General features: G+C 41.5%; 3 protein-coding genes across 15 annotated transcripts; 2 read left to right on the top strand and 1 right to left on the bottom strand.

Moving 5' to 3' along the window:
- Positions 1–4,849: 4,849 nt before the first annotated feature.
- LOC105027886 lies at positions 4,850–27,842 on the top strand. 4 transcript variants are annotated; one of them, XR_004576895.1, is made up of 5 exons: positions 4,850–4,918; positions 25,064–25,405; positions 26,675–26,777; positions 27,190–27,241; positions 27,426–27,842. XR_004576895.1 is itself a non-coding variant. In XM_020054513.3 (5 exons), exons 1-5 carry the CDS (start codon positions 24,861–24,863, stop codon positions 27,519–27,521), a joined length of 669 nt encoding a protein of 222 aa, XP_019910072.1. In that variant the 5' UTR covers positions 24,850–24,860; the 3' UTR covers positions 27,522–27,842. The 4 variants fall into 4 exon arrangements, 3 of the variants coding, with proteins under 3 accessions (XP_019910072.1, XP_010898535.1, XP_034153533.1); XM_020054513.3 differs by lacking the exon at positions 4,850–4,918 and adding an exon at positions 24,850–24,939 and having other exon boundaries at positions 27,193–27,241; XM_010900233.5 differs by lacking the exon at positions 4,850–4,918 and adding an exon at positions 24,850–24,939.
- LOC117595639 lies at positions 15,110–19,542 on the top strand. 3 transcript variants are annotated; one of them, XM_034297639.1, is made up of 2 exons: positions 15,110–18,935; positions 19,050–19,542. In XM_034297639.1, exons 1-2 carry the CDS (start codon positions 18,361–18,363, stop codon positions 19,540–19,542), a joined length of 1,068 nt encoding a protein of 355 aa, XP_034153530.1. In that variant the 5' UTR covers positions 15,110–18,360. The 3 variants fall into 3 exon arrangements, with proteins under 3 accessions (XP_034153530.1, XP_034153532.1, XP_034153531.1); XM_034297641.1 differs by having other exon boundaries at positions 15,110–19,049; positions 19,213–19,428; XM_034297640.1 differs by having other exon boundaries at positions 15,110–19,250; positions 19,327–19,428.
- Positions 27,843–36,685: 8,843 nt separating the features above from the next.
- LOC105027887 (nectin-3-like) lies at positions 36,686–60,300 on the bottom strand. Of its 8 annotated transcripts, none has more exons than XM_034286994.1 (8): positions 60,098–60,299; positions 56,259–56,594; positions 54,087–54,389; positions 49,661–49,757; positions 42,831–42,985; positions 38,030–38,151; positions 37,886–37,925; positions 36,686–37,763 (listed from the first exon to the last, which is right to left on the bottom strand). In XM_034286994.1, the coding sequence occupies exons 1-6, from the start codon at positions 60,168–60,170 to the stop codon at positions 38,036–38,038; spliced, it is 1,080 nt and encodes a 359-aa protein (XP_034142885.1). In that variant the 5' UTR covers positions 60,171–60,299; the 3' UTR covers positions 36,686–37,763; positions 37,886–37,925; positions 38,030–38,035. The 8 variants fall into 8 exon arrangements, with proteins under 8 accessions (XP_034142885.1, XP_034142883.1, XP_019910277.2 ...); XM_034286992.1 differs by having other exon boundaries at positions 38,040–38,151; XM_020054718.2 differs by having other exon boundaries at positions 36,686–37,925; positions 38,040–38,151; positions 60,098–60,300.
- Positions 60,301–60,948: the final 648 nt, after the last annotated feature.

Genomic DNA, 60,948 nt, shown 5'->3' with positions numbered 1-60,948 from the left:
GATGATTTCTGGATGCTGTTTTGATATGATGCATTAAACTAAAGCCTCTTTCACAATCTGCACTGGAAGCTTGAAATGTAGCACAAATATCCACAAGCTGTGAGACCTCCTTTAGCTCCTCACATCTAAGTGCTGCCGCCACCATATCTAAGAATGTGCTGATTGACCCTTGTTTAAGTTTTTGCTTCATTATGTACTTGAATTCAGCATATTGACTGTTAATGGCCTCCATAGACTGTGGGTAGTGGTGAATGGCCTCATACTTCTTTGCCAGTGTAGCAATGTCTCTTGATCCATAGTCAAAACTGATATCTGAGGTCAATGCTTCAATGTCAAATGCAGACCACTCCTTTAATTCATCCTGTGGAAAACGAGCATCCAAGTGATCACAGAGCTTAATCTTTGCTCTTGCAAAGCAGTGCCATTCCATCACAGTCAGGTTGCGTCTCTGAAAAGAAAGGCAGAGTTGTGCTAGCTCGTCCCAAAACATCTCCCAGAGCAGTGAGAGTAACCTTTAACATTGAATTACTCAGCTTTTTGTAGCAGTACTTTGCCACTGCATCTCTGTTATCACTGAATTCTCTCTTGCAGTATTCTTCAAGCAGTGTAGTTCCTCAGAACAGCATTCACAGCTTGGTGCCGAGACAGCCATCGCACTTCGTACAGAGGCCTTTGCTAGGTCCTCCATTATGCCCCTCTTCACAGTGGACCGCCAGAAAGTGGAATATATAGTTCTAAGAAGAGTTTCCACATCTCACATCAAAGGCTAATCTTTCCAGGCATCATCAATGACCTAGTTCTCTCTATGGGCCACACAATGTTGTTCAGCTAGGTGTGGTATTTGCCGCTTTAATTGCGGTTGGTGGGTGTCCCTTTGGTTGATGCCTGGCAATGTGGGTGGAATGATTTCCTGCCTGTTGGGCCCTGTCCGGGGCCTCCCCCTGGTAGGGCCACAGTGTCGCCAGACCCCCCCGTCTCAGTTCCAAGGTGTTACGCTGCTATATTATTGTGCTGGGGGATATGAGGAATGCACTTCTAACTTTTCTCAGTCTCCTCCAGTTTTACATTTTAGGAGGAGATGAGGTCCTGGTCCACACCTGCGGAGTACATGGTTTGGGTGGCCCGTTGCTGTCCCTGTCCTTGTCCATCTGGTCACACTTTTGTCCTAGTCTAGAATCAAATAGATTTTGGATTTAGCCCAGAGAAATGTATTTATTATTCCAATTGGACTCTTAATATCTCACCTGGCACAGCCAGAAGAGGACCGGTCACCCCTCTGAGCCTGGGTCCTCTCTAGGTTTCTTCCTAAAATTCGGCCTAATTAGGGAGTTTTTCCTAGCCACTGAAATCCAACACTACTGTTGTTTGCTCCTTGGGGTTTAAGGCCGGGTGTCTCTGTAAAGCACTTTGTGACAACTGCTGTTGTAAAAAGGGCTTTATAAATAAATGTGATTGATTGATTAATAAAGCTGCAACTCCGTTGTGCTTTCCAAGCATTACAGAGGCGCCATCAGAGTTCAGCATCACCAGTCTCTGCATGTCCAGTCCATGCTTGGAGTAAAACTGAGTTATTGCCTGCACAATATCCTGAGCAGTGCATGCTGTCAGCAGGATGATGCAGCCGAACAGTTTTATAGTTGACGTCATTTTCCTCCCTTTATTTAATATATATATGACTAGCATTTTGTGCACTGTTAGGTCTGTGGTCTAATCTACTATCAGGGTATGCGGTGCATTTTAGCATGGCACATGGTCTCATTCGGCACTCTCTAATTGATTGAGTTCACATATTCAAAGGCATAGGTTTTGCTTCGCCAGATTTTTGGTATACTCACATACTTTGCCATGTGATCGTGGATTTTTTTAACCGACAGCATTGATGCAATCATTTTGATGGCGAGTAGAATATTGTCGATGAGAACTTAGCTCGGGGTCAGATGTATTTTTATGTGATAGCTCGTTCCTCTTCTCTCGGTCTTTTGCGCTCTCCCGCAATTTAATGTACCAATAGCCCTTTCCCATCTTGATTCTTGGTACAATTCCAACAGCATCCAAATGACTTTTCTGCTGAATGTGACGCTTGAGGTTGTCCAACTTCCATTCAGTCAACATAATTCCTTCTGAAAATTCGCTTAATTGCTACTTCGGCTTCGCAGCATTTTTTGCAGGGCAGACCTTTTCTCACTCGAAAAATAATAAATCTCACTTAGTTTTACCGATTGTTGTTCGTTTGCACACACTCCGACAGCCATTCCATCTTAAAATAACCGCATTTCTTTTTTACTTAGGCTTGGTGAACGCTGCAAAGATTTTTTTCGAGCATTGCGCGATAAAAGGAACATTGGCCGGGAGGAATGTGTGTCAGTGTAGCGCAGCATGATTCTCCGTGTCAGTGTAGCGCAGCATGATTCTCCCATAGCCTATGACCAACAGTCACGCAACTGAAGACGAGAGATTTGACAGCCTTTCGGGAAAACATCCAGAGAGACAGCATTTGTCAGGTCAATTTTGATTTAATATCCAATGAAAAAAATAAAAGCAAAGGTGTATTGTAGTTCTCGTAAGTCCTGCAGGCTGGAAACAACGTACAGTGCTCTTGTCCTCCCTTTTGTTTAACAATTCTGGATTCGAAATAATGCATTACCTCCAACACAACCCAGAATAAACTCCTAAATAAAGGTGGCCGCCAGCCTGGACACAAACATTACCAATTGGACATGCTGTATGGAAAATAGGATATTACTGTTAGTTACTATGGTAACAAACCAGTAGAGCCAATTATGAGCCCTATCACTGTTGATCTGGAAGTGTGATAGAAACAGAATGAAAATACAACTGTGTTTTTATTTATTGATGCAGCATATTTAGTCCTCCATGACCCAGAGCAATGTAAGTGCATACCACTTTCACACTTAGATGTACTGGCTCTGTCTTGGAATGAAACCCACAACCCTCGCTTTACAAGCACCATGCTTTCACCAATTGGCCAACAGCCTTACCAGATCCTACTGCTGTACCCTATGGTGTCAAACCGTTTATTTATTCATGGCCTATTCTCTACAGTCCACACCAGTGTGTAGGAAAGGTTTACACTGTCACTGTGGTTTCTGACCTGGCACCTAGCCTCTTTTCTCTTGAGCTCTTGTCTGATCTGGTGAACACAAACCTCAAACTTATCGTCTGTTATTTAGTTTAGAAAGACTACTTAGGATGTGGACATAGAGTATGTTCTATGGGTGCTCACCTGACAGTGGGGGTATTTCAGAAAGCAGGGTTAACATACTTTGAGTTGAAACCACTCAATACAATAAAACAATTTCTTACAGTCACCAGCCTTACATTTCGCTGCATTGAATGACAGGTCACTCATTATGTTAGCTAGCGGTTAGCTAGTGTTTGCAAGCGAGCTACAGTAACATCAATCAGCCTTTGCAGCTGTTTGAATTTGAGTCAATGAGAGAAGCTTACAGTGCAGTATATGTAGTGTGGCCAGGTGACAGTGTTTGTGTCTACCTTCTGAAAGACACTCAATGCACGTAGCTAACGTCAGGTTAATCCAGTCAGTTTGTTTTATGTTGGTAGGGTTCACACACAATAGCTGAATTTGCAGAGCTACAGTAGCAAGCAAACCGACGGTGCAAACAAAAACAGTATTACAGCACTACCTTTGGTGTCCCCCTCAAAAATGTATCTTGAGAAAATGTTATATAATTGTCCCCTCCAAACTTGATATCAGATTTTCGCCCCTGCTGATAGCTGCAATGTGGGTCTTTGACTTAGGAACACTACTAAAGTATACAGAAAACGTTTCAGTGCAAGAGTCACATCTCTGAGAGCCCAACAGAGATGGCTGCCTCAGATATATGCTCAGCATCACAGATGTTATACAGAAAACTGCAACATAAAGAATTTGTTTTCCGAACTGAGAGCACGTCCAACATTTATCATAGGAACGATATGAGGGCTGAGAATGTTTTTCAGATAAATGATCGATTGTGCAGAAAAACTGTAATTCTCAAACAGATAATCATTAGGGAATGATAAAACATCCAAGCGGGGTCTGATCACTCTCTCCCAACAGAGATTTCTGCTGAGAATTTATGCTTCTACTGGCTCTTCGACACATTCAGATGGCAGGTTTCAGTGAAAGAGTAGGACCAAACCTGTTGGATTAAACCTGTTAGCTTCACGAAGTATGTTGCTGGAGTAACTGACTCAGAGAAATGCCGAACTGGCTCTTTGAAACCGTAAACCCAGAGTTTCTATCAACTCTGAGTCAACTAACTCTAGGTTTTTACTAAACCTGAAATACCCCAGTGTGTTTAGTGAGAAGAGAAGGTTATATTGTTGTGTGACCAGAGGCTGTGGATGGGCAAAATCACCTCTGTAGCCTGTCATTGAGCAGTCTGCATGTACACCAATGTATGTCCTGAGCTGTACTAAATGTTTTTTGGGGGTAAAAACACAGAAAGATAGATGCAGAACGTGTCAGTCAGTCAGGAAGCAAACTCTTCACCTTGCCCAGCCAAGCTTGGCACAAAAACACATCTACATGTATGTATATACGTATATGGATTTAAAATGTACACATTACTTAGCAGTGTGGGTAATGGCGATCTCTGAGGCACATGGCCGAGGTGTTTCAGACACACTGGCTTGTCTGCTTCTCTCTTACAAGACCACTTCCTCGCAAGACCACTTCCTTCATCTCCATCATCTTCAGACTAACCACATGAGTACATTACCCACATGTTCATGTCCTGCCCCCTTTCTGAGTGATTCCTCATTAGCTTGCCACGATCCCGATCCCTGTTCCACTCCACTCTGTCTGTCTGTCTCTTTCTTTCAGTCGTCATGGCAACTCTCCTGTCCTGGGATTTGTTGTCTGTGGTCATCATCCTGGATCTAGTCTGCGCAGGTAGAGTACAGTCAATGGATATATAGTGTGTGTGTGTGGGGGACTTAGTTTGTATTTGATGATTGATGTACATACAGTCTATACGGTTTACTACATTATTTTTAAGTACACCATTTTACTGATGTCTTTTCTCTTTTTTCTTTATTTAGAATCTTGCGAAAACATCACAGCAATTATTCCTAAAAATGAAACTGCTGCTCTGGGGGAAACTGTGACTTTGCAGTGTGATGGACCGGCAAATGCTGTCATCTGGAAAAGGGAAACACTGTCGTTCACTACTTTTTCTCATAGATTCTGGAAGAATGTAACTACTTTCAACAACCTTACATCAGAAAGGATGTCTATTGACCCTGTTAATCCGCTTGTGTTGAAGATTCATAATGTTCAGCTAACTGACACAGGGAACTACAGCTGTATTATAACAGGGGATTGGGTTTACAGACAACTAAGTGGAGTTTGACCATCACTGATCCTAATGATGAACATAAAGGTAAATGTATAGAGGGAGAAGTATTGGTATTAGTGTTAATAAAAGTAAAACGTAGCAAATAGTTGCAATTGTAGTAACACACACATTTTGTATCAAATACAGTTGGTATAACTTTCAAAACTGACCTGTACACCCATAAATATGTCTCTGTAATTTGTAAGTATTTGTAAAGTAATTTTTATCATGCATTGTGAAATAGTTGACAGACAAATTGCAATATTTAGCATAGCTATAACAACATAGTTGGTAAATGGCAACCAAGTCAGATTTGACTAATGATCAGTTTACTATGATTGGTTTTGTCTGTCTGACTGGACACAGGGACTGCTGGACACAGCCTACAGGACTATCTATTCTATATTATACCTCCTGCTATAATTGGAAGTGCTCTTTGCATACTCGTCTGCTGTGTAGTCTGGTGGTATAGGTTGGTATCTCAATGTCTTGTAGCTCAGTGAGGTACTGCTGCTTTCTAAAACATTCAAAAACAAATATTTCAAGATAACAAATATTGCTAAATTCTAGAAAATGCTGAAAGTGTAACGTCTAATAGGTAACATTTTAAACAAGTGTTGCATTTTTTTTTAATATTCAGATATTTGATGCAAATTAATATAAACGCAGTTTGAAACCAAGGTCCAAAGAAATGTTACTTCCCACCATGTTAAGTGTGGTGCATGAGGGTGCTACATTGGGTACCAGTGGACACAGGAGGCATATGAATGATATTGGTAGATAGTGTTTTACAAATGGTGACATTATTCTAACATACAGTTTATAAAGGGAGAAATGTTAACTGTTTATATTCAGAGTCAGAATAATTCACAACGTGACCATATCAAATAAATATTTCAGCAGGAAACGACAACAGGACCGGAGTGAAGTTCTCCAGGATACAGAAGTAGAGGTCAGTTACAACATTTGAATATACTGGTGGTAAAACCAGGGGCATGATTGTTTAAGATTGTGTAATCTTCTATTCTGCATTACTGTCTAATACATTTACACCTCATCTGTTTTTCTCCATATTCAGTTTCGGGAGGTTTTTCTGGAGGAGGCGGGAGGCAGGATGAAAACTGTAGTTACCTTTCGGTTCAAATAATCAATAAATTGGATGAAATTCTCAATGAATAGAATGAAATGTCCTTTCCTATAATTTTCTTTCAGCTCTCACCTCTCATCTCTGTGTCTACATTCTCACTATATCTATTTCTCTACAGGGATTTTTTTTTTCAATCTAGCAACCACTCTGGACAAAAATCCCCAAACTTGCCAAGTCAGTACCTTGAAAGACTTAACTCAATATCTCAGTGAGCAGTTGATGGTGGCCCATCTGCGTTTTGCTGCTCTCGGGCCGCAGGAGGGTATAATGTCCGACAGCCAGCGGGCCACCAGCTTTTGCCGCTTTTCTCCTGATCTAAATTTGCATAAGCTTATTTGCATCTCTGGTGGCTTTCCACCAGCGTCCCGACTGCTTTACGCTGGCGGCCAGCCGCCGAAGAGAGGGCGTGCGCTGTAATCTGCTGTATCTGCTTGTGTTGCTATTTTCTTCCAGCAGAGATGCTATTGTACCCCTTTTATTCTTGTACTGATTCTTTGTATTAACTTTATTTTAATATTGTTAAATCTTAGTGTACATAATTTTGGTCAACTTTGGCAGTTTATAAATAAAATAGACTTTGACTTTTGCACTATTGCTTGTGTAAAGGACCTTTGTGTAGATATGTACAGTAAACACATAGAAACAGCCGTCACTCGCCATTGCTTACCATAATATTTTCATGAACTAATGGCAGTTTTTCACTGCATTGTACCGGCTCAACTACTCGCCTATAGCCTCAACTTTAATGCTTTATGGGGGACAGTTCTTTACTGGGTTTAAACACTGCTGTGTCCTCATATGGCGCTGTAATGAATGTGAATTGCACGTAAGGCAAGACAATCGCCATTTTGAAAGCTAGGATCATTTTAGTGACTTGGTTCTTTCGTTCAGGAACAGGAACAACTCTTGTTCAAAGTGTATAAGGTATACGCTATATGCTCTGAATTGGACAATACAACATGAGGATTATGACATTGTTTTACTACAATTTGATGAACTCCCGAAACAAACGACGATCAAGATATTTTTGGACATTGGACTGAAAATGATTGAACGGCGAGTCACCTACATAGCTATGGTGAGTTCTGTTCTGCGCTATTATAAATAACTAGGTGTTGTTAGGTTACTGTGTAAGAACGTAATGACTGTTTTGTATTAAACAAGGACTGTTTGCAATATTCTCTTAACATTCAAATTCTTTAGTCAAGGTCACTGGTAGCTGAATGCAAGTTCTAAACTATTGGCAGGAAAACAAGTTATAGAAACTGAGCTTGAACAAAACAGCGTTGGCCTGAGATGAAATACCTACAGTAACCCTTGTGTTTCTTTGTGTGTCCACAAGTTTAATTGCTTACAATTTATTGTTTTTTCGTTTATCCTCAAGTTCGGATGTTTTGTGAACAGGTATGGTAACATCGTTAGTTACCTTGTCTATCAACTGATACGTAACGTTAGCTAAATCGTGTTTCTTTGTGTAACGTTATCCACATCATGTGGATATCATTACCCAGTAACATTTAGCTAGACTAGCTAAACCTGCACTTGTTACAATTCCGTTAGTGAGTTGTCTTTGTGTATCCACATTGTTCTTAACTAGCCTGTGTGTGTCATATGCTGCCGTTTTTTTAAACCTCTTTTCCAAACTTTGCTTTCAGGTGATGACGTTTTCTGTAGTTTTGTCCCCGTAGGAGGATAACAGTCTGGCAGTAGTTCCACGCCTGTGGCTCAAAAGGGGGACTTTGCTACTGGCCACCACACAGCATCACAAGCAGGAAGTCCTTCAGCCACGACAAGTTTGCCAGAACTTGTTTACCACCTGAAGTCACCTGGGAGGCTGTCCCTTATAAGCATGCAGGTGAATTTGAAAATGTAATAACAATTTGAAACATGGAATGAAAATGTTTTGCAGGGTAAATGCTTACAAAACCTTAACTTTTCCTAGACATGTGAGAGATCGGGCGTGTGTATCACCAGAGAAGCAAAAATCGTTCCAGCGTGGGCCCCTACCACTCCAAGGACGCACATCAACACCAGAACACCCTGTGGATTGCAGCCCTGGAGGTATGTGAATTACATGTTGATCTCGTAATGTTTCACCATATTTACCTTTTCACCAACAATTTATGTTTATTTTTAGGATTGAGCAAGCACAGTACACCAAGGCACTAGAGAAGTACTCCATGCCAACGTGTAGAGGATTGCTACATAGGTAAGTGTGGGTTCATTCACTTAACCCAGATGCTCAACTTGTTACTAAACCATGTTGCTTCCAATTTTATTTGTCAATTTCAATTTATTTTTAAGGGCAAGAAAGCAGTGGTAGGGGGAAGTTTTAGCTCTGCACATGAAGGTAAGAATGAACATTTTGGCGGACACTGCGATTTGAGTTCTGATTGTAAAATAGCCAGATATTGAATTAACTGTCTATATATATATATAGAAGCTGCACCGATGTATCGGTCTGTCGTGGTGAAGAAAGAGCTGAGCCGCAAGGCGAAGCTCTCGATTTACCAGTCAATCTACGTTCCTACTCTCACCTATGGTCATGAGCTTTGGGTCATGACCGAAAGGACAAGATCCCGGATACAGGCGGCCCTTAGAGATAGGGTGAGAAGCTCGGTCACCCGGGAGGAGCTCAGAGTAGAGCCGCTGCTCCTCCACATCGAGAGGGGTCAGCTGAGGTGGCTTGGGCATCTTTTTCGGATGCCTCCGGAACGCCTTCCTGGGAAGGTGTTCCGGTCCCGTCCCACCGGGAGGAGACCCCTGGGAAGACCTAGGACTCGCTGGAGGGACTATGTCTCCCGGCTGGCCTGGGAACGCCTCGGTGTCCCCCCGGAAGAGCTAGAGGAAGTGTCTGGGGAGAGGGAAGTCTGGGCATCCCTGCTTAGACTGCTGCCCCCGCGACCCGGCCCCGGATAAGCGGAAGAAGATGGTATGGTATGGTATATATATATATATATATATATATATATATATATATATATATACAATTTCCATTAATTGCTCTTTGCATTCATTAGAAAACAACATAAAAATTATCTATCTGTACAATTGAATATCTTTAGAGTGAATTATACACAATGCAATATATTGACATTGGTGCAAAATTGTAAAAAGAAAAATGTTCCACAGATCAGGATAAAACCTGCCTAAAGCAGGCAGGAAAGAGCATGCAAAGGTCAACATTTCTGTTACAGCTATAGCACACTGCTCTACAAACTGAGCTACACAGTGGATATATTAGCCAGAGAAATATATGGAATAGATTATCATTCAATGGAAAAGGGGACACGGTTTCTGGCAATCAGCCGCCAAAATCTGTGTCCCTGACAATCAACCGTTATAATCATCTGTACATTATTGCGTAAATCACTGCTGATTGACAAGGACATGCATTTTGATAATTAGCTAACAGAAACCCTATCCCCTTTTTTATTGAATGATATCAATCAAATTTATTTTATAAAGCCCTTTTTACATCAGCAGTTGTCGCAAAGTGCTTTTACAAAACACCTAGCCTGAAACCCCAAAGAGCAAGCAACAAAACCTTGGGGATGAGATGGGGTTGGAATACCAAAGGGGTCCATATAAGTTTGGTTACATTGAATTGAACTCTAGTCTAACTGTAGTTGGTGAGGGAGAGCCTGTATTTCAAAATATTTATTTTTGGAAAAATCACGATTGACAGGGAGAATACGTGCTTTGCCTTGTTTTGCCATCCATGCCACCTTGTTCTTGGAAAGGAAATCTGCTCCAGAATGAAATCAACTCATAGAATGTGCTTTTGAGTGAGAGACATACTAACTGTAGAAGTGGAATCAAATGTTGAACTATCCCCCTTGATTGAGGTCAAAAATGTATACAGTGGTTGAGAGAAAACATGTTCCCCTTTTCATTAAATGTCAATCTACTCAATATATTTGTTTGACAATCACTATTGTTTGTGTAGCTCAGTTTACAGAGTGGCGTGTTACTATAGCCAGCAGTTGTGAGTTTGAATCCTGCAGGTGTCAGTGTAGGTTTAGTTATTTTTGGAGGAGGTGGCTGACAGAAAAGGTGCCATTTTATTGAATCTAAGTCAGCTCTAGAATGAAATAAGCATTGTGAATGTGTTGGTGTGTGCAAGAAACAATAACATTGTAAGTTTAGAGATTTTTAAAATTGATTTACAGGGGGCACAGATTTTGCTGGATGCTAACAGAAATGGTCCACATGTTTATAGAATGATAATCTGCTCCAGTATTAAAAAAAAAAAATTGAATGTGTCTGTAAGAGAGAAAGACAGAATAACAGTACTGTATACATTATGACATTTTAAAAATGTAGTTCTAACTTTTCAACACGGAGGTTGTGGGTACGATGCTGATGACGGACTGTTTGCTATTTGTAATATTTGGACATTTCCATCTTGACATTTCAGGAGACTCAGGCGATCCCCTAAGGGTGTGATTAATGTTTTGCTGTATTGAGACAAGTAATCACAAACGCTGGAGGGAATGAAATGTTGTTAACAACTGGTCAAAATGACATTTTGGTTTGTACTCTGGGCACATTTAGGAGTCAATGCTTTGCAGCTATATAGTCTCTGAGGTTCAAGGTGACAATGTCTCTGACACACTTGCTATCTCTCACACAAAACCACTTCCTCTGATCTCCATCGTCTTCAGAATGTCCATAGGTTACGCCCCCTCACTGTGTGGTTCCTGGTCAACCGTCACCCTGATCCCCAATTCAGAAGTTCCAAGTAATGTTCGGTTAATTGCGTGGTTAGAAAAACTAGACATCCTGATTCCTCATCATCATGATATTTAAATTTTGTATGTGACATTGTTTCATAACATGGGTAGAAGTGTAAATGTTCTGGGATAAGCATAATTTTCTCTTTTGAAGTAAGGTGCATCAATTAAGTGATGTCATTCTGTCGTTTATTTTACGGTCATATTCAGAGTTTTCTATGCGAATTGTATAAGCTGTTTTGCTAAAGGTTTAGATTGCATGTGTGAAATGGGGATTCTGTCAGGGTTATGACAGTGTGCTTCTATAAAATACTGAATGAAAGGTCTGAATATGACGGAAGAGGATTAGGGCCACTGGTGAAAAGATTTAGTTCTGACTTTATTCTCATAATTCTGACTTTAAACAAAAAAATCTTACTTTAATCTCATAATTCTGACTTTAAACTCAGAATTCAGACTTTAATCTCAGAATTCTGACTTTAATCTCAGAATTCTGACTTTATTCTCAGAATTCTGGGTATCTGTAAGAGTCCAATGAGAGGGAGTAACTTTGCATGATGTAGCCGGAGAACCACAAGTATGGTCATTTTTAAATGGTGCCAAAAGAGGCTTACTGACCCAGTAAATATGAATGGCACTGGAGTATCTATCAAACTTGCTTTGAAGGCTGACTTTCTCTCAGGAAGATCTGGTTGAGGAGGGCTAAATAGCGAGCCAGCACCTCAGTCAATCCTCAATTCTTCTGTCTCACGCTGGACAGTGGGCTCTGCCTCAAGGTAACTCCAGTGGATGTCCCTGGGAGGGTTCCCTCCTTGGTGGTAGTGTCTCAATCATTACTGCCCTTTTCACCTGAGAATCTCTTTGATTCTTCAGAATGTACATGTAGGTCTGAACCTGACAGCATTCTGTTTATTACAGCTTGCCTACTGTTGGGAGTCTTCGTGAACAGTTTCCCAACCAAGTCGCCTGTAGTGCTTTTGCATTCGATTATCATCCGCTCGCATTTCTTCTTGTCGGTAGCCTTTCCTTTTTTCTTGAAATTATTTGTCTGCATTTGGGCTAGAAAGTCCAATGTACCACTGAGGAATCCATGCACCCTGTTTCCTTTGGTGTATAATGTTTTTCTGGTCCAACATGTCTTGCTATCTTCATCCTCATGAAAGAACTTGAGGATTTCAAATTCGTCTGCTTCATTTTTGAGGAACATACCAAACCTCTGAGGCCCGGGTGAACATTCTTTCCTAAATAACCCTGATTCATCACAATACTCTCTGCTCTCATTGTCACTCACATTCACTTCTGTTCCTACCTCCAACTTAGCCCAGCTCCTGGTGTGTGGAGCATCATACATTGACGGTGTTGAGATGGCTGTATCACTGATATACTCATCCCTCAGCCTAAACCCTCTGCCTTCGTTGGTTTTGTTTCTACTTAAATTTTTCCTACGCTGTGTTTCATCATCCTCCTTGTCAAAAAAGAGGAGATTTGTGATTTCAAGGACATTGCCTTTCCTTTTCTTGGCAAGACAGACTCTCACCTCCCGGCAGCTCAGTCGAGGAATGACTTTAAACTGAATACGGAAGTGTTCCAGTTCTCTGAGGATGGCCTTGGCATCCTGGATGCTGCTCTCCATGTTAGCCTGCTTGATTACCGCGGGGAGTCGGATGCGCAGTAGTTTAATCAGCTGTAGGTAGTCCTGCTGGGTTAGATGTGAGACTTCAGGCCCAACCACAGCTCCTCTCTGTCCTACCTTAGGCCCACCCCTTTCTTCCAATCCAGTATCTTCTCTCTGTTCTACCTTAGGCCCACCCCTTTCTTCCAATCCAGTATCTTCTCCACCCGTTCTACTCAAATCTCTGTCCCCTCTGCAATGTCTTCCATCCAGCTTCCGGTTCCCTCTTCTTGTTGTCTTTACCTTCAGTTTTACTGGTTCCACTACTCCCTGGCCTTGACCTGCTCTATTTGCAGTCGCCCCTATTTCTCTTCTTTCTGTATTTGTTCTTCCTGGTCCTTCTCTGTGGTTGGCTGTCAATCATAATTTTTCTGAAACCAAGGCTGCCGACTCCACCGTCAGTCTCTTTGAGTTTATGTCTGCCACACTTTGACCAGACAATCCTGACAAAACAGAGAAAGGAATTATTTGTAATTCTAACATGAACAATAATCTATACATACAAAGTAAACATACGGTGGGGAGAACAAGTATTTGATACACTGCAGATTTTGCAGGTTTCCTACTTACAAAGCATGTAGAGGTCTGTCATTTTTTTTCATAGGTACACTTCAACAGTGATAGACTGAATCTAAAACAAAAATCATGAAAATCACATTGTATGATTTTTAAATAATTAACTTGCATTTCATTGCATGACATAAGTATTTGATTTGACCTACCAACCACTAAGAATTCTGGCTCTCACAGACCTGTTTTTCCTCCTGTTCTCCACTCATTACCTGTATTAACTGCACCTGTTTGAGCTGTATCAAAGACACCTGTCCACACACTCAATCAAACAGACTCCAACCTCTTCACAATGGCCAAGACCAGAGAGCTATGTAAGAACATCAGGGATAAAATTGTAGACCTGCACAAGGCTGGGATGGGCTACAGGACAATAGGCAAGCAGCTTGGTTGCGAAGGCAACAACTGTTGGTGCAATTATTAGAAAATGGAAGAAGTTCAAGATGACGGTCAATCTTCCTCGGTCTGGGGCTCCATGCAAGATCTCACCTCGTGGGGCATCAATGGTCATGAGGAAAGTGAGGGATCAGCCCAGAACTACACAGTAAGACCTGGTCAATGACCTGAAGAGAGCTGGACTTTGCCAATGACCATCTGGATGACCCAGAGGAGGAATGGAAGAAGGTCATGTGGTCTGATGAGACAAAAATTTATATTTTTGGTCTAAACTCCACTCGCCGTGTTTGGAGGAAAAATAAGGTTTAGTACAACCCCAAGAACACCATCCCAACGTGAACTATGGAGGTGGAAACATCATTCTTTGGGGATGCTTTTCTGCAAAGGGGACAGGACGACTGCACCGTATTGAGGGGAGGATGGATGGGGCCATGTATCGCGAGATCTTGGCCAACAACCTCCTTCCCTCAGTAAGAGCACTGAAGATGGGTTTTCTGTACCAAATATTAAGTTCTGCTTTTCTGATGTATCAAATACTTATGTCATGCAATAAAATGCAAATTAGTTACTTAAAAATCATACAATGAGATTTTATGGATTTTTGTTTTAGATTCCGTCACTCAAAGTTGAAGAGTACCTATAATAAAAATTACAGACTTCTACATGTTTTGTAAATGGGAAAACCTGCTAAACTGGCAGTTTATCATATACTTGTTCTCCTCACTGTATATTCTTAAACAGTATTTTTCCACAGCTTTTAAATGCACATCTTTATTGCTAACAGTATCAATGGTTCTACAGTGATTCAAGACAGTTGTCCTTACCGTCATTTCCAAGGAGTCTTCAATCAAGTTTGCGAATCCCTTTATTTTGGTCCATTGTTGAGTTATGGTAGAAATTCAGAAATTTAGAAGTTGTAGAGTATAACCAACACTGTTGCGAAGGTCACCAACAGTAAAGGTATTTATTGACGGCTGATTTTGGCCTTAGTTTCACTTCTCGCCTTAGTTTCACTTCCATGTGTGTATGTCATACTGATCTGGATTAACATGTTTAGTATCCCGACACCACCCCCTTTCTCTGTCATATCTATCAGTATAATTGTTTTATGTTGTGTTTACAGGTTTCAGTCTCTAGCTTTTGTTTATTAAATTAGAAAAAAAAGTAGTATAGTTTAAAGTCCGAGTTCTGAGAATAAAGTCAGAATTCAGAGAATAAAGTCAGAATTCTGAGTTTAAAGGCAGACTTCTGAGTTTAAAATGGAAAACATTTTAATTTGTATAGTAAATTAAATAACATGGAATTGATATGTTCACAGCTAGAATACAATGTTAAGGTATAGTGGCCTTTACCAAGTTGACTTTCTACAATGACAAAATATTTTAAAATCCACTCCACATGATGGAGAGTCCAGGCATTAAGACTGTCCTATAAGCTGATCTCACATAATTGATGACACCCTGTTCCATAACAACACATCACACTTTTCATGCTGTGGTATTTCCTCTCATCACCGTGTCATAGAAGAAACACCCATTTTGTTGCCGTTTATGAGACCACACAAACACATCCTGTGTAAGTTTGAAAACCCACCCGTCCTTCCACTCATGTGCTTTGCAGTCTCTCACCTTATCCTAACTTACACACATTTGTCAGAAACTCTTACCCTGTATGGAGGACTAAATGTGCCTTATCATTAAATAGATAAATCAATATACATATGTATTTTCATTGTCTGTGTGCTTTGCAATTCCAAAGCAATAAGGGGGTGGAACCTTTTTCATTTCCATAGTGTAAGTGCATTATATTGCAACTGCAAAAGAGGGGTGAGACTTTTAGGATTAGCATTTGCATGGTGTCTGTACTTTGCACTGCAACTGCCATAGGGGGCTGGCACTTAGTAAGGTTGAGCTGTTCTGATTGGACGGAAGTATTGTACACTTTATTGCTACATACATATCTTTTTTTTGGGTTACTTCTAAATTGCGTCACAGCCGCCATGTCATTGGTTTTGAACATGTATGTATTCATCATTTAACAACATATGTGCTGTTGTTGAGTGTGTTTTAGGGAGGGAAAGGACGCCGAGAGGAATGTGTGTCAGTGTAGCGCAGCACGATTCTTCCACGATTTGGCCAACAGACACCCAAGTGAAGACGAGAGATTTGACAGCCTTTCGGGAAACGTCCAGAGAGACAGCATTTGTCACTTTTGATTTAGTATCCAAATGAAAAACATAAAAGCAAAGGTGTATAGTAGGGTCTCTTGTAAGTCCTGCAGGCTGGAAACAACATACACAGCTCAAGGAGTGCTCTCCTCCTCCCTTTTGTGTAACAATTCTGGATTCTAAATAATTAATTACCTCCAAAACACCCAAGCATAAACTCCTAAATAAAAGTAGCAGCCAGCCTGGACCCAAGCATTATCGGACATGCTGTATGAAAAAGAGGTAATTCTTCATTCATATTAACTAACGGTTAGTTACTGTGGTAACAAACTAGTCAATCTGACTAGGAGCCCTATCTCTATGGATCTTGAAGTGTGATAGAATGAAAATGCAACTGTGTTTTTATTTATTTAATGTTACTGCATACTTAGTCATCCATGACCCAGAGCAATGTAACTGCATACCACTTTCACACTTAGCTGTACTGGCCCTGTCTGGGAATGAAACCCACAACCCTCGCTTTACAAGCACCATGCTTTCACCAATTGGCCAACAGCCTTACCAGATCCTACTGCTGTACGCTATGGTGTCAAACCGTTTATTTATTCATGGCCTATTCTCTACAGTCCACACCAGTGTGTAGGAAAGGTTTACACTGTCACTGTGGTTTCTGACCTGGCACCTAGCCTCTTTTCTCTTGATCTCCTGTCTGATCTGGTGAACACAAACCTCAAACTTATCATCTGTTATTTAGAGTAGAAAGACTACTTAGGATGTGGATATAGAGTATGTTCTATGGGTGCTCACCTGACAGTGTGTTTACTGAGAAGAGAAGGTTTTGTTGTGGTGTGACCAGAGGCTGTGGATGGGCAAAATCACCTAAGTAACCTGTCATTCAGCTGTCTGTATGTACACCAATGTGTGGCCTGAGATGAGAAAACAACTGTCAAACAGAGGTTGAAAAACAGAGGTTCAAAACCTCAAGCTGGAAAGAAAGCAAAGTGACGCCTCTGCAATACTAGCACCATTTTGATTGTCACCACACATTCTTAACTTATGTCACGATGAGTCTTGCGCAGGAACCCAAAAGTAGAGCAGGATGAGGTAAGTAGAAGGTGAGTACTTATTTGGATTTTGAATGAGGGAAACGATTAGGTTCCGTTGGTCGGCAGGGAGTGAGGCAGGAAGACGGGAGGCTTGTGTGCTGATCCAATACGTGCTGCAGTGAGGTAGACGGCCAGGCAGGTGTGAGTGACAAAACAAAAATAGCAAAAGGACTTTCCAAAGCAGCAGCTGGATACGGGAGCTAAACGTACTGGTTACGCTAACGATCCGGCAGGGAATGGATGTATGGTCGTGGCTTATAACGGTGCAGGGAAAGGTAGTCAGGACGAGGTGTGCAGATCGCAGCAGGTGTAAGTGGTTGGAGACTCAGCCGGGATGTGTTCAGGAACACAGGAAAAACGAACTTCAGACTAGAGACAAAAACAAAACACTGGCACAACAGGCTCAGGATGCTGGAGCCATGACAACTTAAGCTACAGTGGGGACCTTGGCCACCAATCCCTTGCCGGTTCTAAATACCAAGTAGTTGGCCAACCAAATAAATGCCTATCTGCTTGAGACCTCTCTTATCAATGGTCCTTACCAGGCTTGGAATTAAAATACAGACTTCTCTACTTCAAAGGGCTTCCTGGAAAACACTGTGACCTATCATCTGGGTGTCAGGAGGACCAGATGGCTCACACTCTATGAGAATAGCTGTATTAAAAGGTTTTTTGGTAAAAATACAAAAATATAGATTTTCTATCATTCCCCTTCTCAAGACAGCCATGGTCTAAGATCACACAAACAAACCAAACATATCAGTCAGTCAGGAAGTAAAGCCTTGCCCAGCCAAGTTTGGCATGAAAACACTCAGCCTGTCTTTTCTAATATACCAGTCTGACCGACATTCAGCCCTTCAGACCCACATATCAGGGAGGATCACTCCAATCGTAGAGATCGACACTTCAGATGCCATGCAAACAGCATCAATGTGATGTATACTGTTTCCTGTCCTCCCATTGGACGGGTGTGATGGCTCAATAGGCCACTAGTGTCAGTAAAATGCTTGCATTCCTGGTGTAGAACTGCTACCATGAAAAGAATCGTTGGTCAAAAAGTGCAGAAATCTCAGTTTTTTCCTCTAAGAGATATCTGAAGTAATTGCCCCATTGGTTATGTTTCCATAATCTGCTGTGATTTCATTTCATCCTTTATGTTCACAATATTGATATTGTAACACCTGCCACGGCTCTCCCGGCACCATGGCACTCCTCTCCTCCCACCTACCCAGCCACCATCGGTCCAACTGTCACAACCTCCAACTTCCCTCTGGACTTAAATGCATCCCAGGTTTATTCGTCACGCCTGTTCCCCATGTATCATCCCAGGTTTATTTGTTCCCCATGTATCATCCCAGGTTTATTCATCACACCTGTTCCCCATGTATCATGCCAGGTTTATTTGTCACGCCTGTTCCCCATGTATCATCCCAGGTTTATTTGTTCCCCATGTATCATCCCAGGTTTATTCATCACACCTGTTCCCCATGTATCATGCCAGGTTTATTTGTCACGCCTGTTCCCCATGTATCATCCCAGGTTTATTTGTTCCCCATGTATCATCCCAGGTTTATTTGTTCCCCATGTATCATCCCAGGTTTATTCATCACACCTGTTCCCCATGTATCATGCCAGGTTTATTTGTCACGCCTGTTCCCCATGTATCATCCCAGGTTTATTTGTTCCCCATGTATCATCCCAGGTTTATTCATCACACCTGTTCCCCATGTATCATGCCAGGTTTATTCATCACACCTGTTCCCCATGTATCATGCCAGGTTTATTCATCACACCTGTTCCCCATGTATCATCCCAGGTTTATTCATCACACCTGTTCCCCATGCATCATGCCAGGTTTATTCATCACACCTGTTCCCCATGTATCATGCCAGGTTTATTCGTCATGCCTGTTCCCCATGTATCATCCCAGGTTTATATGTTCCCCATGTATCATCCCAGGTTTATTTGTTCCCCATGTATCATCCCAGGTTTATTTGTTCCCCATGTATCATCCCAGGTTTATTCATCACACCTGTTCCCCATGTATCATGCCAGGTTTATTTGTCACGCCTGTTCCCCATGTATCATCCCAGGTTTATTCATCACACCTGTTCCCCATGTATCATGCCAGGTTTATTCATCACACCTGTCCCCCATGTATCATGCCAGGTTTATTTGTTCCCCACATATCATCCCAGGTTTATTTGTCACACCTGTTCCCCATTTATCATCAGGCAGCATGTTCAAATATCCACTGTACTGTTGCTAATATTGAGCAGTATTGTTCTCACGCCTGTTTATGTACCTGTCATAGGTGTGTGTTTTATGTTCTTTGTATTTGCTCGGGCTACCTTGTGTGTTTGTATCATCTTCCCTTTGTGTTAATAAAACCATTTGCCTACACTTGCATTCAGCTTCAGAGGCCCTGATTAGTACAGATACATGTTTTTCTTTATGTTATAAAGTAATGTCGCTGGCCCTGATTAATTGAACCAGGCCTATCACTGAAATAACTCAATTTCTGTTACATTACTATTGGCTTAAATGCTATTTTCTTTACTACTATATAAATGGTTTCCTGCCAATGAATAACCAGCGTGTGTTGTCCTGCTGGGGAGTTCTATACTGAAAACACATCCATGTTAAATATTTCTTAATTAATAACAAAATTGATCAAACACTCAAAATGTCAGAACACTTCTACGCACTATCAAATATTTTTACTTGGTCCACACTATTTAATGCTGAACTAAATTATCTAACGCTTTAGTTGGCTATACAGTATTTGCATGAGTGTGTGTGTATATACAGTATATTTACTTCAGGCTGAGGGCGGGTGATGTGGGTATGGCATAAGTGAGCATTTACAATACCTAGATATTTTTAGGTTTTGAAGAGTAGATGGATATAAAACGAACCAAATCTTCATGTGATGAGTGGTTCCTGGTTACCTAGCTGTGACACTGGTGGCATGCACAACCTTTTAGACAATGTCACTCCAAAAGACACCAAGGGGAGATTAACCTTATGAACCCTTATAAATACAGACCCACTTCATAAAAAGCACAAGAGTCGGTGTGTGGGTCTGCTGATGCAGGACAGTGTTATTATCTACAGATACAATCAGCATTTCAATTCAATAAATGATGAAGCAGGAACTGAAAGAAGCATTCACCACAGCAGGGTCATGCAACTGCAATAACAAACACTAACCAAACCCCAAAATAGTGTTCTCCTGCCCGGGCCCTCAGAAAGCCTTTGATGCAACACACCATCTGATATCTTCATGTTCAGGACTTTATCAGAAAGGTAGTATAGTAGGTTATGTCAGGGAGGCATCAGAGTCTATGTCGAAAGCATATTTTCTGATGCCAGGTTAATCACACGTGGAGTAGGTCAGGGGCCCTCCACTTCCTGTAATATATCACTGATAGGAAATCAGCCTGTTCCTGTCAGCTTTTTTTGTATGCAGAATATTCAGCACTTTTATTCTTACATCCAGATAAGGCAGTGGTAGAGCCAGCTCAGTTGAGTTGGCTGTCAGATAACAAACTCTCTCCTCATTTGGGGATAACTGAGAAATCATGGTTGGTAACAGAGCAAATGTATATTTTGCTGGGGACATCATGAATATTGCCATGGTTAACCAGAAAGCCACAACTTCTGTATTTGGATACATTCAAAAGTACAGATGCACTATGCTTCTCCAAGCATCCACTAGTATCTTAAATGTATTTTCTGCAGTAAAGGTCTCACATTGTAACTCAACAAGAAGCCGTGCCGCAGATTTGGTATCATCACGTTTTAAGAGTTCTGGTCTGAACATTTTATGTCCAGGAGTGGCTGAGAGGAATAAGGTCCCGGCTGCTGTAAAAACTGTTTCTGCCATGCATTGGTTTAAGCAGTCATGTAAGGTGTGGATATGTAACTATTTTTATGTTGTGTGTATGGCACAGAGTGATTTCATTATGTGTTGCCCTGAGGACCACAATGGAAACAAGTGTTGGATGTTATTTGTATTTGTATTAAGCCATTGGGAGAAGTAACAGTAAAAATCTATGGAGGGATTTTACTTTTTTAAGCACTATTCATAACATGTAAGACTAAATAAAAATAAAAGCGCATCATCTAAAACATTGGTCCCATGTAAAATGAGCTGAAAGAAAATATCCCAGAAATGTTCATAAATGTTCCATACAGAGTACTTTATGCACCACTTATTTTCGTTATTCCTGTTAGTGAGCCTCCTTATCCAAGATAAAGCACCAAACAGGTGTGTCAAATCAAGAAGCTGATTAATCAGCATGATCATTACATAGGTGCATGTTTCATGGGAACAATAAAAGGCCACTCAACTGTAAAATGTGCCACAGATTTCTCAACCTAAAGGGGAGTGTGCAATTGGTTTGCCGACAGAGCTGTTGCCAGAGAATTTAATGCAAATGTATCTGCCAAAAGCTGCCAATGTTTATGGCAGCACGTCAAACCAGCCAAATAACCACAGGCCACAAGTAACCACGTAAAGACCTCCACATTTGTTCACCTTCACTATTGTGTGATGAGACCAGCCACCCAGACAGCTGATGAAACGATAAGTTTGCAAAGTGAATTTCTGCTCAAACCCTCAGAAAACATCTCAGGGAATCTTCTCTGCATGCCCATCACCCTGAACTGTGATCTATAACTGACTTCATACCTCTCTGTGATTCATAACTGATTTCATACCTCATTGTGATTCGTAACTGACTTCATACCTCACTGTGATTCATAACTGATTCTATTGGACAAGTGTTCACCTCTGATAGCGGTTGGCATGATGGAGAAATGTGCTGTTTCAATGGTACCAGGCAAGTGGCAGACAGATTGTATAACATTGTGTGGTTTAGCTGTCTGCTGATGCTCATTTTGGGTACCAAGTGGGTTATGGTGTCGACAGGCAATAAGCTACGGACAACAAATACACTTACTAGAGATTATTGTGTTTGGCAACAAAAATAAAATAACTAGTATTAGTAAAAATCTGGATTCTCAGGCCCAAGAAACCAGTGTCCAAGTGTGTAAACTTGGTGTTCTGACAGTCACACCAAAGAAGTTACCAAAACATTAAAAAAATATAGGGCTTGGTGTCCCAAAAAGACCAAGAGAAGCTCATCCATGCTTAACTGGACTCCCCATTAAAGTCTGTAAAACAGCTGCAGCTCATTCAGAATGCTGCTGCTAGAATGTTAACCAGGACCAAGAGAACAGAGCACATCACTCCGGTTCTTAAATCTTTGCACTGGCTTCAAGTCAGTTACAGAATAGATTTGAAAGTGGTGCGTTTAGATCATAAATCACTGAATGGTTTAGGCCCCGAATACATTTTTGAAATGTTAGAACAATATAAACCGAGCAGGGCTCTTATATCCATGAACTCAGACCAGCTAATAGAGCCCAGAGTCCAAACTAAACATGGTCAAGCTGTGTTTAGCACTTACGCTGCACCAAACTGGAATAAACTACCAGAATATCTTAGACGTGCCCAGAGGCGTCGCTAGGATCACAAAACATTCAGGGCTTCGCCCCATATGGGACAGAAAGTACAGGGTTTTGAATGTAGATGCGGAACATATCAATGTACACGCTGGCGGCCTACACATCTACATTGTCATAATGCGTGATCAGAATTATTGATTAATCGATCAGGGGCTATATTTTATTATTATTATTTTTGATCAATTTGAGATCCCGGACGCTCAGGCCTAACGACCCCATTGGACGCGCCCCAATCGTATAAATGTTTGAATCCAGGTTAAAAACCCTTCTCTTTTCACACCCCTATGACTAAGCACTTAAACTTAACCACACTGTTGAGCCTCACAGCTTTTATAGCTTCCTGTGTTTGTATCCTCTTTTTATTCTGTTTCTATTGTCTTATTCTATGTTTTATTTTGAGTATTTGTTTTTATGCTATTGTATTTTTAGATATTTTTCTTTTTCTTTGTAAAGCACATTGAATTGCTTCTATGTATGAATTGTGCTATAAATAAACTTCCTTGCTTGCTACTAGGCCAAAAAGTGTGACCGAGAGTCCTGTGGTCAAGAAGTAGGCATTGGTCAGGGTAAGGGGACAGCAGTAGAGGTTCTGTTCTTAACCATATGTTAACCTTAACCTCAGCTGTCAACTGTCAAGTACATTCATAATGTGACATTTCTCATTCTGAATAGTTAATGTTGGATAACAACATAATGGCGTAAACGTTAAGGAGCAACGTAATACTGAGTTATTATGAACCAAAAGCACTGGGGATTTGATGATAGCAAACGTAATTACTGTACAGCGATATCTGTTCTTATTGAAAAATAAAACGTTACATGCAACATTATTCCTGGGAGGTACGGTTGAATCTGTAATCCTTTTGTGCATGAAAAATGGCTTTCTTACTGTCCTGTTTACCTGCAAATCCTCAGGGTTTTGGTCAACTGTTAATAACTCATAATAATGTAAAGTGACAAAATGCCACACTTTCCATACATTGGTACCGTGTGATATTTCCCCTGAACTCCATTTCATAATGAAACACATAAACATCCTGTAAATGTTTAACATCCTATCGCCAACCTCTGACTCATGAGCGTGGCCGTCTCCCACCATGAGTAGAATTATGTTGGTCTCATGAAGACAAGTAATAGTTAAAAGTTGTATTTGTCATGTCACTAGGATCCGGTATGGACCTTTTAACTAAGTGCTTTGTGGTTGGCTACATCAGCGCAACAACAAAAAACTAAAGTATTACATTAAGTATATATACAGCTCTGGAAAAACTTAAGAGACCACTGCACCTTTTTCTTTCCTTTCCAAAAAAGTAGGAAAGGACGGTTTTGAGTGAGGAACAGAAGGGTTAAAATTAAGAGACCACTGTAAATTGAGACCGCTGTATATATAAAAGGCAATATTTTTAATAAAAATTGTTATGTGAACAAAGAACCAGTCTATGTAATGTGAACCAGCAACAGAACTGGTCCATGGAGCAATGGAAGAAGGTGTCCTGTCTGATGAATCACGTTTCCTTTTACATCACGTGGATGACCGGGTGCGTGTGCGTCTCTTACCTGGAGAACAGATGGCACCAGGATGCACTATGGGAAGAAGGCAAGCCGGAAGAAGACAGTGTGATGCTTTGGGCAATGTTCTGCTGGGAGTCCTTGAGTCCTGCCATTCATGTGGATGTTACTTTGACACGTACCACCTACCTAAGCATTGTTCCAGACCATGTGCACCCTTTCATGGCAACAGAATTCCCTGATGGCATTGGGGACCTACACAATATTAGGTGGTCATAATGTTATGTCTGATCGGTGTATATAATCTACATATATTTATAAACCGGTTGTTTTCACACATTTTTGTTCCAAACAGACATTGGTGTGTGGAAGTCAACTGGACAGCAGGATATATTGAATTTAAAATGTGCACTCAGTAATGTGTGGGTAATGGTTGTCTCTGAAGTCCTAGGCTGTGATATTTCAGGTACACTCACTTGCCTGTTTCACTCTCACAAGACCACTTCCTCTGATCTCCATCATCTTCAGATTACCCACACGAGTACAACATAACACACATGTTCATGTCCCGCCTCCTTTCTGAGTGGTTCCTCGTTAGCTAGCCGTGACACCAACCCCTGTTCCACTCCACTCTGTCTGTCTGTCTCTTTCTGTCAGCCATGTCCAAGGTTGTCATGGCAACTCTCCTGTCCTGGGATTTGTTTTCTGTGGTCATCTTCCTGGATCTAATCTGCGCAGGTAGAGTACAGTCATTGGATACATACTGTGTGTATGTGGGTCTAAGTTTGTATTTAATGATAGCTGTACATACGGTTTACTACCTTCTTTTTACTGATGTCTTTTCTCTTTTTTCTTTATTTAGAATCTAACAACAACATTACAGCAATTATTCCTAAAAATGAAACTGCTGCTCTGGGGGAAACTGTGACTTTGCAGTGTGATGGACCGGCAAATGCTGTCATCTGGAAAAGGGAAACACTGTCGTTCACTACTTTTTCTCATAGATTCTGGAAGAATGAAACTACTTTCAACAACCTAACATCAGAAAGGATGTCTATTGACCCTGTTAATCCGCTTTTGTTGAAGATTCATAATGTTCAGCTAACTGACACAGGGAACTACAGCTGTATTATAACAGGGGATCGGGGTTTACAGACAACTACGTGGAGTTTGACCATCACTGATCCTAATGATGAACATAAAGGTAAATGCACAGAGGATTTTTATAATTAACCTTGGTAGCCTATGGGGCTTTCGGCCGGATTTCACTAGTGTGACATTTTGGGTCCTAGATTCATTTCTGTAACAGATACAACCTATTATGATATATCCTTTTAATAGCAACCCCTCTGGCTACAATAAAAACACATAAAAACAGACTTCTGGGTCACTATTTATAAAACTCATCTTTTTGAAAGGCAAAAAAATTGTTTTCGGAAAACATTTCTGCCATTCAGCATCAAGATTTTTTTTTTAAAGCATTATGAGATTTTGTGTCAATGGTATTTCCTCATACTTTCATGCCTTTAATATCAAATTACACTGTAATTGGGTTGAAAATAATGAAATATTTATATAATAGAAGGTAAAAAATATAGGCACCCTCAAAAAATTTGGTTGTTCAACCTAGAAATGAAACACTATAACATAAAAGATAAAAACCCAATATAACGGTTCCTTTAGTTTAATGACACAAAACGGCCAGCAGGTGGCAGCACTAGATCGCTAGTTACGTTTGGACTTATATATTTTATAAACTCAGAAAAATTACCAACTTCTTCCCAAAAACTCAAGAACATCCCCCTACTATTTTGAAAAAATATTAATTTTTATATCTTATATATAATACAAACGATGTATTATGGTTCAAAACATCATATATAGTGATGTACACGCTTGTAATATTTATACTGATGTACAAATGAGCCTTTCTAAGATGAATAGTCAATGTCGTTGCCTGGTGAAAAGTTCTCATAGCAACCCAAACTATACAACTATACAACCCATATTATACACGGAAAACCCCAATTATACACGGAACGCTTCAGGAAAGTGGCTACAAATAATATACCATTGGAATCGGACGATTATGGAGAATCTATTTTTCGAAATATTTATGCAAATTAGCACTGTCCGCGGGATCGCGGACGTCGACTATGGATGGGAATATTACAGGGGGTATTGGCATTAGTATTAATAAAATAAATACATAGCAAATAGTTGCAATTGTAGTAACACGCAAGTTTATTATCAAATGTTGGTATATAACTTTCAAAACTGACCTGTACACCCATGGGTCTCTTTGTATTGTGAATTGTGAAATAGTTAAACTATGACAAACACATTTTTACATTTAACATAGCTGTAACAACATAGTCAGTCTCTTGGTAGAGTGAAGGTGAGTGGCAACCAAGTCACATTTCCCCAATGATCAGATTACTATGATTGTTTTTTTCTGTTTGACTGGACACAGGGACTGCTGGACACAGCCTACAGGATTTACTCTATATAATACCTCCTGCTATAATTGGAAGTGCTCTTTGCATACTCGTCTGCTGTGTAATCTGGTGGTATAGGTTGGTATCTCAATGTCTTGTAGCTCAGTGAACTAATGCTTCATTCTAAAACATTCTTAAAAAAATGTATTGTATGAAGACAATTTGATCCCTAAATTCTTGAACATGCTGAAAGTGTAATGTCCAATTGGTAATGTTTTTAAAAGGTATTGCATTATATTCAAATATTCAAATAAATACAGTTTGAACCCAATGTCCAACCAAAATGTTACTTCCCATCATGTTAAGAGTGGTGCATGAGGGTGCTACATTGGACAACAGTGGACAAGTAGCATATGAATGATATTGGCAGATTGTGTTTTACAAATGGTGACATTAATCTAACATACAGTTTATAAAGGGAGACATTTTAACTGTTTATATTCAGAGTCAAAATAATTCAGATGGTGACATTATCATATACATTTTTCAGCAGGAAACGACAACAGCACCGGAGTGAAGGTCTCCAGGATACAGAGGTTGAGGTCAGTTACAACATTTGAATATACTGGTGGAAAAACCAGGGGGATGTCATGTATTCATGTATCTTATACATTCACACCATTATCAATTTATCTATTTTTTGTTCCACTCCTCTCCTCACTCGCTGTCATCTCACTTCTTATCTTTGTGTCTGTATCTATTTCTCTATATCTATTTCTCCTACAGGACAGAAATGCTCAATCTAACATCGCCTCTGGCAAAAGAGCCCAACGCATGCGGAGACAGTACTTTGAAAGGCTTAACTCAATATATGGGGAGTAATAAGCACACAACAAAAGTGGTCAACATCCCAGCTGGACAATCTTGTTGGAATGACGTCATTCTGTCAAATTTTCACCTGCCTTGGACATTTCTACATTACCTTTTTTACGAGTTGGTGCCACTGATCAACACAAATAAAGCTCATACTGTCAAAGTGAAAAATAAAATATACAAATTGTTATGAATATTTACAAATGCAAAATATAATTTTTTTGATTGTCTAAGTATGTACTCCCTATAGTCAAAACTTTCTACCATCCATGCACATCTGGAAACAAGAATGTTGTTTCTTTGCAGATTCATTGTTGCAAAACTGCTGAATTTTGGGTCCTTTAATATTCACACTATGTGTGTATGAGTATATAAAGTGAAAGTGTATTTTTCACTGGTAACGTTTTCCTTTAAGTTGACACTTACTATGTAACTGCTTTGTAAATACATATAAACTACTGCTTTAACATCATAATTCTGTTGTTAATTAAAACAGAATAGTGATTTATCTGTATAGGTTACAACAATTGTGGAAAAACAAGAGGTAATTACAACAGATTCTGTACGATCTAATTCCAAATGTGCAATTACACATGATTTTTGTTTTAATAATTACACATCTTGTTACACATGTAAATAAAATATATTGGATGTACACATTTGCAGTTGGCTGCGTTGCACCAAATATTTTTCAAAATGCATTTTTAACAAACACGCTACAGGCTAATTTCCCATGCTTATTGCCTGGCTATAATTCACTATATTCAGGTCATGAGCTACAAGTATTTAGTTTTGGGTACATCGTTTTAGGCGGAAATTGACTTTTTTGCACCTTTACTAATTAAGATACAAATTGGCTTCTATGTTGCAAGAGGGAAACCTAGGATGCTTTCTAAATTCATTATACAGCAAGCATACAAAATAAAACATTTTATTTTTACAAGTGAATACAAATAATATTCAGAATAATACAAGAATAAAAGGGGTACAATAGCATGTCTGCTGGAAGAAAATTGCAACACAAGCAGATACAGCAGACTAAAGCGCACGCCCTCTCTTCGGTGTCTAGCCGCCAGCGTAAAGCAGTCGGGACGCTGGTGGAATCAGGAGAAGCGCCAAAAGCTGGTGGGCCGCTGGCTGTAGGACATTATAGCCTCCTGCGGCCCGAGGGCAGCAAAACGCTGGCGGGCCGCCATCGGTTGCTCACTGGGAACTTGTTGTCATTTACAATGTTAAGTATGACCTCTAGTGGCGGTATGTGGAACTGAAGATGAAAGTTATTTTGTTCCGAGGCTTGGTGAGATTTGTCAGTCCGTATGCCTATTTAGCAGGCTGATAACAACACAAATAAATGGTTAAGTACAATTAAAAGGAAAGCTATTTTAGATGATGAGGAAGACATTTTGGCTGAAAGAATCCTTTATTATTTATTATTTTTTTCTCATTTCGCCAAGCCTCCATGTAATACTGATCATACTACAACTGAATTTTGTTTGTAGTTAGGACTGTCATAAATTGAGCCATGATAAGTTTTTCAACACTGTTCTGCATTGGCTTGTAATTATTACAGCCAGGTGCAGAAAACCACATGAACATGATCAACATTGGTGTTTCAAAAATAACACAAGTGTCTTATTCATCTTCTACAAATTGGTATTGTATTTTCAGATTGGCATTTTGTAAGTGAGGCAGTATCTATGTTTGCTATAAATTCTGGAACTTGTGGTATTTAATGAACAGATACATTTAGAGGAAATATATTCTACCCCAAATTTCAAACTTGCTTGTTCTAGATTGTGTTGTGGAGATTTCGTGTTTTCATGACACGAATGTATAATTTCTAACATTAGTAATATGTACATCAAATATTTTTGCTGTGGTGAAATGCCCCTATAATGGTTATCCTGACTTTAACTACCACTTCCCTTCGCTAGAGACAGAGGAGCATGAGTTCCCAATCACAAGACACTTCCAATGTGCTTATAACCCTAGATTTAGTAATCAGACAAGCCAAGACTTCAAACAAATAAATACAGCTCTAAAATAGTTTGTCCAGAAATAAAAGCAAAACACACAGAAGACGTCCCTAAACTACAAATATAAAGCAAAATGTATAATGTGGTAAGAGATATGGAGGGAGAAAAAGGAAATTCAACTGGAAATGTGACTGAAAAAGGAGGAAATGTATGATGAAAGCAATGGTCTGGTGAGGCTGGAGGGATTAGTAGATCAGGGGTGAATAAAGCAGGATACTGAGCACCCAGAGGGGGCAAGAAGGCGTAGTACATGATCCAGCAGCTGCTCAAAATGCTGTGGGCTGTGGGTGGAGCCAAAGAATCACAGGAATTACAAGCCATGACCCTGGTCAGGAAAAAGCTCAATAGGGGAACACAGCTACAGTGTAAAAATACACAGAAATACACATATTCCATGGAGATATTCCCACAAGAACCATAGAAAAGGGACATTTCCATTTCAACCACATATTGTTCCACACCAGTCACATGCTTCTAAACTAGTTTAGACAAGAAGGCCCTGTCCACACCCAACCCCGGATGGTCTCCTGAGATCAGTATGGCACGAACAGGATTTGAACTCCTGACTGTAATGAAGAAGCTGTAATGTTGCAACGCAGTGACACCACAGTGCAGCTCGGGAGCCCTTAAGTCACATTGTTGAGCAAGCTGAGTAATTTAGGAGAAGTGTACAGTGGAACAATATGAATGAAGAGTTCAGGGAGAAATAGGCTAAAGCAATGACATGAGGTGGCACCTGGCTAATTGACGTCGACGTGAACGCCCAGACCCAGGGTTTCCCAGCAGAACATTCCCCAGACAATCACACTCCCTCCACATCTTGTGGTCTTCCCACAGTGCATCCTGGTGCCATCACTTCCCCAGGTAAACAGTACACACATACACGGGCGTCCATGTGACATAAAAGAAAACGGGGGTGTCATCGGACCAGGCGACCTTCCACTGCTTCGAGGTCCAGCTCAGATGCTTGCATGTCCATTGTAGGTGCTTTGGACGGTGGACAGGGGTCATCATGGGCACTCTGACCAGTCTGTGGCTACACAGGCCCATATACAGCAGGGTGTGATGCACTGCGTGTTGTGACTCTTTCCTCCTGTAACCATCATTAACATTTTCTGTGACTTGTGACACAATAGACTCTCTGTCGCTTCAGACCAGACAGGATAGCCTTTGTTGCCATCGCGCATCTATGAGGCTTTTATAAGTCTGTGGGGAAATGAAATGCTTCAGGTCACATTCTTCAGCGACAGCTTTTCCTCATGGAAATCCATGCTATACGTGTGTGTGTGTGTGTAGGTTTTCCTATTGTGGAGGAGATCATTTTAGCAAATAGTTAACAGGCCTCTGTTTATGTAACTGGGTCACAATCTGTGAAAGAGATGTTGGGTTCAGCTGGGTAATGGCTTTTTATCTGGGGTTTTAAGAAGCAATTACACAGCTGTATCTTGAAAGAATAATTGACAATGGACATTTAGTGTCCTGGGAAAGATGGTGGCCCCCTGGAAACGAGGGTCGGCTCCCCAGGATCCTATTCAACCAAGGGTATGACTTCTAGTGTGCAAGTAACCTGGACCACTGATTGGGATGTTTGCATCCCATATATATGCTGAATTAAGGGTATTCACACTTTTTAATTTGTGGTAATTTCCACATCATTACGTTGGTGGGGACTAAAAATCCCAGCCAGCACAGTCAAACAAAACATTCGACAATTTGCTATACACCACAAGTAGGGGTCCCAACAAAAGCATTAATATGTAGCCTACTATGTTTGCGTGTGCACATGAGAGAGAGAAGAAAAGTTTGGTGTTGTTTAATACCACTCAAATATGACATGTCATTATATTTTCTTGTGTTTCTGATCACTGGTGTCATCACTTCTTCAACAGTCCTAGGTCCTCTTTGTGAAAATCAACTTGAAACAAACCACTTGGCAGTTACTACAGGTGCTGGTCATATAATTAGAATATCATAAAGAAGTAGATTTTTTTCAGTAATTCCATTCAAAAAGTGAAACTTGTATAATGTAAACATTCATTCCACACAGACTGATATATTTCAAGTGTTCATTTCTTTTAATTATGATGATTATAACTGACAACTAATAAAAACCCAAAAGTTAGTATCTCAGAAAATTTGAATATTGTGAAAAGGTTCAATATTGAAGACACCTGGTGCCACACTCTAATCAGCTAATTAATTCAAAACACCTGCAAAGGCCTTTAAATGGCCTCAGTCGAGTTCTGTAGGCTACACAATCATGGGGAAAACTGCTGACTTGACAGCTGTCCAAAAGACGACCATTGACACCTTGCACAAGGAGGGTCATTGTTAAAGAGGCTGGCTGTTCACAGAGCTCTGTGTCCAAGCACATTAATAGAGAGGCGAAGGGAAGGAAAAGATGTGGTAGAAAAAAGTGTACAAGCAATAGGGATAACCACACCCTGGAGAGGATTGTGAAACAAAACCCATTCAAAAATGTGGGGGAGATTCACAAAGAGTGGATTGCAGCTGGAGTCAGTGCTTCAAGAACCACCACGCACAGACGTATGCAAGACATGGGTTTCAGCTGTCGCATTCCTTGTGTCAAGTCACTCTTGAACAAGACACAGCATCAGAAGCGTCTCGCCTGGGCACAGAATCCACGTTGCTTGAAGTCCAGTGTAAAGTTTCCACAGTCAGTGACGGTTTGGGGTGCCATGTCATCTGCTGGTGTTGGTCCACTGTGTTTTCTGAGGTCCAAGGTCAACGCACCCATCTACCACAATGTTTTAGAGCACTTCATGCTTCCTGCTGCTGACCTACTTTATGGAGATGCAGATTTCATTTTCCAACAGGACTTGGCACCTGCACACAGTGCCAAAGTTACCAGTACCTGGTTTAAGGACCATGGTATCCCTGTTCTTAATTGGCCAGCAAACTCGCCTGACCTTAACCCTATAGAAAATCTATGGGGTATTGTGAAGAGGAAGATGCGATACGTCAGACCCAACAATGCAGAAGAGCTGAAGGCCACTATCAGAGCAACCTGGGCTCTCATAACACCTGAGCAGTGACACAGACTGATAGACTCCATGACACGCCGCATTGCTGCTGTAATTCAGGCAAAAGGAGCCCCAACTAAGTATTGAGTGCTGTACATGCTCATACTTTTCATGTTCCTACTTTTCAGTTGGCCAACATTTCAAAAAAAAAAATGTTTGTATTGGTAATATTCTAATTTTTGGAGCTATTGAATTTGGGATTTTCAATAGTTATCAGTTATAATCAAAATTAAAAGAAATAAACATTTGACATACACTCACCTAAAGGATTATTAGGAACACCTGTTCAATTTCTCATTAATGCAATTGTCTAATCAACCAATCACATGGCAGTTGCTTCAATGCATTTAGGGGTGTGGTCCTGGTCAAGACAATCTCCTGAACTCCAAACTGAATGTCAGAATGGGAAAGAAAGGTGATTTAAGCAATTTTGAGCGTGGCATGGTTGCTGGTGCCAGACGGGCCGGTCTGAGTATTTCATAATCTGCTCAGTTACTGGGATTTTCACGCACAACCATTTCTAGGGTTTACAAAGAATGGTGTGAAAAGGGAAAAACCTCCAGTATTCGGCAGTCCTGTGGGCGAAAATGCCTTGTTGATGCTAGAGGTCAGAGGAGTATGGGCCGACTGATAGAGCTGATAGAAGAGCAACTTTGACTGAAATAACCACTCGTTACAACCGAGGTATGCAGCAAAGCATTTGTGAAGCTACAACACGCACAACCTTGAGGAGGATGGGCTACAACAGCAGACGACCCCACTGGGTACCACTCATCTTTACTACAAATAGGAAAAAGAGGCTACAATTTGCATGAGCTCACCAAAATTGGACAGTTGAAGACTGGAAGAATGTTGCCTGGTCTGATGAGTCTCAATTTCTGTTGAAATTGAAACCCATCCTCTGATAGCTACTTCCAGCAGGATAATGTACCATGTCACAAAGCTCGAATCATTCCAAATTGGTTTCTTGAACATGACAATGAGTTCACTGTACTGAAATGGGCCCCACAGTCACCAGATCTCAACCCAATAGAGCATCTTTGGGATGTGGTGGAACGGGAGCTTCGTGCCCTGGATGTGCATCCCACAAATCTCTATCAACTGCAAGATGCTATCCTATCAATATGGGCCAACATTTCTAAAGAATGCTTTCAGCACCTTGTTGAATCAATGCCACGTAGAATTAAGGCAGTTCTGAAGGCGAAAGGGGGTCAAACACAGTATTAGTATGTTGTTCCTAATAATCCTTTAGATGAGTGTATATCAGTCTGTGTGCAATGAGTGAATATAATATACAAGTTTCACTTTTTGAATGGAATTACTGACATGAATCAACCTTTTGATGATATTCTAATTATATGACCAGCACCTGTAGTCCGATAGTCCGCTTGAATATCTGTCATCCCAATTATGGTCTGTTTCAATGGTTAGAATTAGGTTCCTTTTCTCCCTTCAGCTGGGGTCTGAGAACCGTTGAGAACACAGTGTCGCCTTCTGGCTCACATTGAGTCTATTGAATGGGAAAATAGAGCGTGGGGTCATGGGAACTGTAAACATTAGATGATTAGATTCAACTTTATTGCTGAACAAGTACAGGGACAGTACAACACACTGCGCTGATATTGCTCAACGGCATCAATGCTTCAGTGACTTATCGCAACTGTAGAGTTTTATATACACTATACACAGAGATATATGTCTGTTTTTCTGTATGTCAAGGTTTCTTCATCACTTGACACACAACCACACCTTGTCTAGGATCAGCATCACACCAACGCTCCATGATTGACACGGTAAAAAATAAAGATATATAAAAGAGGAAAAGATCAATATAATATTATCAGGCACCATTGGAAAAGCCACCATCGTTACTCCTTTAATCATTTATCTATTTCCATTTTCCATTTCCCATTTTGCTTATATGCTGTGAAGGGCATGTCTAACATTTTTGTCTAACATTCCTGGTCCAGTTCATACCGCAGGCCCCAACACAGATGGCCAGACAATCCCCATACAAGACCAACGTCTGTAGCATCTGCCTGAAGCTCTGGCTCATACAAATAACAGGAAGCCACTCAACATTCGTCACCACATATCAATGAAGATCATCTACACACACTCTACATTACATTTCACATAACTCTAAGATTCCTTGAGTAAAACATATATCAGATTGTCTCTAATTATACTTTAGCATTACAGAACATAAAGACCATTCATGGGTGACGCCAGAGGACATTCCTAACCTAATAACTAACAACACAACACAACATTGTGGATCTCCACTGGATATTTCAGCATGGCTATCATCCACCCAAAGTGTGCATCGGGAACTAATGGCACAAAATGAGCACCCCACTATGAGTTTTAGATGTAAGGGACCCAATTAAAAAACTGAAGGGTTAATTAATGGAATGTTAATTACTCAAGATGAATGCTCACAGTACAACTGAATAATAACAGAGTTATTAAGACAAACTTAAGTGATATATATATATATAATGATAATACAGTGAAATTCAATGTTATTTTGGGTAAACAATGTTTAGCATATAGGAATCAACTGTGGTTTTTACTGGCCTTCTGATCTAGTTATAATTGGAGAACTTCTATAGATGAAAGTCGATTTGTCTTGATGATCAACACAGTCTACCAATTAGATGATCATTCCTTCTACTACAGTGAAAATACAACCAGATCTGCATAGCAGTCATACTATATCACATCTTGAGTGTTAAGTAGCTCAAGTGGGGAATGAGTGATGAGTGCCTGCCAAGGATTTGGGGCTGTCAAAAGACAGATGCACCACCGCAAAGAATTTGGGATGGGTCTAGTAACAGTTTTAATGTAATGTTTTTTTATCATTTCGTTGAAAGTGTATGTTGGAAACATTTGTTCATGCATATGTGTTACTCAAGGAATCTTAGAGTCATGTGAAATGTAATGTAGAGTGTGTGTGGATGATCTTCATTGATATGTGGTGACGAATGTCGAGTGGCTTCCGGTTATTTGTATGAGCCAGAGCTTCAGGCACATGCTACAGACGTTGGTCTTGTATGGGGATTGTCTGGCCATCTGTGTTGGGGCCTGTGGTATGAACTACTGGACCAGGAATGTTAGACAAAAATGTTAGACCTGCCCTTCACAGCATATACGCAAAATGGGAAATGGAAAATGGGAATAGGGAGAGGCATTATTTTGGGAGAGGCATTATTTTGGGAGGGGCTACAATTTGGATAGCAAATACCAACTCCCAAAAATGAAAAAGTCATCTGTCTGTAGGACTATGTTTTCCATAAACACTCACAATGATGAAAAGCCGCACTGTTGTTTCATTAAGCCCTTTTAGCTTACAATCCACTCGCTGTGCTGTACTCTGTCATGTGAGATGTGGATGGGTCTGGAATGTTAGCTAAAATCGATTGAAACATTTGAATAACAATAGGTAGTAGTTGAAGTACAGAGCAAATATTGCACTTGTTTTGTTTTTAGGAAAGTTTGGTATTCTCTTATTTTGCTTTTCCATGTTTTGTTCACAAAAAATGTACTTTAATCCCAAAACCATTATTTAGTATATAATTGTACAGATAGCATATATAATGTGTCCCTAAAACTGAATCAACTATCTTCATGAGAGAGCTTATTAGCATGATAAAAACATGTGCACGACTGGGAATATGCATGAAATTCCAAACGTTATAAATAAACAAACAGAACAAGCACTGCTGATAAACAACATTTTAGAACGAGAAGTTGACAGACAACGTTCAAGCAGGAGGCAGGCGGAAACAGGCCAGGGCAGGCGGAGGTTCAGTACACAGGATAGCATGAACGGTTCACTTCCCTGTGCTGCCATAATATAATTTTTTTCCATCCATCCATCTTCTTCCGCTTATCTGGGGCCGGGTCGCGGGGGCAGCAGTCTAAGCAGAGATGGCCAGACTTTTTTTTCATGTAGCCAAAATGTGAACTTTGATTTATGGAGCTGGAGTGTATTTCCGTGACCTCAGTGTTCACCCTGCTTAAAGTAAGGGTTCTGTCATGGTGTGGGTGTAGTGAAGTGCGTCGAAAAAAGGCGAGCCAAATGCAGGGAGGCAATGAACGTTTCTTGTATTGAACACAGTGAAAAGACCCGCAAAACAAGCGCAAAACAAGCGCAAAACAAGCGCAAAACAAGCACAAAACAAGCGCAAAACAAGCGTGCATCCGTATACTCCAGTGCAGTCAAAGGACATAGAACAATACCACACGAAGACACCCAGAAACACAGGAACTTATATATGTGATCTAATGAGGGAATGGACATGAGGTGCGTGCGATAACAAAACTTGACAGTGCCGTGGGAGGAGGAGCGGCGTGGCTAGAAGGCCGGCGATGACGTGCGCCAAACACCACGTCGGGAGGGGTGGCGCGTCCTCGTGACAGGTTCACTAAGGTTAAGGGTCCAGTGTTCTAATAATAAAGTGATGAAGTTATTCCTTTCACGCAATGTTCATTTAGTTAACGAGCAGTGTTTGACAGGTCAGCTGCAGTAGGTTACTACAGTGCATGTATGTATATTTGCAGAAATTCAGTGAAGGTTATTTAGAAAATACCCGCTCGTACAGCAGGAGATATTTAGACTGCTTTAGCTTGTCTCCTTCAAAATGTAGCAGTGAGGTCATTGAGGAGGCACTTTTTCCTGTTTACACCAATAACTTTAAAAGTTACTTTAGAGTTACTTTTGAGTTCTCTTCTATTCAACCTTAGTAGTGCCTCCAGACATTAGTTTTTCACAATTACTAACACACATAAACTGGTTCTATGAAGCACAGATAGAAACAGTAGTTTGAAATTAGTTGTATGATTCTACAAATTTTGTTAGTTACAATGAAGTAAGTTAGAAATGTTTACAACTACAAAATTACACATTTGCAAACATATGTACAAGTTGGGAATTATTCTAATCTTTTTATGGTTACAAAACTTATGTCACTGTTTTACCATCATAGCCATTCATTCCATTTATTAGAAGCAAAACAAAACAAAACAACAAACAAATTGTATATTCCAAAGGGTAAATTGGAGGGTCTGTATTCAACATCATGCTTCCTATTTTCCTCTTTGTCTCCTTTCACTTTCTCTGTTTATCATAAGGACACCTCAACTTCCTCAACAATGTTTTGATTTGTCTAGAAAACAACAGACAGTATTAAATTATTACATAGCAAACAGTGGCCAATGAGTAACCTACTTCATTAGGACACAAACCTTAGCAACTCACAATACAATGGTGGACAATGACACTACTCACTCATTTTCACTGTACCTGTTCTGTTGCATTGGCCATAGAACTAGAAAGATACATAAATAATTACATAAGTTTCAGCTAAATCATATATGATTTCAGATAAATCAATGTAATATGATCATATTGAGGGCATAATATTTCACTTACATTCACTTACATACACCAAGGCAATTTCCCATATTTGTACCAAGACCATAAGAAAATGGCAGCAGTAACAATCAGACATAAGATGATGATGATAAGTAGAACCCAACAAGCTGGAGAAATCTCTGTGAGGAGAGAAGGAATACAGTTAGCAATTATCAGTGTTTTCCTTAACAAACTACAATAATGCATGTCTAATTAAAGGCCAGACCTAGCCAATTAAAGTTAACAAATAGCTAGCTGGTAATGTTGACTTGTAGGCTATCCTGGCTGTAACATAACATTACAGGCTATAACGTTACCTGTGTGGAAAGACTGGGCCCTGACAACTCAATGTTGAGAATATACACTCACCTAAAGGATTATTAGGAACACCTGTTCAATTCCTCATTAATGCAATTATCTTATCAACCAATCACGTGGCAGTTGCATCAATGCATTTAGGGGTGTGGTCCTGGTCAAGACAATATCCTGAACTCCAAACTGAATGTCAGAATGGGAAAGAAAGGTGATTTAAGCAATTTTGAGCGTGGCATGGTTGTTGGTGCCAGACGGGCCGGTCTGAGTACTTCACAATCTGCTCAGTTACTGGGATTTTCACGCACAACCATTTCTAGGGTTTACAAAGAATGGTGTGAAAATGGAAAAACATCCAGTATGCGGCAGTCCTGTGGGCGAAAATGCCTTGTTGATGCTAGAGGTCAGAGGAGAATGGGCCGACTGATTCAAGCTGATAGAAGAGCAACTTTGACTGAAATAACCACTCGTTACAACCGAGGTATGCAGCAAAGCATTTGTGAAGCCACAACATGCACAACCTTGAGGCGGATGGGCTACAACAGCGGAAGACCCCACTGGGTACCACTCATCTATACTACAAATAGGAAAAAGAGGCTACAATTTGCACAAGATCACCAAAATTGGACAGTTGAAGACTGGAAGAATGTTGCCTGGTCTGATGAGTCTCAATTTCTGTTGAGACATTCAGATTGTAGAGTCAGAATTTGGCGTAAACAGAATGAGAACATGGATCCATCATGCTTTACTACCACTGTGCAGGCTGGTGGTGGTGGTGTAATGGTGTGGGGGATGTTTTCTTGGCACACTTTAGGCCCCTTAGTGCCAATTTGGTGCCAATGTCGCAAAGCTTGAATCATTTCAAATTGGTTTCTTGAACATGACAATGAGTTCACTGTACTGAAATGGCCCCCACAGTCACCAGATCTCAACCCAATAGAGCATCTTTGGGATGTGGTGGAACGGGAGCTTCATGCCCTGGATGTGCATCCCACAAATCTCCATCAACTGCAAGATGCTATCCTATCAATATGGGCCAACATTTCTAAAGAATGCTTTCAGCACCTTGTTGAATCAATGCCACGTAGAATTAAGGCAGTTCTGAAGGCGAAAGGGGGTCAAACACAGTATTAGTATGGTGTTCCTAATAATCCTTTAGGTGAGTGTATATGCAGTTGTACCCATAAGTTTGCATAACCTGGCAGAAATTGTGAAATTTTGGCATTGATTTTGAAAAGCCATTTCTTATCACATAGTTGTTTGGCTCCTTTTTAAATCATAATGACAACAGAAATCACCCAAATTGCCCTGATCAAAAGTGTACATACCCTTGAATATTTGGTCTGGTTACAGACACACAAGGTGATACACACAGGTGGAAATGGCAATTAAAGGTGAATTTCCACCACATGTGGCTTTTTAAATTGCAATTAGTGTCGATGTATAAATAGTCAATGAGTTTGTTAGCTCTCACATGAATGCACTGAGCAGGCTAGATACTGAGTCATGGGGAGCAGAAAAGAACTGTCAAAAGACCAGTGTAAGGTAATGGAATTTTATAAAGATGGAAAAGGATATAAAAAGATATCCAAAGCCTTACAAATGCCAGTCAGTACTGTTCAAACACTTATTAAGAAGTGGAAAATTTGGGGAACTCTTGATACCAAGCCAAGGTCAGGTAGACCAACAGGTAACCTCCGGAGAAATACAGGCTGCTCTGGAAAAGGTCAGTGTGGTTGTTTAAAGGAGCATAATACGATGATACTTGGACAAAAATTAGCTGCATGGTCGAGTTGCCAGAAAAAAGCCTTTACTGCGCCAATGCCACAAAAAAGCCTGGTTACAATATGCCTGACAACACCTTGACACGCCTCACAGCTTCTGGCACACTGTAATTTGGAGTGATGAGATCAAAAGAGCTTTATGGTCACAACTGTAGATGCTATGTTTGGAGGGGTCAACAAGGCCTATAGTGAAAAAAATACCATCCCCACAGTAAATCATGGTGGTGGCTCACTGATGTTTTGGGGATGTGTGAGCACTAAAGGCACGGCGAAACTTGTGAAAGTTTATGGCAAGATGAATGTAGCATGTTATCAGAACATATTGGCAGACAATTTGCATTCTTCAGCACAAAAGCTGCACATGGGACAATCTTGGACTTGTCAGCACAACAATGACCCTAAGCACATGGTCAGCTTGACCATACTGTGGTTACAGCAGAAAAAGGTGAAGGTTCTGGAGTGGCCATCACAGTCTCTTGATCTTAATATCGTCGATCCACTCTGGGGAGATCTCAAATGTGTAGTTCATGCAAGACGACCAAAGACTTTGCTTGACCTGAAGGCATATTGCCAAGACGAATTGGCAGCTATAACACCTGCAAGAATTCGGGGCCTCATAGGCAACTACTCCTCATAGGCAACTATAGATTGCACACTGTCATTGATGCTAAAGGGGGCAATACACAGTTTTAAGAACTTTTTTTTCTTTGTTGCCATGTTTTGTTTTATGATTGTGCCATTCTGTTATGACCTACAGTTGAATGTGAATCCTATAAGAAAGAAAAGACATGTTTGCCTGCTTACTCTTGTTTTCCTTACACATATATTACCAATTACCCAAGAGTATTCAAACTTTTGGAGCACAACTATATGTACAAAACATTTAGATTTTTGTCATTTAACTGATATCCAGATCAACTTGCAAAATAGAGTGCATTCGTTTCCAACCTGGTTCCCTGTGGTAAACTAATCCCACAACCTCTGGCATTGCAAGCATCACGCTCAAACAACTGAGTTAAACAGGACTACGCAAAAGTTAACAAAACTGTAATAATACATTTAATGAATGCCCAATAGAAATACACAGTTATTAAGCCAAAGCCTTGTTAGCCAGCAGTCGCTTTAAACATTTGCTAGCCAACAGTTGCAATCGAGACCTCAAATGCATTGTTACTCCACTGAATAGGTAACATGAAAATAAATATTGAAGAATTCCCGGCCACTGCATGCTGCCAAACTTGTAGTAAACATTTGTCTGTGTAAAAGGTCACCATAAAGATTCTTTGTACTCCAAAGCCTATGAAATGGAGACCATTTGAATATGTATTTCACAACCTGATTTGACAGTTACATGCCAATTTTAAGCTATTGGTTAGAAAAACCTTATAGAAGCAAAATAAGCCAAATTATTTTAGATTAACAGAGCCATGAGTGAATGTCCATCACCATTTTCAGCCATCGATAGAATGTGTATCCCTGCCAATACTCAGTCCATTGTATCGCGCCTCACGATAATCATGCTTCCATATCATCATACTTCAATTCACTGTGCATAAAAATAAATTGGCCATCTCAGTCCAAACTACTTCTGATCTACCGCCAGCAGATGTCAATTCAGATTACAATTCAGCTCATTTCCCTTTTCTGCATTTTTTTTTTATACAGCCATTTTTGCTAATCTTTATCAAGGGTGACACTCTTTTTTTGAGAGATATGTAGTCCACAACTGGCAAAAACACATGACCATGTGCAGACAGTTTTTATTATTTCGGTGAACTACGGAGATATAATAACACCATTTAAATTACCCAGCCCCTACAGAAACACAATGTTTTAAAACAGTGATCACACTCTCCAACCCATTCACAACATGGAGACACACCAAGGATCCACTATAGCACTTCATGTACCCTTTAAGAAGGGTAGGATTTCACTGAGCAGAGGAGGAGTGTTGGTAGGAGTTGCATGTCTATAATGTTCTGTTGTTGGTACTGGAATATAAGGTTAGTCTTTCCTAAAGATAAGTACCAAAGCAGACGTTTTTCAGTTACTCTTGTATTTCGCAAATTACTGAAAGTAAAACTACACAACCCATTGTGAGAGCAAGCATATCCTAGAGGACACTGAAATCACCAACAACCGACCTCTCACACAAGGTTTTTAACAAAATGTAAGATGATTGTTAATAACATTTTAACTTAGTTTGTTGGAATGTTACACCCTGCAACTAGGTTTCAGATTGCTAAGTTAGCGTATCAGTCCAGAAAAACTCTAAACCCCAAGAAACGAAGTACCCCATCACTCTGGGTTTTTTTTTGCCCCCTTTGAAATTGCCAATCTAAATATGACGAAAATTGTGTTCCTGGAATTTCTGGTGAAATAATTTTAAATAAATATTAGGAGAATATCTACAGATCTAAGATGTTTCAGAGATATGAATCTGCTATTACCATTTCCTGCTTCAAGCACAGCAACATAACGCCTGATTGTATCAGACATATGCAAGAAGTAGGAAGTAAGCATGTGTACATTGTATTATTTGGGATATACAAGGTTATCCACCCAAAACCTCAAAAAGAAATGTTTCCTTCCGGGTGAGCTGTGAAATTAGGTTTTAAGTCAGGTGCAGGAAGTCAGTGTATCATGAAGCCACACAGTTAGCAAGTAGAAACCTAAGAATAAGCAGCAATTTAATTACATGTGTATGTAAGGATGTTTCTCACCAGAGGTTGTATGTATATAGAGGGAGCCATTTGTACTTCCATACAGGTTTGAGGCCTCACAGACATAGAGACCATTCAGATCAGCGCTGAGACTGAGGAGATGCAGTGTGTCTCCATCTGTTCTGACTGAAGACCCAGGCCATGGCTGGACATCTCTGGGGGAGAAAGAAGTTGAAGTCGGGAAGTTGACACACTTAATTTTCAACCACTCCACAGATTTCATATTTACAAACTTTAGTTTTCACAAGTCGGTTAGGACATCTACTTTGTGCATGACACAAGTAATTTTTCCAACAATTCATTACAGACAGATTACTTCACTGATAATTCATTATATCACAATTCTAGTGGGTCAGAGGTATGTCATGGCCCATAGAAGCGTCTGATTGGCTAAATGACATCAACTGGAAGTATACGTGTGGATGTATTTCAAGGCATACCTTCAGACTCAGTGCCTCTTTGACTGAACATGGGAAAAACAAAATAAATAAGTAAATTTTCTAGACCTCCACAAGTCTGGTCCTTCCTTGGGAGCAATTACCGATCAACCAAGTTTATCTGTACAATCTATAGTACTCAAGTATAAACTCTATGGAACCACGCAGCCATCATACCGCTCAGGAAGCAGACGCATTTTGTCTCCTAGATATTAACCTAGTTTGGTGCAAGTGCAAATCAATCTCAGAACAAAAGTAAAGGAACTTGTGAAGATGCTGGAGGAAACAGGTACATACGTACCTATATCCACAGTAAAACTAGTCCTACATTCACATAACCTGAAAGGCTGCTAAGTAAGGAAGATGTTGCTCATCTAATTCCAGCGCCAAGAGGGCGGTCCGCAACGAGGACTGCCCCCTTTGGCGCCCCCTTGGCGCACCTGCACATGGGCCGCAGTGGCGTTGAAGGTCTCGTAGACTTTCAATTGGAGTAGGGCAATGGGCGGCAAATCGCAAGAAGTTTTGAGAGCGGGGCGGTGCGTGGTGCTCGATCCCGTGAGCTGTGCAAGCTTGCTCCCGGGTGGAGGTGCCCAAAGTTCAACCAATGTTCATCTTGTCAACCAATCCAACCCTCATTCATTGTCAACACCGAAAGGCTATATGAGAGGGAAAAAAAGGATCAATATATGATTGTATTATTTACCATAATTATAATATTTTGGAGCCGGAACACGGGCCGCGGTAAGCGACAACTGAACTGCGGGAAAAATCTGCATACCTTGTGTAAACCCATGTGGGGGTGTACACATGACAGCTACGATGGCTGAATTTGCGTTGATTACCATAGTAACAACAATGCTCTGACGAATGGTATGTTGTCTAGAAGTTAGGGTACTTTACAGACGTTGTATGTTTTTGTAAATTTAATAAAAATGAAAGCCAAGCAAATTAGATTTTTCTGTGTTCATTTTAAAAAGGGAATGTAATAGGCTAGGTAAGCAGATTATTTGCAATTCTCATTCGTGTACAATATTATTCTTGTTATAATTTAAAAACAAAATTACACATGACGACCTGGGGACACAAAGGGGTGCACGTTTTTGGAGGGCAGTGACCTTCACTGGGGAAATCACCACTGTGTCCACGATCCCTGAGAATGGAGGGGGCAGGCAGTAAAACAGCAATGCATTACCCTTTCTCAGCGTATTGTCCAACCAGTCCGGCAACGTCATTCTGAGTAAAACCGAGAGAGTGGTCGAGGGCGCAGCTGGGCCCCCCAAAGTGGGGCCAACCCAAAAGGGAGAGGAAGACACATGCGCAACCTGTAGCGAGCTGTCCATCTCCCTATTGGTTACAGTCATAACCATGGAGATAGAGGCCCAGCAGGATGCATGGATGAGTACAATGGATCGGACACCCGCGTTGAGCGAGAGGGAACACCCCCCTCGCCAAACGGGACCCTGCACGGGCTCCCACACATGCTGGTCGACATAGCGACAGCATGAGGAGGAACCACGGACTCATGGAGTCGGAGACGTCCGCCCCCAGTCAGAGACTGTTCTCCTTCTCCACTATAAATCGTTGGTGACATGAGGAATGCATTTTCTGAATTGTCACAGTCTCCACCCGTTTTAAACTTTAGGAGGACATTCAACAATACTGTTGTTTGCTCCTTGGGGTTTAAGGCTGGGTGTTTCTGTAAAAGCACTTTGTGACAACTGCTGATGTAATAAGGGCTTTATAAATAAATGTGATTGATTGGAAGGAAGACTGCTCACCAAACCCACCCGGGCATGCAACAGTCATCTGCCATGAAGGCTCACTCACTGATAAATAAGGTGCAAACACAGATTTATTTACCAAACAAGAGGAGCTCCCCACCAAACGCACACAGGGTGGGAAAGCCCCCAAGGGACACTCCCCCCCAAAAAGTCAGTTACGACGCCTCTTGAACAGAGGGACCTTCCAGTTCCCTTCGTTCTGCCGGCAGGCAGAGGGAGGATGAGACGGTCTCGGTGGGCAAGGTTACCTCCCCTCAAGCTGCGCCGGTCGGTTCGCGTCCGAGGACCTGGCTTGGCGATGTTGGGGACGCCGGCGCATCCGACCTCCAGGTCTCCAGGGGACCCAAAGCCTGGGGGGGGAGCAGCGGAAGCAGAGGAAGAAGCGGGAAACGGCAGGAGAGGACCCAGCCAGATACGTTCCTCCCTGTCCTTCTTTTGGCATACAAGGGCTTCCGTGACCGTTGCGCCAAACAACGCGTCCTCCTCCAAGGGCGTGTTGAGGAAGGGCACCTCCTCAGGCTCCTTCAGGGAGGTAAGCGCCAGCCACGTGCCTAACCTGCACCACAGATGTGGCCATCACTCGCCTGGCCAAGAGAGAGTTGGCCTGCGTGAGTTTGAGGATGGTGGCTGATGCCCTCCCCACCTCACTCACCTCCAACGGCGAGAGCAAGGTGCAACCCTCAGTCATCCCGGCTGCTAGTAGACCCACGTAGACCCACGTTGTTGCAGGCCGCCAGTGACTGCACAGACAGTGAATACTGTTTCTCCACCAGGCTGGCAGAGACCCTGTCCTTCACGGACAGCAGGGCCGGGCGCTTGTCACCCCACATGCTCAAACCCGGGACCGGAGAAGTAGCCAGGGCGCTCTCAGCGCCTCCAGTCTCCCTTTGTCTCACTTGTCAATCTTCTTATAGCCTAGGGCATCTTTATGTAGTGCACAAATTCTTTTTTTCAGATCCTCAGAGAGTTCTTTGCCATTAGGTGCCATGTTGAACTTCCAGTGACCAGTATTAGTGACTGTGAGAGCGATAACACCAAATTTAACACACCTGCTCCCCATTCACACCTGAAACCTTGTAACACTAACGAGTCACATGAAACGGGGAGGGAAAATGGCTAATTGGGCCCAATTAGCTCATTTTTGTGGTACACATTTTTGTTGCCAACAGTTTAGACACTAATGGCTGTGTGTTGAGTTATTTTGAGGGGACAGCAAATGTACGCTGTTATACAAGCTGTACAAACTATATTGTAGCAAAGTGTCATTTCTTCAGTGTTGTCACATGAAAAGATATACTCAAATATTTACAAAAATGTGAGGGGTGTACTCACTTTCGTGAGATACTGTACATATTAGCTAGCTAGCTAACGTTTTGTTTGCTAGCTAGCATACAATCTAACATTAACACTGTTCACTTTACTAACAGCTAGCACCGAGATGTCACCAACCAAGAAGCGACCTAGGTTGAACATACAGATGTTTTTTCTTTTAATGCAAAGACAAAAGTGAGTGACATAGCTACCTAGTTTGAGTACTATTAAATAGATATAGCTAGAAACGAAATTGGGAGATGAGCAGCAGTTAATCATTGCTAGGGATACGTCTAGCCCTGAAGTGGTTAGGGAGATATCAGAGCAGGTCAGCACAGAGGCAGAAGTCGCTACGGATAAACCATATCAGCCAAACACAATTCTTATCACTACATAGAAGCTGTCAAATAAGACACTTTGTTATATAAAAGAAAGCTGGTTCAAAGAATTCCAGGGGCCCCACTACAGTCCTAGTGAGAATCCAGGCTATTGTTTCAGTATTGACAGTGTCTCTTAGCTCAGCTACAGAAGATTGTAACAGAGTTTCCATATGCCTCTTAGTAGGCTGCCTGATCACTTCCGTTCTTGCCTGGATAATCAGTTTTTGTGGATGGCCTGTTCTAGCAGATTCACAGCTGTGCTATATTCTCTCCATTTCTTAACACTGTCCTTCAGCAGGTACTCAACGGCTAAGTTTATGTTTAAGTATACATTTTTGTTGTAGTGTATTCAGAGTCTGATATTCCATAAAAAATATTTTCACATACCTCAGGCATGGGATCGCGCAGCCACAAACTGAGCTCTTGGTCTACCGGCCTAGTAGTGATACTGGTAGCATCATATAATAACCCGAAGTTTCCATGGATATATCCATGCAGCAGGAAGGTTTAGGGTCATATAATATCTGTTATCTGGATAAAGTGTGGGTCGGTAGCAGGCTGGTTGAATGAAATATATTTTAACTTAATTTTAACAGGGAAAAGAGAGTGAAACCTGGATCTCTTGTACATCTGTACCGTGTGTAGACATGTTTACATATACAGCTTCGACACAAAAACTAAAATATTTATAAATACATTTCCCAAAATGCAATTCAAATAAAAAAATTACAGACAACATCATAATGGTCCTCCATTACATTTTTAATTAGGTACAAGGGACACCAGCTTCTAATTTAAGTTGGATTAGTTCCATCAATAAAATGTAAAAGAGCTGAAAGCAGTCCCACCCAACTCTATGGAGACATCTGGAGGCCCTAAAGTAATCCACATCTGTAATCTGGTTTTGAAATTAGTAAGTCTAGTGGAAATTAATGATGATATATATGAAGGTAGCTTTAAAAGAAGTGCTTTATAAATAAACAAGAGAGCATGGAGCTTCCAACTCACAGAAGAAGAGGCCCAACCCACACGTTGATAGAGAATAGTCATGAGTTCTGTAACTATCACCCGTGATTAACCGAAGTTCAAAATAGAATCCAGTGGTTTTAATGTAGATGACGTATCATGCATATAGATAATATCACCATAATCTACAACAGACAAAAGTAGCATGCACAATTAGTCTTCTATTTACAGAGGACAGACAAGCCCTGTTTCTATAAAGCAACCCTAACTTGAATGTTAACTTCTTTCCCCAATTCGGTAGGATGTTTTTTAAGATAGACCTGTTCAATTTGAGTACATACCAAGTTAGTAATTAGACTACAATTGTATTTCTAATTGAGAGTTTGGACCTAGAAAAAGCATATAAAATAAGTGGTAACAACAAACAAGCTGTAAAAGAGATCTCTGTAGTATCTTACAATCAGACTAACGGCAATAATGCTTGGTCAGCTGTTGGAGCAATAGAGTACATCCCTGTGTCATCTGCATACAAACGGAAAATAAAAATGTTGACATCACCAATGTAATTTATATAAAGTGAAAACAATAATGGGCCAATTATTGAACCTGAGGGACTCCTTTAGGTAACTCTAAGGCCGAACAATGTTTTTGCAGTAATCTAGGAGTACTTGAAAACTATGCCATAGTATGCCACACAAAGTAAGCTTAATCTCTTTGTTAGTGTGAAGCGCTTGATATTAGACTAGATTTAACTTAGTCTTTGAACAGTACAACGAAATGCAGTTGCATTTAGCGAGAAATGCAAATAGAGGAGTGCAGAAAAATGTACAAGTATATGCATATACAAGTGGAATGTCTCGATGTGCAATGCAAAAGCATCACATGTGGTAATTCTAAATGTGCAGTGGGAAATTCACAAATTTACAGAAAATGTATAGGTATTAAGTATAATGTATGTACAAGTGAGACAAATAGTTGTGGCAATTCTCAATGGCATTCTGATTTTGCAATCGAGGCCAACTGAAGGAGTAGGGTAGCATGTGCAACTGCAATGCAGGGACAGCAGCAATGAGGTAGACGTGTGTAACAATTGAAAATGCAAGTACAGTGGCAGTTCTAAATGTGCAGTGTGCAGTGTGCAGTGAGGGCAGGGTTAAGGTGCTAGTTTAAGGTGCAAGTCGGCATGTGCAAATTAAATACAGGAATAGCAGCAAAGACACGTGAACTGAACAATCTTACCAGACTAGTCCAGTAGTGCAGAGGGTGGCCATAGTTAGTGATGGGATGGGTCACGTAATTCAGCATGGTTACAGCAGATGGATAGAAACTGTTTCTGAGCCTGCTGGTGCGGGAACGGAGAGAGCTGTACAGCCTGCCTGATGAGAGGAGGGCAAACAGAGTGTGGCACGGAAGTGAAGGGTCCATGGTAATGCCGCACGCCCTGTGCAGACACCGCTTGTGCTGGAGGTCTACAATGGCTGGGAGCTGGGTAACCATGATATGCTGGGCGGTTTTCACCACCCTTGCAGGGCCTTCCGGTCGGCTATGGAGCAAACGCCAAACCATGCTGTGGCACAGTTAGTCAGAATGCTCTCAAGTGTGCAGGATCTTGGAAGACAGACGGGCCTTCTTCAGACTCCTATATATAAACAACACTACACAAACTGTATGTTCACACAGCCACATCTTCTATATTTGTGGGTATAGAGTCAGATGCAGGCTTCCGGAATTCACTTTATCATATAGTCTGGTGGTTTAGGAGGGCCAAGTGGATATTCAGGCTTGTGTGGGTGAAAAGAAGAACCCCCCACCATTGCTGCCTAGTGTGTTTACCTGTAGGTGTGATAGTAAAAACTGAATAGAAATAAAAAGAACCAAATAGATATTACAGTGCGTTGTGTCTGTAACATGTTATATTGAACCTGGTTTGAACTGGTTTGCATAGAGGCGCATACCTGCTCCAGATGTAGTTGGGCTTTGGGTTGCCATCTGCAACACACAGGAAGTATTTGTCTTGGGAGGAAGGTTTAATGTTTACTGTCTGAGGTGGATCTGGGAAAGTGACAACAGAGAGAACATTACTAAGTTACCATACCATACCATCTTCTTCCGCTTATCCGGGGCCGGGTCGCGGGGGCAGCAGTCTAAGCAGGGATGCCCAGACTTCCCTCTCCCCAGACACTTCCTCTAGCTCTTTAGGGGGGACACCGAGGCGTTCCCAGGCCAGCCGGGAGACATAGTCCCTCCAGCGTGTCCTAGGTCTTCCCCGGGGTCTCCTCCCGGTGGGACGGGACCGGAACACCTTCCCAGGAAGGCGTTCCGGAGGCATCCGAAAAAGATGCCCAAGCCACCTCAGCTGACCCCTCTCGATGTGGAGGAGCAGCGGCTCTACTCTGAGCTCCTCCCGGGTGACCGAGCTTCTCACCCTATCTCTAAGGGATCGCCCGGCCACCCTGCGGAGAAAGCTCATTTCGGCCGCCTGTATCCGGGATCTTGTCCTTTCGGTCATGACCCAAAGCTCATGACCATAGGTGAGAGTAGGAACGTAGATTGACTGGTAAATCGAGAGCTTCGCCTTGCGGCTCAGCTCTTTCTTCACCACGACAGACCGATACATCGACTGCATTACTGCAGAAGCTGCACCGATCCGTCTGTCAATCTCCCGTTCCATCCTTCCCTCACTCGTGAACAAGACCCCTAGATACTTAAACTCCTCCACTTGAGGCAGGCACTCTCCACCAACCTGAAGCGGGCAAGCCACCCTTTTCCGACTGAGGACCATGGCCTCGGATTTGGAGGTACTGATTTTCATCCCCACCGCTTCACACTCGGCTGCAAACCGTCCCAGCGCATGCTGAAGGTCCTGGTTAGAAGGGGCCAACACGACAACATCATCTGCAAAGAGCAGAGACGAAATTGTGTGGTCCCCGAACCTGACACCCTCCGGTCCCTGGCTGCGCCTAGAAATTCTGTCCATAAAAATTACGAACAGAACCGGTGACAAAGGGCAGCCCTGCCGGAGTCCAACATGCACTGGGAACAAGTCTGACTTACTGCCGGCAATGCGGACCAAGCTCCTGCTTCGGTTGTACAGGGACCTGACAGCCCTTAGCAAAGGACCCAGGACCCCATATTCCCCAAGCACCCTCCACAAGATGCCGCAAGGGACACAGTCGAATGCCTTCTCCAAATCCACAAAACACATGTGGATTGGTTGGGCAAACTCCCATGAACCCTCCAACACCCCGTAGAGGGTATAGAGCTGGTCCAGTGTTCCACGGCCCGGACGAAAACCACACTGTTCCTCCTGAATCCGAGGTTCTACTATCGGCCGTATTCTCCTCTCCAGTACCCTGGCATAGACTTTCCCGGGGAGGCTGAGAAGTGTGATCCCCCTATAGTTGGAACACACCCTCCGGTCCCCCTTCTTAAAAAGAGGGACCACCACCCCGGTCTGCCATCCCAGAGGCACTGTCCCCGACCGCCACGCGATGTTGCACAGGCGTGTCAACCAAGACAGCCCCACAACATCCAGAGACTTGAGGTACTCAGGGCGGATCTCATCCACCCCCGGTGCCTTGCCACCGAGGAGTTTCTTGACCACCTCAGTGACTTCAGCCCGGGTGATGGACGAGTCCACCTCTGAGCCCTCATCCTCTGCTTCCTCAATGGAAGAAGTGACAGCGGGATTGAGGAGATCCTCGAAGTATTCCTTCCACCGCCCGACGACATCCTCAGTTGAGGTCAACAGCTGCCCACCTCTACTGTAAACAGCATTGGTAGGGCACTGTTTCCCTCTCCTGAGGCGCCGGATGGTTTGCCAGAATCTCTTCGAGGCCAGCCGATAGTCCTTCTCCATGGCCTCACCGAACTCCTCCCAGGCCCGAGTTTTTGCCTCCACAACCACCCGGGCTGCAGCCCGCTTGGCCTGTCGGTACCCGTCAGCTGCGTCAGGAGTCCCACAAGCCAACCAAGCCTGATAGGACTCCTTCTTCAGCTTGACGGCATCCCTTACTTCCGGTGTCCACCACGGGGTTCGGGGATTGCCGCCTCGACAGGCACCGGAGACCTTACGGCCACAGCTCCGAGCGGCTGCTTCGACAATGGCGGTGGAGAACATGGTCCACTCGGACTCAATATCTCCAACCTCCCTCGGGATCCAGTCGAAGCTCTGCCGGAGGTGGGAGTTAAAGATCTCTCTGACAGGAGACTCGGCCAGACGTTCCCAGCAGACCCTTACAGTACGCTTGGGCCTGCCGAGTCTGTCCAGCTTTCTCCCCCGCCATCGGATCCAACTCACCACCAGGTGGTGATCAGTTGACAGCTCCGCCCCTCTCTTCACCCGAGTGTCCAAGACATACGGGCCGCAGGTCAGATGAGATGACAACAAAGTCGATCATCGACCTGCGGCCTAGGGTGTCCTGGTGCCACGTGCACTGATGGACACCCTTATGCTTGAACATGGTGTTCGTTATGGACAAACTGTGACTAGCACAGAAGTCCAATAACTGAACACCACTCGGGTTCAGATCAGGGGGGCCGTTCCTCCCAATCACGCCCCTCCAGGTGTCACTGTCGTTGCCCACGTGGGCGTTGAAGTCCCCCAGTAGAACAATAGAGTCCCCAGTCAGAGCACTTTCCAGCACCCCTCCCAGAGACTCCAAGAAGGTCGGGTACTCTGCACTGCCGTTCGGCCCGTAGGCACAAACAACAGTGAGAGACCTATCCCCGACCTGTAGGCGCAGGGAAACGACCCTCTCGTTCACCGGGGTAAACTCCAACACATGGCGGCAGAGCTGGGGAGCTATAAGCAAACCCACACCAGCCCGCCGCCTCTCACCATGGGCAACTCCAGAGTGGTGAAGAGTCCATCCTCTCTCAAGGAGTGTGGTTCCAGAGCCCAAGCCGTGCGTAGAGGTGATCCCGACTACCTCTAATCGGAACCTCTCAACCTCACGCACTAGCTCAGGCTCCTTCCCCGCCAGCGAGGTGACATTCCACGTCCCTAGAGCTAGTTTCCGTGTCCAGAGATCGGGTTGTCTAGGCTGCGCCATACCGGGCGACGTCACGGTACTCATAATGTTGTTCTTCATTAAAGGGGGTTTGAACCGCTCTTAGTCTGACCCGTCGCCTAAGACCTGTTTGCCTTGGGAGACCCTACCAGGGGCATATAGCCCCAGACAACATAGCTCCTAGGGTCACTCGGGTACTCAAACCCCTCCACCACGTTAAGGTGACAGTTCTTGGAGGGGCATTACTAAGTTGTATAAAGTAAGTGGTTTTACACTCACACACCCATACCAAGACAGATGACATACATAATAATTAAAGTACAATCAACTAAGAGCATGTCCAATCTGTGAGGCCCTGCTTCATCACATCAACCCCAAACGGACACGTTACCATCATTGTCTGTGTCCTCTAAACCACAGTAAAGATACATGTCCTCTAAACCACAGTAAAGATAAGTGTCCTCTAAACCACAGTAGAGATACATGTCCTCTAAACCCCAGTAAAGATACGTGTCCTCAAAACCACAGTAAAGACACGTGTCCTCTAAACCACAGTAAAGATAAGTGTCCTCTAAACCACAGTAGAGATACATGTCCTCTAAACCACAGTAAAGACACATGTCCTCTAAACCACAGTAAAGACACGTGTCCTCTAAACCACAGTAAAGATAAGTGTCCTCTAAACCCCAGTAAAGATACGTGTCCTCAAAACCACAGTAAAGACACGTGTCCTCTAAACCACAGTAAAGATAAGTGTCCTCTAAACCACAGTAGAGATACATGTCCTCTAAACCACAGTAAAGACACATGTCCTCTAAACCACAGTAAAGACACGTGTCCTCTAAACCACAGTAAAGACACGTGTCCTCTAAACCACAGTAAAGATACGTGTCCTCTAAACCACAGCCGGTGTCATTCTGGTTCATTTAACCAGTGTCACGGTGCTTGTGAGGAAGTCATTCCTTTTAATACTTCTTACACAGCTACAAAAACAGCAAAAGGAGAAGGTAACCACAGGCTGTAGCACAACTAGCATCAACAATGAACCACACCAAATGGGACAGCTGGAACCTAAATAGGCTCCCCAGTTGATGCAGCACACAAACAATAGAGTCAGTTAATGACCTTGTCCTTTATCAACTGAATTGTTTACTTGGTAGCAGTTGGAAGCAGCACAATTAAGAAACCTTGGTGAGGTCATAACACTGTCACACAGCTGTGCTCTAGCAAAACATCACAGCAGGTGTTACAGACCAGAACAGAGGGTACCGGAGTAGCATTGGGCAGGACAGAACCGGGTCTGATAGAGACAGAATGGTTAGAGTGGCTACTAGTCCCACAGCCTGGGAATGCAGGAGTCTATACTTACAGTGGATGTCTATGGTGTAGGAGAGGGTTCTTTCTTCTTCCAGGGCAGACTGGTTGACCACACACTGAACCTGTTTCTGATTGGCTGTTCTGGTTGGGAGCCCAATAAGCTGGCTGAGTACTGTACTGGTGCCGTTGGCGTGCTGGGTGGAGTTTGTCACCCACCTCAATGATTTGTTTAAAGCACCAGTGTTCCAAAAGACTTCTGCCTTTGGCTTGGCAGCTGCAGCAATGCAGGTTACCAAGACGACTTCATTGTCCACCACAGGAGAGACGTGACCTGTCACTGACATCACTGGAGGAACTGGGACAAGAAATAAAACAAGTAGACAACAGAAGACATTATGCCACTATGTGGATCAATACATAATCTAACAAAAAACACCAATCATAAAAAACATTTGATGTATAGCCTCTGTTGTTCTACTGGTGAATTCATCAGCAACTGTTGGTGATTGAAATATACACAATGTTTTCTGCATTTTGGTGAGCCGGTTTTGGTGATTCACGGCAGAGATCTTTCTTGGCCTAGCGAGCCGTAATATATAGCTCTGGAAGAAATTAAGAGACCACTCCTAATTTTTCTTAAATCAGCATCTCTACATGTATGGCAGCCATTCCATTCCAGTGTATGTTAAATTCCAATACATGCACTCCTCATTTTAATTAATGAGGTACTGATTAGGTGATTACCTGAACCAAATCTAATTTAACGAGGAAAAGTATAAAAACCCCTGCTGTGGTCATCACTAGCCTCTTGCAATAGAACCAGCAATATGGCAAAAACAGTGCAAGTAGTAGCTCAAAGGTAATTTGAATGAAAAAAAATATATATATATTCAGCATTACAAAAGAGTTGAAAAGAAAAGCTTTGAGTGAGGAAAAGAAGGGTTCAATTCTAGCTTTACTGGCAGAGGGATTTAGTGAGATTCAGGTTGCTTCTGTCCTGAACATTTCAAAGACGGCGGTTCATAAGGTCAACAACAGCGTCAAGAAACAGACATTGGGGACAACAAAGCTACAGAGGGCGAAAACGACTGTCCACAGACCGAGATGACGTCAACTCATTGGAATGTCACTCAACAACCATTGGATGACATCAAGTGACCTACAATGCAGAACGGCAAACGGCAGCTGGGGTGAAGTGCATGGCCAGGACGATAGTCTAATGGTTAGACAGAGAAATCTGTGAAATCTGGTGGAGGATCGGTGATGATCTGGGGATTCTTCAGCAAGGCTGAAATCGCCCAGATTTGTCTTTGTGAAGGACGCATGAATCAAGCCAAGTACAAGTTTATCCTGGAAGAACACCTGCTTCTTGTGCTCTAACAATGATCCTCAACAAAAAAAAAAAAGGATCTGGATGGAGGACCACCAGATCAAGACCCTGTCATGGCCAGCCCAATCTCCAGACCTGAACCCCATTGAAAACCTCTGGAATTTTATCAAGAGGAAGATGGATGGTCACAAGCCATCAAACAAAGCTGAGCTATTTGAGTTTTATGCCAGGAGTGGCATAAAATCACCAAACAGCAATGTGACAGACTGGTGGAGAGCATGCCAAGACACATGAAAGTTGTGATGAAAAATCGTGGTTAATCCACCAAATATAGATTTCTGAACTCTTCCTAAATTATAACATTAGTATTTTGTTGTTGAAAATGAATATGAATTTGTTTTCTTTGCATTATAATTTTTTTGACCAGTTCTTATTTTCTACAAATAAATACTCTAAATAACAATATTCTTATTTGTAATTTGAAAGTAATATTGTCAGTAGTTTATAGAATAAAACAAAACTGTTCATTTTACTCAAACACATAACTATAAATAGTAAAACCAGAAAAACCGATAATTTTGCACTGGTCTCTTAATTTTTTCCAGAGCTGTATATACATAGTCCTTAACTTAAAACTTCATATTTTAACCATGTTTTTTTGTTTTTTTATTTAAAAACCAAACTTAAATTTCAGAGCTGAATGAGGTCATATGCTCCAAGGTCATTTGATAAATAATAGGCAAAATATTGACACAATCTTGTTTCAAATTAAGTGTTGGTTAAGACCATATTTAAAACATTTCTGAAAAATTAATAAGTAGATTAAGTCTCTGCTTTTGATTAACTTTTGAACTACTGCACATCTTCAGATGTAGACTTGATTAAATTCCTTACCGATCACAGTCAGAGACATCTCTGTTTGGATTGGTCCACTGGAAACACTGAAGATGCATGTGTAGGTGCCTTCATCCAACAGCGTGACATTTCTTATTCGAATCGATCCAAGATAATCTGATGTGTTCCCAATAAACAGAACTCTTCCTTTCAACCCATTCACATTGCTAGTAGTCCCATCGGGTTTAATGACAAGGAAATTATGTTTGTTGGGATTTTCCCGGGTCTCTTTCTGCCATGTTATCTGATCAAACTCCTCAGCCTCAGACAATCTGCAGAAAAGGTCAGCATCTTTGGCCAGGATAACAGTCCTCTTTCCTCCAATCACCTTCAGACCTGGAGAGAAAAAGCAATTCTAAAATTAGAAGTGAACTCCCCAGATTTTTAAAACTGGTTTTTGACCATTGATTATAAAAGTGGTGCTGACCAACCAAAACAGGTCCCAGTAAATGTACTTATGCATGTGCCTCAAAATACAAATTTTGACTTTCATGGCTGAGGGTGGTAGAACAGTGATTACAGTTCTAGAACATTCACAAAAAAACTATATATTAAACATTTGGGCCAAAATGGGATGTTGAAGAACATTGTTATTGTACTTAAAAAAAAAAAGTATTTTAAAAAGTCACGCACAGCATCTTTAAGGGGATATATTGTTTTCTTTAGCATGTTTGTCCTTTTTTTCTACTTAATGGTGTTGAGGCATTATCTAGACAGTTGTTTTGATTAAAGTTTCATTTCAGAGGTATATACGGCTGTCTTAATGCACAAAACTAGAAAGACAAATACATTTCAGAAATGGATGACAAATATGAGATAAAATGTCATTTAAAGGGAAATTGTGGAAGTTTTCTGGATCTCACAACAATTATTCCTGGTTTGATAAAATTATATTTGTTTGCAGAGTTGGATATCAATTTTTAAAATGTCAATGGAATTGGATTTTCAGGGCTCCACCAAAGTAGTTGGGAGTGTAGTGGAGAAAGGTGTTGGAATTGTCCTTTAAGGTTTTTTGCAATTATACATTTTATTTTTACAAAACTGGCTAAAATGTTAAGCTCATTTCAATTCCACCAAACAACTCAGGAAGTTTCTTGCTTTTGCTTTTTGGTTGGTGGTTATCTCATAATCTGACTTTTGACATGTTGGTCTTTGTTTCATCCGGACCCGACCCTGTCTAAACTAGATGCCATAAAATATTTGCTTATATCTTTTGCAGACTAAGTCGACTGCCATGACTTAGCCACTGATTTAACCTTGACCCACATTAGGAATTGGCCGAGAACTTGGGTGTCCTTTAACATTTGTTTAAAGTTGTAGAGATGTTGGATACTAGCGCGAATTGTTCTGAATGCCTTAAAGTAAATTAGAATAGGGAGATACCCAGGAGTGACACAACAGAACTATCAGTAGTAGGATATCATTAAGTTTGCCCGAAAATGCCAGGTACCCTACCGAATTGTTAAACAAATGGCCCCTCTGCATTGCCAGATAGTGCTGGAAGACTCAGGAGAGGACTTGCGTGGTGACCATGTCTCTCACCTACAGGCCTGTTACCGCTCCGCAAAGGAATTTTAGGAACAACAACAACATATACCTTTTATAGACATTTTTCCTGAAGAGAGTGATGAAGAAGAGTTCTGGGGTTTTCTGTACTTGGCGAAAGATCTGCTCAAAACCTGGACAAGGACTTGCAGCACTCAAATGTTATTGATATTTATGAAGAGGAAAGTGATGACAAGACCTAAGCCCAATCCCAAAGTCCCCCCTAAACCCTTAGGTGCCATTAGGTGTCACTCACCATCTCGCTTAGTGTTATACCTTTAAGAGAGATTAAGCGATAATCAAGTACCTGTGGCGGTGTTGTGTGGAAGTGCAAAGGCTGTTTAGTTTTTTTTACCAGAGCTGGGATCCCAGCTGAGTAAAACGATATGCCATTTTTAACTCGTCGCGGTGTACTGTGAGAGGAGTAGAGCCTGGAGGTTCTTTCATGATGTGCTACTTTCGGCTGGTGATCGTGGGACTGGTAGCCTATTGAATTGTTAAGGTAAACCATTGATCACAAGCGGGACTGACTACCTCCAGATGGTATTTGGGTCTCTTATGGTGTGCATAGTTTATTAAGTGTATAATGCAGTTGGTGAGTTACTCAATTCGCAAAGAAAAGGTTAACTCATGTTGGACTATGTCCAAATGGATGCCTGTAGGTTTCTAGAGCAAAAGAACATTTGAGGTCTCGAACAATAAACAGAAAGCCTCTTTGTCCTGAATGAATGAGGATATTTACTATACAGCTGGCGTAATGTGAAAATAAGAAAGAATACATTCTTCAGGGACATATTCCTCTTTCATCCTTTAGAATTGCCCTACAGGCACCAATTCATTCAGTTGAACATTATCTTGCAATCTATTCAAAATGTGAGGTAGAGTAAATATAAAACGGTTCTACCTAACTCGGTGGAGATTAGGACAGTTAACCATCCCTGAGACCCTCTGACAGCTTGTATTTCTATATCAGCACCTGATAATATATTGTGATCATTGCTGCAGAAGAGCCTTAAAAACATGTCAAATGCATTCATCTACATGACTTCAATGAGTCCTATACTTATATAGAGAACAATGATGTGTGCTAGAACAATGATGTGTGCTGAAAAAATCACCTGAAATAATATTACCATACTCAACCAAAGTCAACTGAACAATTTACTTCCTGATAGATAAAGTAAGGCATGACCTATTTCTATATAGAATGTCAATTTTCATAAGATACATTTGTTTTTGTTTTCTCCAGAATTTAACAACAACCTCATGTCAAAAAGAGGTCTATCCCGGTCACTGAATGCAGACCATAGCCCAAAAACAATCTGGTCTACAGTAGGACCAATAACATATGTGTCAGACTACAACTATGATGGAAATTCAAAAGTCCATCCACACCTGCTATTCATTCCCTCATCAGCCTGCCTGTATATACCCTGGTTTCCACCTGCTATCCAATTAATACTTGTGAATGTTCTTACCTTTATTTGCACTTCTGGTTAAATGCTAACTGCATTTCGTTGTACTGTACTTGTACTGTTCAGTGACAAAGTTGAATCTAATGGAATCTACCCCCTGTTGTGTATCTTCCTCTATCCTTTCCTAAAACTCATTGATCTGCGTCTACAACCTTCCTGACAAAAGGTTTTCCGTTTAACTCATCACATTCATCTTTTCCCACATTTACAACACAACCAAAATGTTTCCTTTTGTTATTCACAGGGACGAGGTACCATGTCATGAACTCAATACTTAAATCCAGTAATTCCTTCACACATTTGTAGAACACAAAAACACGTCATTTCATGAACTTCCATTACACAACCTTTAACAGATTCACCAACATCCTTAATGAAAAGGGAAAATAAAATGAGGACCCCCTTTTTAAACATAAAAAAAATCTGATTTAACCCCTGCTTTTCATTCATTCAAAAAATGAATCCGTATGGGTAAACAAGATTAAACAAGCGAAAAAGGCAGTTGCAGCTGACAGCGAACAGGGCAAGAGCTGGCTTGCTATGCCATAAAGACTTGGAATATCCATCACCAGTCTTTACATATCAAAAATAACATGTTCAATAACATGACTTACTAATCTGAGAACAATTACCAACAACTTTAGTAATTTTCTTGGCAATTATTTTGCTTCATGTCATTATACACTGAAATACTGAACACGTCCCTGAAATTCCCCCCAGCCTCCAACCTTCCGGACTAAAGAAAAACGAACAGCTATAACCCTGAGCCGGAAGAAATACTACCCTTATGGAAGAACAAAAAACACATCCCAAACCTACTGTTTGTGCGCAATCCCGTATTAACAACGAGTAGAACAAAAAAGGACCACGATGAATCCACAATTCGGTTCATTCCGTCTTGTCTATGTTAAAAAAAGTTGTTTACTCCACAGTGTAATTGGTATGTAGCTAACCGACGTTACATATAACTTAAGTATCCACTCGCATCGTTGCATTCGCTGGAGAGAGAAGGGTTCAACTGCAGCTTTCAGCAGTCCCTCACGCCAGGCCCCCTGCTTACGCCGCGTCCGCTAATGTATAATAAATTGAACTGCAAACAACAAAACTATTTATTTAGAAGTAAGCAAAAACACATGACAATGTAACAATTCAACAATCTAATTCTTCTTGGTCTTAATAAGTGGATGTGGATGTAAGTTATGTACTATGTGACAGTACTGTCACATAGTGGGCTGGTCACAAGAGGACTAGAAGGCTCTCTCTGGGTCGAAGCACTGAAAGAAAAATCCTCCACTGCAGTTTACATGTGATTCCAAAGGACTTTATGCTGATCAGTATCTGTACGTAGATGTAGGCCCTTTAATCCTGTGGGTATGGAAATGTCAGACTGTCTGTATTATTATATTAACAAATGATAAATGTACAGCACTGGGTAGAAATCATATTGGTGCAATGCATTCAATAAACCGGATCACCAGTTGTACACACGATCTCCCCAGTGTTCAGAAATGGACTCAATATTCAGAGGATTTGAATTTTATTCCACATTGAACAGGATGTTATTAAAACCAAAAAAGCATAAAGTAGAATCTCAATAGATGTTAGTTTTAACATTTTTAAAATTATACAAAAAGTTCACCCAAAGGTTGTTTAAATCTCTTTTTTGTCAT

Source organism: Esox lucius, chromosome 16 (genome assembly GCF_011004845.1).
Source record: "Esox lucius isolate fEsoLuc1 chromosome 16, fEsoLuc1.pri, whole genome shotgun sequence".
Lineage (NCBI taxonomy): Eukaryota > Metazoa > Chordata > Actinopteri > Esociformes > Esocidae > Esox > Esox lucius.
This window is presented reverse-complemented; position numbering and strand designations above follow the sequence as displayed.

What these genes read in the sequence shown, in the direction of transcription:
- LOC117595639 (XM_034297639.1), top strand. Translation starts at nt 18,361, where the DNA reads ATGGCACTCCTCTCCTCCCACCTACCCAGCCACCATCGGTCCAACTGT. An exon ending in TTCCCCATGTATCATGCCAG is followed by an intron (nt 18,936 to 19,049) that starts GTTTATTCATCA and finishes GTATCATGCCAG; the next exon opens with GTTTATTCGTCATGCCTGTT.
- LOC105027887 (XM_020054718.2), bottom strand. Translation starts at nt 60,170, where the DNA reads ATGAACCGAATTGTGGATTCATCGTGGTCCTTTTTTGTTCTACTCGTT. An exon ending in TACGGGATTGCGCACAAACA is followed by an intron (nt 56,595 to 60,097) that starts GTAGGTTTGGGA and finishes TTTTCTCTCCAG; the next exon opens with GTCTGAAGGTGATTGGAGGA. An exon ending in CTACACCATAGACATCCACT is followed by an intron (nt 49,758 to 54,086) that starts GTAAGTATAGAC and finishes TCACTTTCCCAG; the next exon opens with ATCCACCTCAGACAGTAAAC.
- LOC105027886 (XM_034297642.1), top strand. Translation starts at nt 24,861, where the DNA reads ATGTCCAAGGTTGTCATGGCAACTCTCCTGTCCTGGGATTTGTTTTCT. An exon ending in CCTGGATCTAATCTGCGCAG is followed by an intron (nt 24,940 to 25,063) that starts GTAGAGTACAGT and finishes TTCTTTATTTAG; the next exon opens with AATCTAACAACAACATTACA. An exon ending in TCCTAATGATGAACATAAAG is followed by an intron (nt 25,406 to 27,189) that starts GTAAATGCACAG and finishes TACATTTTTCAG; the next exon opens with CAGGAAACGACAACAGCACC.